At 37.0% G+C, this 72,089-nt stretch overlaps 1 protein-coding gene across 1 annotated transcript; it reads left to right on the top strand.

Annotated features, from left to right (window-relative positions):
* Window positions 1–1,413: 1,413 nt before the first annotated feature.
* On the top strand, window positions 1,414–26,514 carry LOC149079631 (synergin gamma-like). The gene is made up of 14 exons (XM_089240229.1): window positions 1,414–1,600; window positions 2,978–3,170; window positions 3,289–3,407; window positions 5,479–5,681; window positions 6,927–7,091; window positions 8,969–9,157; window positions 12,691–12,929; window positions 13,131–13,425; window positions 15,120–15,521; window positions 17,018–17,545; window positions 21,262–21,335; window positions 22,228–22,384; window positions 23,585–23,733; window positions 25,283–26,514. The coding sequence occupies exons 1-14, from the start codon at window positions 1,584–1,586 to the stop codon at window positions 25,520–25,522; spliced, it is 2,970 nt and encodes a 989-aa protein (XP_089096355.1). The 5' UTR covers window positions 1,414–1,583; the 3' UTR covers window positions 25,523–26,514.
* Window positions 26,515–72,089: the final 45,575 nt, after the last annotated feature.

Consider the following 72,089-nt stretch of genomic DNA (forward strand, 5'->3'; position numbering starts at 1 on the left):
GGGCGTTCACCCGGAAAGCGAAAGGACGTGGGTTCGATTTCCCGCAGGGGCAGTTGAATTATCTCTTTTCCCAAAATATATCTTCGCAACAGCCAGTTGTTAAAAAACCTCCGAATCGGTGCTTGCCGAAACGTGTGTGAACTTATGCGTAGCTCTAAAGTATTTATATTGCTAGAGTTGGGCTTGTTTTGTGCTCTTGCTTGTGCTGCAATCTGTCTTCCATATTTTGAAGTGAAGATGATAAATGTGCTTGACTTTCCATGTTACGTAAGAACGTATCATGTTGAAAATTTGCTTGCTCTATTCGAAGAGACTTCTTTCCAATGGGAGACCAGCTCGCACTAGCTCCACGATTAGCAGGGGCTTTTCAACGAGGGGTCCGGGACTTGGACGTTGTTGAAGCTGCCCCACATCCCCAATTTTATACTCCTGGGGGGGGGGGGGAAGAAGGGTGATTCGGAAACAAAGAAGTCATTCATTAGGGGCCATTCAAGTATTACGTCATCATCGATGGGGGGGGGGGGGAGAAGGGGTTTCCGATTTGCTGACTTTTGATGACAAGGGGGGAGGGGGGGTGTGGATAATGCTTACGTCATCAACCACCCTGTATGAAAATATGAGTTGGATTCAGAGGGGCAGAGCTGATGACGAAATTTTGCTCACAAGGCGGGGGGTCAGCGTTTTGCTGGCAAGGAAGGGGGGGGGGTCAAAAATGGCTAAAAATTTGCTTACGTAATACTTGAACGGACCCTTATTACACAATGGGAAAACAGTAATTCTGGAAAAAAAGTATCTATTCAAACAATATGAACACACTGAACAAAAAATTAATGAGAATACATAATTGACGAAAATTCAAAATTACTGAATGTTCAGTGAATAAAATTCCAGAACAAAATGAATGAAATTAATTCCAGAAGTAGTGAAAATTCAGAATTGATGGAAGAAATCATTTGAAATTAATGAGAGAAGTAATTCTAGAATTAATGAAAATTCGCAAGTCATGAAAGAAATAATTCCAGAATTCATGAAATTCAGACTTTTTGGAAATTTCGGAAAATTCGTAAGTAGTTTGATAATTCATAAAAATTGAAGGAATAGGTACATTTGAATGAATCCCACTACAGATTTTTGAAACCCTCCACGCGCATTAGTGCTTGGAAATATTTAACTTTCAAATGTTAACTCTCTTTTGTATCATCCTGTATATTTGTCCCGTATTTTGTCTCGATAAATATGGTCATCGCAAACAGTACGATGTAGCGAACGTCGTGGCGTCATCTACATCCGTTTTCTAGTAACAATACAGAGGGTTTAATATTGCCAAATATATCTCCCAGCTGCAGACGGTCTTGACCAGAGTCACCGCCTGCTTCCAGAAAACAAAAACACCTAGCGTACCTGCTGCCATCTAATGACGGATTGCGACGTATCGTTTTTTTATTTACGATATTTTTCTGTGTTTAAAAAGATGGATTTTTAATTATTTTTCTTAGGTCCGATGATTTAATTTTCAATGCAATTAATATTTTTGAAATGATTACGAATGGTTAAGGGCGTACCGCTGTTGCTCTGACATCAAAATGTCACAACAATCAAGGTAAATAAATTTTTACATTGAAATTGCAATAACATGGTGCAATATGCTCAAATATTTGTTGAATCCCGGCTCTATTAATGAACATGTGTATAATAGATTATTAACATGGAAAAATTCATTGAGTATATAAGTTTTTCTTTCCAATAATTCCCTCATAATCATGTTCATTGATGGAGTGAGTTGTAAAAAAAATACAAGGTCATGATGACATGACACTTATCAACATGTGCATTTATTCACAAAAGTTATCATTATGCTGTGAAAAGATGTATCAAAATTGCAACCTTGAATATAATAGAACCTCTTCACTTTGAAACACTCCACGTTTCGAAGGAAATACCATAATTTACTTTCATTTAATTGCTAAAAATCAATGTTTTCCTTCAGTACCAGAGGCGATTCATGGCTTCGCTGCCCTCCCTGGGCTACATACAGCCCCGCTTATATTCCCCCCACCTTTGTCTCTAAATTACTCCCTTGTTGACTCCATGCTTGTAGACTTTCTTGGTCTCTCACATGCTTGCAAACTCTAGGTCACTCTTTTGGTCATACATGTGCAAGACCGCTACTGGAAAGAGAGGGGGGGGGGGGGCACAGGCAGAACTGGTGCCGGATTAACCTTTCAACTATTTTTTTTTCAGGGTTACGCAGGGACCCAAAAATATGCAAATGCTCTGGCTTACCAAGTAGCAAGTTGCGGCTTTGATCATATGCTTGCATACTCTATAGGTCGCTGTCTTGTTCATCTTTCTCCATGTCACTCTATTGGTTGTTCACTGACTTGATCTTCTCCTTTATATGTCACTCACATTCTTGCAAACTGTTTTGGTCTCTCACATACTAGCACATTATTTTGGTCATGCACATGCTTGCATTATTTGGTAGGTCACTCACTAACTAGTCCCTCACTTTCTAGGTCACCTTTTTGATCATTCACTGACTTTGTCACTCAGTATTTTGGTTATTCACTGACTTTGTCACTCACCTCACTCTTTCAGTCATTCATATGCTTGTACATTCTCTGCCCATGCCTCTGTCCCCCCCCCCCTTCCTTGTAGTTCCATGCTTGCCATCTCCTGAATGGCCAGCAACGAGTTTGTCAGATGCGCTAGACTTCCAACATGGACTATGATATATCCAATTTAGTTATCTCCTGATTATTATGATTTTAATATTCGGTTTATTCGAGCTATAGGTTTTTATATGAGAGAGTAATCATGACAGTAGTCACATAATTCGCTTTTATTTGATAGTAGGCCATTCACAGACAGCACCATCATAACAATATCGTAGGCTTCCAGACCTACATTTTTATCAGATTTACATTGAGTGTGAAAATTTCTTTTTTGAACAAAACTTTATTTTTCTCTTCTGCAGTGGAGCACCCAACCAAGCGGTCATGCCTCCAAGAGTACCTGGAGGAATGCAACAACAACAACAAGCATCGATGCCTGGAGGTGGATCGCATGTTGTTTATGGTATTCCTCATGCACCGTATAACATGGCTGCCATGCCATCCATGTCACGTTTTGCATCACCTGCAGCTGCTGTTTATCAGGCTCAGATGCCTGTGAGTGCACAAGATGTACCTACAAAAATTATAATGAGATATTAAGTAATTGTTGTGTGAGTAATTGTTGCATTACAGATATGAATGTTTTTTTACCCCCTTTTTTTCATAATTGCAGAATATTCGAGGTGGTTATAGTCTAGTCACAATGCCATCCAATGTACAAAGAATGTATGTCCCGGTCCAGCAGATGCAAGCAGGTCATGCGTTTGTGAGACCAGTTGCTGTCAACTCATTGTGAGTAGTTGCTTATGTTTTGGTTAATCATAATATTAGATATTGTTTGGAAATACAGCAGACTCTCGCTAATCTGGCATATATCAGACCAGGATGTGCCAGATTACTGGAAGTTAATTGAAAAAGCCCATCTAAATAATGTAAACTTCCGCTCGCAGAATCACATCACAGTGACATGGTTTTTCTGTTTTATGGTTGAAGGAAACCTGTCTGAAAACGCAGGATTAGCACACAGTCGAATTATCAAGAGTCCCAAAGTGTAATGTTTTGCATTGTTCTGCAATGCTGACTGTAAATGTTCTGCAGTTCCCATAATAGTATTTTCAACATTTTTCTTAAAATTCTTCCCGATTGTTCTGCAGTAGCACTGATTGTTCTGCGACGTACCTCACAGATTTTGTCATATTCTGCTTTGGAGATCGAGAGTCAATTGTACTAGGCATATAAGTTGTGATTAAACTTTGTGATAATTACATATAGGCATATAGGTTGTAGGTAGGCCTATAGTTGATTTTACGCAGGTCTTGACAGATCCCAGGCACCAGGCCACCATGGTGATTAAAAAAATTATCAGCACCTATATATCAAAGTTTTTTTGCATTGTCACTAAATTGGAGTTATTACAAAAGATTCAGACTTTATATCAGCATATCTGCCGACATGAAAGAGGGCCACTATGCCCTGGAAAAGTCTGAAGAAATATTTGTTATTTTGAATCTAGGTTTTTCCCTCTAAAAATTTTTTTTTCTCTCCTAAAGAATTGTTCTGGCGCCTGTATATTTTGGAAATTTGTCAAGCCCTGATTTTACATTTTAGCAAGTGTTATAATACAATGTTTGTTTCTAAAATGACGTCCATTTGCTTTTTAAAAAAGGAACCAAAAATATTGCTAGGTTGTAGGCCTATATGTGCAGTTACTTTGATACTACTAAACCAGACATGTACCTCGTCCACATTACAGACTGATAATCTGTTTAACAATGACTGAAACAATTGCGAGGAAATGAAATGGATTTTTTTTTGTACCAACCAATGTCATGTCTTTGCTTCAGTCAATGGATCAATGGGCGTTATGATCCATCAAACAGATGTACAAAAAAAAGTTGCTTCAATATCTCATTGAAGATGAGAATGATTCCCTTTTCATTTTCCAAAAAATTAAGGGTGGGGGGAGTTCGGTGAAATATGTCATTTACTGGTCTGCAGAATCATAAGCAAATGTGACAGAAACCTTGCTAAAAAGAAAACCTAGGAAAAATTATGGCAGAGACTTGCTTTCGACCATGTGGCACAAGTTTGAAAACCAGTGGGTTAGATTATGGTGTTTCACCTAAGACTGATTCAGAAGCTGTGGTAATTTTTGGAACTGAAATTCCATATCTGGAGCAGCATGATAAAATGCAAGCCTTGCAGACATCATGATTCTGAGATGATGACTAGAAACTGCATTGTCTGCTAGGTATATGTTGCTTCTTCAAATGAAAATGGAAGATTTTTTTAAGGCAACTATGTAATCCATAATTATAAGGTGTGAGATTCCCCCCATATGTAAAATATAATGTGTTACAATGCAGCATTTATGAGTGTAAAAACAAAATTCAAAATTTTTTTTCATGCACATCGTCTTTTTTTTAAAAAAAAAAGCCGTTTGAATCAGGCTGGTTTTTTCAGATTAGTAGGGCTTGAATTAGCGTAGCTCTACTGCACTCATAGTTACAGTTTATAGTTGTACCAATAAAGAAGTTATCAGAAGAGTTTCAAAAACAGAATAAATTTGCTGGTTCTTGATGATATTGCTGCCTCTTAGTATAGCAATAACTAGTATACTTTTCTTGGTCTCTAGAGTATCATTATATCAAGATTTCACTGTAACTAAATAAATGTGAAATACATTTTTTTGCAGTTTTAGTTTGAACTAAAATTTTTCTCTTTAGTTGGCGTATGTATGTTGAAACAATTTAACATTGATAATGTTACCATTCATTTTTGCAAATTAATATTTAAAAAAATTTCAAAGTGGAAGTAAGTTCTCCCTGTTTAAATTTTTTCATCTTTTACTAATTTTTTTTAGAATGGCATCAGACCCTTCGAAACTTCTGGAAGAACAGAGACGAATCGAGAAGGAAAGGAATTTTCAGATGCAACAACAGAGGCTTAAACAGTTCACTGTAGCAGGTGGCAAGAAGGGGAGCTCAACTGCTGAACATCTTCTTGAAAGCATGTTTGGGAAATCCGACATGAAGAAGAGGAACGTGAAGCCCAATAAAAATGAAGGTATGATTTTTTTTTTTTTTTCTTTTTGACGTTGAATACTAGCAAAAAATCTGAAGAAAACAAGGTGGTGTTAAATAAATATAATGCTATCTTTCCAAAAATAATAAATTCATCAAAAAAGAGGACTTATCGGAAGAGAATAAGTATGAAAGTGTTTAACAAGATAAAGCCAAAAGGTATGGGATCATGGGGCAAGCAGGACAGCACAGTTTGGCTTCAAAAAGACAAAAAGTGTTAAAATAGAACCATGTCCTTCTCAATTGAACGTGACACTACATGAAAATGATAATTGATACGAAGATATTGAATTTTGAAGGACCAGACACATCCAGACCTGTTATGAAGACAACCGGGATGGGAAAGTAACCGAGAACTATGCAATCTCTTGATGATCAAGGAGAAGTTGATAAAGTCAAACCTCTCTTTCTCAAAATCTCCATTTCTCGAAAAACACTATCTCGAAAAATGAAAAAAAATCCTGGCATTTACTGTGCTAAATTAATGCATTTTCATCTCTCTGTCTCGAAGTAATTTTCAAAAAACTCTTTATCTTTCGAAGGCCAAGCTTAATGACAGTAAAAAGAAAATACGGAATTATCAAATTTTCAAGTTGTTGGAGCGACAAGAATCCTAGTTATGGCCCTGTTTTTGGTCACACACTGACCTAGTTTCTTGTTCTCAAAATCACTCTTTTGGTTGTTTACATGCTTGCACACTCTCTGGGTTACTCTTTTGGTTGTTTACATGCTTGCACACTCTCTGGGTTACTCTTTTGGTTGTTTACATGCTTGCACACTCTCTGGGTTACTCTTTCGGTCGCTCACACTGTCCCTCTTTCTCTAGACATAGTCAGATTTATGATTTTTCTGCACTTCTCACATTCCTCAAATTTACCGCCCCTCCAAACTTGTTACCCTGGGCCATAGCCCACTTAGTCCCCCCTTCCCCCCCCCCCATGTAAATACTTCTCTGAGTATGTAAGATATTCATACTTATAAAAATTGACATTATTGTATAGTTATTTTTAGTCTTGTATAGTTATTTTTAGTCATGTTTAGTTATTTTTAGTTTGCTTTTTGTTTTATTTTTTATGGTGCTCGCTATAAGCTCATGTGCTATGCAATCTGAAATGTCCGTGGTGAAGAGACTATCAGAAACTACTGAAAAATTAGGTGATCCGAAAAGCAATAAAATGATTAAGATGTTAAAGTAAATATAATCCTCATGTTTGTTTTTATTTTTCAGTATATTCAGGTACCGAGCCCGAACAATCTACATCTCGGATATGCTCCCAGGGTGCAGCTGAAGCAACAACTATCCCTCCTATTCAAAGTATCGCAACCCAATCCTTTGTTCCTGTTAGTGATCTTGTTTCTAGTGCCAAGCAGAAATCAAAAAAAGATCCTAAAGGTTCAATTTCTCCCAGTTCTGCTTTTCTAATATCATTTGTTAAATTTCTTACTGATGTTTTTAATGAATCATCTAAGTCAGGGATTCTCAGACTTTTTCCATCTGCGGCATCCCTTCTCTTGTTCAACACTTATCTGCAACTCCCCAAAACTGTTTAACAAAGAATGCCTTGAAAATTTTTTGTTATTACCGCCACAGCTCTTCAGAGGTATGAGGCGCAGCAGGGTACCATGATGCCCTGTTTGAGAATCCCTGATCTAAGTAGCAGTTTCTTTTAGCATAAGTACATGGGGTTTTGGGCATTCGACATCATTCTCAGATAACTGATCTATGCAGATAAATAAGCGGAAACATATTTATTTACTCTATTAAAAGGGAGAATTTTTTTAATTGAAAGGTAGTATATATATAAAAATTGAATTTTTATTGTGGTGAAGAATATTTTAACCTTTATTTCTCAGTGGGTGAAGAATATTGATTGTCCAGATTGTCCACATTGGCCCGTTACCAAGAAAAATAACTTCTGCGATTCTAACCTAATATGAAGGAAGGCTATTTAATGTGAGAATATATATACATTGAAACACCTGTATAGCGATACTCAAGGGACCGTGAGGGAAGTATATGGTTATGAAAAAATTATCTCTGTAAATGGGATATATTATCACTGAAGAGTGCACGAGAACCAGCAAGTAATATTACAGGCAATTATCGTTATAATGGGATTTTCACTGTGTAATTTGTGGCCCAAAGTGATAGAGTCACAAATAACAGAATTCAGTTTCACCGAAGAGCAAAAGTCTTATTTTAGTAGAAAAAGAAGTAGAACTAGAGTAATTTAACATTTATCCACATTTCTTATGGCAGGAAAATAATTAATCAAATTATGGAATCAAGGTCTGTCCCAAAGTTATAGAGCCACTTAAACTCAATTCCAAATATAAATTATCCTTTGTTCTTCATGTAATGACAAACACCCGTTTGGTCATTGATTCAAACTTTTTCTGCAATGCTGGAATAGCTTGCTAAGCCTTGACGATCCCCTCATTCACATTTTAAATCGGGCATCTTCAACCCATTGCTCGCGAGCACCACGGTGCTCGATGCACGTGTGCGATTTTGTGCTCGCGAGCACTTGATCAACAATTCTAGTTAAACACCTTGTACTCATTGCATTCAAGGATTGAAATAATTCTGATTTCATGCATTTGTATGTTAAACTTGCTGTAAGGGTGCTCTTCTTTTGATGATGATTACAGGCAGTTCTCCCCCAACTAGAAAAAGGTTGAAGACCTCTGTGTTGTTTAAATCATGGAAATTAATTATCATAATTTTCTCTATGCAAAATAAAAATCTTTGCTTATAAAATTAATATAATGCACGGTACAACCAGACATTGTTGTCATCTTTTTTTCTTGTTTAAAGTGCCTTAGCCTTGGTATGTGTTTCGTCTCATCTGTTATGACCAGCGTTCACTTATAAATCTGAGAATTTTTAGCAAATACTTATTGCTTATATCTTGGATTCCTCTCAAGTCAAGACACACATGAGTCAGGGTACAGCTGTATTTGATGAAATACTTTGAAGAAGACCTATAAGCAATTAAACATGTAGAGGAAAAAGGATTGATTTATGATTCTATGAAAAGTTGAATTTTTGCAGTATCATATTTTACTTTCAGTGAACTATATGACCATCTTCATTGTCAATGATAGCTTATTGCCCCCCCCCCTTTTTCATATAAATAAATTCAGTGAGAGCAATATTTGTTTTTTCCATAAGCATAGGTATTCTTGTTTTATAAGATTTTTACTTTTTTTTAGCCTTTTCTTTCTTCAGTCTTATTGCATTTTAACTAATTAATGATTCTTTTACAGAGCTAGAAAATATGATGTTGAAGTGCTCCAATTTGTCGGGACCTCAAGTACCGAAAACATTCCAAAAACCCTTGGTGAAAGATATGCCAAGAGCCAATCACAATATGGCAACATTCGTTCCAAGTGACAGAGCTGTCAACTGGAGTCATCTGTCTGGACTAGATAATGTTTTTAGTTCCCCTAAGCCAAGTGAGTGAGTCAGTCGGGTATAGTATTTATAGTTATTTAATCAGTTTTTAGAGGAAGATAGTATATGGAGAATCCTTGTATGCTTTTTTTAAACACTTTATTTAGTGGGGTTTTTTTTTTTTTTTTTTAAATTCAATTGTGTGTAAATGCTCATATCTTTTAAATATAATGATAGTTCCTAAATATGCTGCAATGTGCAAGTATATTTCTATATTAATATAATTTTTAAAATAAATTTTTTGGCAATGCATTCACACTTTTAATAGAGGTGATAGCATAAATTACCCATGGATGATAAAGCCTATGCCAGTATTTCTCAACTGCCAGGCCGCGGCCATCAGTCAAACCGGACCGCGAGTGGTTCATGGTTTCATTTTTACCCATTTATTTCCCATCAGTCGTGTGTATGACCTGGCCTTCCACTCACAAAAAAGAAATTAACCAGGCCATGTGCTTCCGAAGGTTGAGAATCACTGGTCTATGCAATGTAGGATTTGCTAATTCCTTAACTTCCAAGGAAATTTTACATGATCTGCTCCCCAGTGCGACACTTTTTGCGATAATAAAGAGTTAAGATGTATATATACTCGTATATGCCCATGGCAGTTAACGCACAGACTCCCTAGGGTGTGCATATATATACAACCTTGGCAGTCAAGAGGTTATTTAAGCATCATATTTTATATAGTACTGGTGGAAGCCATTATGTTAAAGAACCTGCCATGCATACCAACTAAAGTTAGCAATTTTATTTTGAAGCGTTTGGCCGCTATTATTCTTTTATCATTATTTTTTATTACTTTCTCAATTGTGATAATAATAATAAGCATGTTTAATTTCTTATCAGTATTTGAATTTGAAAAAAAATCCAGAAATCTTTATCTTTGAATTAAATAATTAAATTGCTAGATATTTTTCTTTCTTCTCTCCGCTGAAAGCCTATGTAATTATGAAAGATTGTGGGGGAAATTCTTTTGGAAGTTGGGGGGGGGGGAAATTGAGAATTCAAAAGTAATATGCTATAGCAGAAACTTTTAGATAGCAGCACTATCCAGGCAATATTACACTTAAAAACTGAGGTACAACAGAAATGGCAACATCTCACCACAGAAGAAGATGGTTACCGCAGGGAGTCCCACATCGAGGGGTTAGCACACCAACCTCTTGGCGAGTATAAAAAAAGGCTGCTGTTCCGAATCAGGAATAAATTGTTGGTCCTGGTCCAATTAGCCCTCGGGTGCAGAAATTGACAGTGGTGTGACAAAAATGATCAGCACTTGTCAGAATACTGACACTACTCTGACTTATGTAGAGCCTGATCTAGAAGACACATTTCATTGAAACTTGGTATATATACTATATGGTCCATGGGAAAAAGGAAAATTGAATAAAAAAAACTCCACTTTTTCACCTGATGGTCAAAAATGGAACAATTTTTTTTTAAATTTCATAAATCTCTCTTCCCTGGTCTCATTAAGATATCCTAAAAATTTGCCTGTATTCAGATGAGCAGTTTTTGAGGGAAAAACTACTCAGAGTATGGGAAATTTAATTATAATTACCCTGTGTAGCGCATTAGATTTGTCTCATCGAAAACCATTCCATAATTTCATAGCCAATAAACATTTCACCAAGGTAATGACTGGTTTGAAAAAAGAAAGACCCTGAGCAAGTAATGATATGAAGCTGGTTGTCAGTTGGCATAATATTTTTGTCGATACTGCTTGACATTGAATATTGAAGGATCAGGAACACCCCTCTTCACATTTCAAAGAGATATCAACCCAATCGTGAAGGATGGGTGTAACTGGAATTTTTATTGATTTTATAATATATATATATATATATATATATATATATGCAGGGTGCATAGGTAAGAGAGTGCATGACACTTTACTGGTGAACTGATGATTTTAGAGACATACTTCCAATTAGAAAATGTATCCAAATATTCATAGTATTCAGATATGTCATTGTTTTAAAGGGTTGTATAGTTCTAAAGATAAAAATGAAATAACTTTTTAAATAGGCACCCTGTTCTCAAAATCCCAATAAGAATGCTGTTGCCCGATCTCCTGATGCCAAAAAAAAAAAAAAAATTCCACATTTCTGTGTTCACTGAGATATTTAAATAAAAAAATCGTAGAAAAGTTGCGAAAGAAAAACATAAACAACGATAAACACGCATCCATTAGTTTTTTGCTGTTCTGCCTCAACTTTTTTTTCATTTTTGAATTAAAATATCTTGGTGAACATCGCACTTGGAACTTTTTTTTTTCCTTTGCCTCTGAAGAGAAAATGCAACAACTTCATAGTTGGGTTTTGAGGAAGGGTTCCCACATAAAAAGTTAATTTTCAAGTTTTAATAACTATATAACCCTTGCAACATGAATGACATATAATAGTTACACTTCCAGAATTTTGAAAATACAGTGGATCCCGTTTACAATGTTTTTAAAAAAAAACCTGTGTAAGTATGGGGGACACACTTCTCAAATGAGAGCTCTCAATGTGTGTATTAGTAAAAGTTGGGTCCACATGTATAAAATTAGTTGTACTACATGGAAAACGTCTAAATGGGAACATTGTAAGCAGGATCCACAGTACCATGTTAATCTTCAAGCAGTTGCTGGACCAAATGGTGGATATTTTGGTTTTTTCTCCAGACTGCAGTGACATCTGTTGCTGCTTTGGTGGTCAAGTGGTCATAGTGATGGATCCGCATCACGAGGACCCAGGCTCAAATCCCACCATCACCACGGTGGTCGTAGTTTGTTTTCTGTGGTTTCCAACTTTGAGGCACGAATGCAAGTCGATCTCCCTGTTAAAAAGCCTCACCACAGAGAGCAACAGGCCTACCATGGTGCAATTATTCAATCATACTTCATTCATAGTTAGAAAAATTTAGGGCTGATGGTAGCACTACAAACATTGCACAGAAACAAACTTTGTGTTGAGTTCACAACACATACACACATTCTAGCATGTACCAATTCACTAGAAGTTCCACAGTGGAATATGGACAGGGGGGGGGGGGTGCATGCGTGGTTTAGTACTAGTGACATCTGTTGCAAAAAATTTTAACCAGCTTTGAAATTCTGACTGGAAATTTATTTTTTCTCAAGCACTATGCAAGAAACAGTGCATTTCTATCGCTTCCTGTTTTCATTATTTTATATTCTTTTTAAATGGGCCGTCTTCAACTTTGGGATGCTCTGCACACTCCACTTCATATCTTAGTGGGGAAAACTAAGCTGCTTGTCAATGAGAATTCCCAATCAGTGATCCCAATGGTGGAGGTATCCAGACTACCTCCACCATTTAACTTGCAAGTGAAACGTGGGTTGTTCAAACCCGAACAAGTGACCATGCACTTGTCAAGGCTGAAATTCATGTCTAATCATCCTGTGTAGTACATGTTCTATATTGAAAGCGAATGACCAAAAAGAAAAAATTTCATGAACCTAATGTATAGTGCACTCCTTGAAAGGACATTCCTTGATTTTAAAATGGTTCTGATTATTATTTCGCAGGGTTTCCTTCTTGGTGCCAAAGTAGAAGTGTACCTCAGTTGTATCATGATATCACTAAGCATGTGGTCAATGAAGAAACTCAAAGTCTTGACACAGCTCGACTTTATGCAATTTTTCTGTCTTCGGGTCTTTCTCAAAAATTGCTTGCCGAAATTTGGGAAATGGTCAACAAGTCTCTGCCAGGATCTTTGACGCTGGAAGAAATGTATGCTGCATTAGCTTTGATTGCTGTGGCGCAGGTACTAGTCATGAATTTGCTGTCTGCTTTTCTATTTTATGTATGATTTTCATTTATTAATTGGAGTTATGGATGTTTTAGTAATGCATCCGAGATATAATACTATAAGCAATATTAGGATTCAAATTTTTGAATTATATATATCGTTTAGCTTCATTCAGAAAAATGTATGCCATATTTTATTATATAATTTTCGTAACAGGCAGGTCAGCAATTCACCAGCACTGATATATTGCATAGATTACCAGCATGCCCTGTTCCTATACTGAAATGCTATGCTCCTCCACAAGCCAACAGTCCTCCTGTAAATACCACAGCACCAGTAATTGACCAGGTTTCTGCTGGTGCTGACCAGACTGGAAAAGGGTCAGTGAATGTTCCTCCTCCCCCTGCAGCAACAGCTGTGCTGTCGTCAGAGAGTGCAAGACCTACAACTCTTGCCTCTGTTGATAAAGTGACAAGTGGTGTGTCTACCTGGAAACCATTCATGGGAACAGGTATCTTAATTTTCTTTTTTACTCCAATTTTTACTGAAAGTAGTTTGTATTCACACACAATCAGAAAATATATTTTTTGCGTTTAAAAGTTTTATTGATCAGAGTTTTATCACAACACAAATATTGTACACAGTGGAAACCTCCATAATGTACAATCCTTGTTAGCATAGGGGGAGATATCTGAGGCTGGACCCCTCCTAGCATCAGTGATGGATCTGATTAGTGTAATGTATATGCGTAATATATATGGATTGACATCATCATTGTCATCATCTTGCTCTCCCCCATTGTTCCATCATCATCATCATCATGTGGCTCTCCATTGGCCACTCAAGTCTATCTCCTCCTATGCCTGTTAGCAGACACCACCTCGAAATGGACCATATTGAAGACTATGGAACAGGGTCCCAATGCATTTTGCTATACATTAACGGATTCTCTCCATTAGGGAAACTTTCAGTCCAATGGTGTCTGTTATTGAGAGTTCCCTGTAATATGTATCACAAATATTAAATTCTTATTCACCACTTATTCATGTCTATTCTGTTTCTATAATACCCCTTGTATATTTAAAATGAAGTTTTACTACATACTTGTGGTCGATCCAGAACTAATCTTTTTCATAATCACTTATAAAATTCATGCATAAAGGTAATCCTTGAGGCGAAGTTGATGAAAGGAGTGGAAGACACACTATCGATGTGCCAGAGGATACGTATAATGAAAAGCTAAATGTGTTTCAGAATTTCTACTAGTTCTTTCATCAGTAGCAAAAGAAAGCATCCCCATCTTATAGCAGAGGTTGCTCACTGTATAATACACACCACGTAGGTGAATGAAGAGAGTTGGTGTTTCCATCTCTCATTCTCCCTGCATGGTTTTTATATTGTGAGCAACGCTTTTCCCTAAGCTGTGTGAGTGTGTGGCCCTTCACAGTCAAAAATGTCTCATCACACACATAGAGTTTTTACAGCACAGAAGAAATTCACAATTATTTTTCATGGCAGAATTTTGTTTTGTCATTCTGTGCAGATGCCAAAATTTTGTGCGAAGAGTAATAACAGGTCAGCACACGACAAAAAAAGTTTCAGAGGACATTTACAGTGTGCAACTATCTTTATATCACAGGTAAGGATTCACAGATTTTTGATGAATGACAATTTTAAATGATGGTTTAGTGATTCAGCTATAAATTGGGAAATAGAAAAAATTAACACATTTTTGTTAGTTCTGGTTATATTTATGTGTAAGTGGCCTCAATTGTCATGTTTGAGTCCACAGACTGTATGGCAGCTCTTTTTGCTGCTTTCTTACTAACGATGTACAGTTATATTGCCACAAAAGCAAGTTGCTACCATTTCACCTCCAAAGAAGAGACCATCAATTAATGCCAAATCTAACTCTGTATTTATGAAATGTCATCTGCCTGCACTTGTTCAGATGCTGGCATCTATCTTCTAAAGGCGAAACTAGCTCATTTTGGTACTACTACTCCTACACACGTTTTGCTGCTAGGAACTCATTAGAGTACTGAGATATGTTTAGCTTATTATCTTTTGTATATTCTGTGGTGCATAGATGTGTTTCCTAGTCCTTTAATTAAGTTATGGAATTATTTAAATAATGAAAATTGTTTAAAAAAACCCACACAAAAATCAATGCATTCAGTTCTGATATCTTTAATACATATCCAGGTTCAAAATCTTCATCCATAGAAGATGACTTCGATGATTTTAAATCTGCCACACCCATGGCGGTGAACATCCCACCATTATCTGAAGCAGTGCCACCTTTACAAGATGCCCCAGTTGACGAATTTGATGAATTCAAAAAGGCGAATCCACTTTTCGATTCCTTCAAGTCGACGACAGAAAATTTTGCAGTTTTTCCTCCCCCTGATAAAGCTCTAAATCTCGACACAGATTTAATGTCACCAGAAGAAGATAAATATAGCATATTCAGGACATTGCAGCAGAGTAACGACAGTTCAAGAAATAAAGAAAATCAAAAACCCACTGGTATTTTTGATAACCAGAATTCAAGTTCAGTTGAGATAATTAAGGAATCAGCGATTGGAAATCCAACTCAGAAAGTTGGTAAGTGCATGAACTTTGTTACATTGCATGCTGCTTAATATGATCACATTGGGACCCAGGGTTTCTGATAAAAAATTTATAACTATGTCCAAAAAAAAAAAAATTCTGGTTGCAAGTACGATGACCATATGTAATTTAGTACCAGGGTTTTGTCAGATTGCTGTAAAGTAGTTAAAAAAAAAAAGCTTGTGTAAAAACTTCTGTGCACAGACATTTACTTACATGTTTTTCTCTCGTATGCTTGAAAGAAGTATGCCTAAAAGTGTCAGATTACTGGATGGGCTGGACAAACTCTTGGGCAGATTATAACGAGCTTACTTAATTTTGATATTCAATGTATGATACAAAATTAAATATAATAAGTACAGTGCATGTCGATTATTGTGATCGCATCTGGACTCTAGGTTTCTGATAATAATAACCAATTGATAACTATAGCCAAAAACTCATCAGCTGCTCAACAGTTGAAAGGAACAAACCATGAACTAAAAAAAGGGAAATTTTTCTTACTTTACACATGCCTTTGCTGTATTAAAGAAATTCCAAAAGTGGCGCTTCACATACCTGGATCATAGTGGCTATTACAGCCTAATTAAGACCGTAGTAGTCGGGAGGGACATTGTGAACTGAGTATAGGAATTTTTTGTCAATGAGAAAGACTTCTGACCTCCTACATAGTCTTGTAGATGGGTAACGGTAAATTATGAGGAAAAAATGAGTCTGGTTCAACCTTAGGTTCAAATTATGCAAGATGAAAGAAAAATTTAAAAAAAATACGCTAAGTCCCGATAGCTGTAAAAAAATTTTTCCCTGTGTTATGATATTGATCCATTCCTCCATTCTCCAAACTTTGCAAAAGTGATAACGATACCCAAATGATGACATTATTGGTGATTATCATAAGCAGTGTCGACTGTATAAGAAACAGAATGTGCAACTATTGATTGACATTCCTTAAAGTTGAAGTGCTCTCTGCCAAGTAACACAAGTATGTCTGAATTAATGTCATCAGTGTTCCTCAAAGAATTAATTTAGTCGCAAGCTGCCTATACAACCTGCAAAAATTATTCTGAGCAAAATATGGCCAACAAGCAAAAGAAATTTGTACACCCTGACACAGCAGGGTGGACTGTACTTTTTATCAGGGTTTAAGGTGGATAAAAAATTCCTTTCGCAAAAAAGCGAAAAGGGAGGGGGGAAGCTTTAGCAAAATGCTACAATGCTAATGTAATGATTGATGGTTGGATGTCTACTTGTTTCGTACCTCCTGTACGCATTTTTGCGAAAGTGGCTACTACTACTTTTGCATTTTGCGAAAAATACAACCGTAGCTTAAACCCTGACTGTTATTTAAGATATGTCTGGTCTGGAGGCCTATATTGCTTACATCAGAACTAGGTGGTGGTCATAATAATCTGACTGTGTCCATATTTATTTGTCAAGTTCAATACCAGTATTTGCATTTCAATATTTTTTCCTTTTCAATTACATTCTAGAATCAGAAGATCAAGAAGACTTTGGTGAATTCTTGGATGCGAAGAATAATTTTGCATCATTAGGAACCAACCAAGACACATCCTCAAACTTTACAGCAAATTTTGCAGACTTTAACAAATTGAATGGTAGTTTTCCCAATGAAACACCACCTGTGGCTGCAAGTAAAGATACAGAAGTTTCTGCAGTTGATGATGCCATGTTTGGAGATTTTGCTTCTTTCCAGGTTTCGGCACCACCTCACGATATAGCTCCAGACGGTCCTTTTCGTTTCTGCAAAGACAACATTTCACTTGCCGAAAGCCAGTCGGTGTCGAGTTTGGAATTCGGTACATTCGACAACTTTGGCCAGAGTGGGGATTCGAAATCTTCATTGAGCAGGCAGGGTTCGATTCCAAGCTTGGACCTGAAAGCAGTCGGATCAGAAGGTGCAGATGATGATGAATTTGGTGACATGCAAAGCGCTACTACATCCATTACCCCTGTCCCTTCCCCGTTGTCTATAGAAACTACAAAAGTCTCTGGTGAAAGTAAGTTGCATCAATTTAAATATGAAAATTTGGGTCTATAAGTGTAATTTTTTTTTCACAATGCAGAGCTATATCAGGTATATCTAATCTATATATATGTAAAATTGATTTTCTTTCTGTTAGTCAGTAAGTGTGTTCTCTATACAAATCTACAAGTTTTAGATTGATCATTGCCAAATTTTGCATATATATATATATATATATATATCAAGCAGGATCCAACATGAAAGATAGGCTACTTTGAAAGTTTGTCAGAGCTGGGCAAAAGCCAGAAATAGGCAAAAAACTGTCAGCCAACAATTTTTCCTGGGTTTCAACAATCACTTTTGGAATGTTTACTTTGATTACCTTGGTTCCCTAGCAGTGCGTTTCAGACATGCATATGCCTTTACAATGGTTTGTCACTTCTTTAATGCTGCCAGTATTATGCATAATAGTTTATTCCTTTATAATGGCTCATCGCTTTTTTAATTCTCCCAGCATTTGAAGAAAACCCAGACAGCACCGGCAAACTTTTTCAAGTTTGACCAAGTTGTACACAATTTTCACTGCTAAAGTTTTGATACTTGAGAAAATGTTAGCCATACAAGCCACTTTGCAGGGGCTGCGGGTTAATGAGGGTGAGCGATTGGAAAGATTATTGATCTGAAAGTGTCCCAAAAGTATGAGCAATGTAGTATATAAGCATTTATTGCATGCAGTTGCCTTGTTTGGTAAGATACTTGAATATTGTGATATTTGCTTTTGTACCAAAGGACATTTGGAGGTGTCACGATTTCAGTACCCAATTTTTCATTGTCAGTTTTCCTTATGTGGAGGTACAACCAAAACAGTGATAAAATGTCCAGATAACACATTGTTGCTTCAGGAAGTTTGCCCACCGAGGAGTTGGTGCACCAACCATTCGACGAGACATTGAAAAAAAATTGTCGATTTAGAAATCTATATACAATTTAGAGTTGGCAATAAACTATAGGTCTCTGTCTAATCAGCCATCAGTATGCAGAAAATGGCCATGGTGTGAAAAAAAATTGATCAAATGAAAGCAATTAGAAATTCAACTGTTTTATCCCCTATTCATTTGAATGGTTTTTAAAGTGGTATCAGAGCTGGTTTTGCCAAGCATCCTAGATGCTTGACCAGCTGTGGCAAGCACATATTTTGATGTCCTCTCGTTGAAGGGGACGTTAAAGAGGGAAATTTTCACCCCTCATTCCAGTGCCGGGGCACCAGACCCAGCTGTCGTCTCCTAGTTGCGACTTTGAGTGGCATCATATTACAGGATGGCAATTTCGATAGAAAAAAAAAACCTTGGCAACAAATTATTTGATAAAGAGTAAATGACGCAATCAAATAGTCTAATTGATTTCTCCATAAATTGCATATGACCATTAAGACACAACAGAAATAAACGTTGATGGGAAGTGGTGAAACACGGTTTCTCCATTTTTGAAATGTTGATGAGAATATGGAGAAGCATTTTCAATTTCTCAAGCACAAAAGGTGGTATCTTTCTCCAAGCATGAGGTGAAACTTGGTTACATTGCATTAAGTGTATAAAATTCATTGCTATTGGAGAAGCCAAATTTATGAAAGCTCAGTCGCTACTGCTACTTTACAGTGTATGCACTTTGTACACATTCCAATGTGGAATTTCTAACAAATCGGAACATGCCGGAATTTGTTTTATGAGTGTATGTATGGCCCCTAATGTATTTAAGTTGTCAGAATTGGGTTTGTTTCATGTGCTTGCTGATGCAGCCATCCGTCTCCCTTATTTTGAAGTAAAAATAGTAAATATGCTTGAATTTTCATTTTATGTAAGTATCATGTTTTCAAAAGTCTGCCTGCTCTCTACAGAGAGACGTTTTCAAATGGGGGACCAGCTCACACACACACATTGAGAGACATGTCGAGGTGGTGCAGAAAACCAACTTCACTTGACAACCACTTTTGCTGCCAACAGTGTTCAAACCTGAAACCTCATGATGCTCACACGAACATATGGGCCTCTTAAGTGCTCCGGAACTGTACCAATCACTCAAGTGATCCGTAATTATGCCATGGATCACTTAAGTAATCTGGGAATGTTCCACGGGTAACTTGAGTGATGTAGAATCACACTGAGAGCTGCTTAAGTGCTCTAAAACTGTGCCCACATGTCACTCAAGGGATCTCTAAATGTGCCACGGATCATTTAAGTGTTTTGGAACTGTGTTGCGAGTTATACTTTGAACGTGAAAGTGATCTTCAGTAATCTGAAAATGTGCTACAGCCACTTAAAATCTGGAACTGTGCCATGGGTCATTTAAGTGATTTGTAAATGTGCCACTTAGTTCATTTTTGCAAAATTAGGTTGGAGGTGGCAAGCCACATCAGATAACTTTTAGGACCACATTTGGTCTGCGAGTCAAGAGTTTACCATATATGGCGTAAAGGGTGGGTTGCAATGAATTTCTTAAAGAGAAATTTGGAGTTCTTACCCTTCAAATAGCATTGAAATTAACACTTTTGTCTGGGGGGGGGGGAAAGGTTGCACGAGCTCCCTATGCTCTCTTCCCGTGTACTTTTCGATCCCACCAATATGCGTTAGGAGGTAGGTGGCAGTGCTGATGAAATTTTGTTGACAATAGGGGGGGGGGGGGTCAAAAATGGCTAAAAATTTGCTGACGTAACACTTGAATGGCCCCATACTGAAAGTAACTGGGGAAAACACCTTTATATCGCATGGCTAATAATAGCATTAAGAGGATTTTCATCATAAAGTAATTCATTGAGTTAAGCAAAAAAAATAATAATAAATAAAATAAATTGCAAAAGTTAGTTTTTGTTAAATTGTAAAAAATATTTATCGAATAACTAGCAGAAATCCCGGCAATGCCCGGGTTTTCTTCAGTTACTGGGAGGATTGAAAAAGTGGCAAACCATAATAATCAACTATTATACATAATACTGGCAGCGTAAAAGAAGTTACAAGCCATTATAAAGGCATATACATGTATGAAACACATTGTTAAGGAACCATGGTAATCAAGGTAAACATTCCGAAAATGACTGTTGGGGCCCAGGAACCACTGTTGCCCTACGGTTTTTCTCCCATTTCAGGCATCTGCACAACTCTGATGAACTTTTAAAGTAGCCTATGTTCAATCCCGGTCCTGTTTTGTCTATATACAAAATTTGGCAGTGATCGGTCTAAAATTGTAGATTTGCATAAAGAACAAACAAACATACATACTTTCACATTTATATATAAGATTAATATGGGAACAGCATTAATTAAATTAATATACATTTTGTTTTAATTAATTATTTTAGAAGTTTGAATGGTTTTTCAGAAATTTCATTGTTTTTAATGTTAATGCTATACCAAAAAAAACCAGTTTTTTTCACAACCCTGACATCAATGTCTACCTCAGTGTTTCCCAAACTGGGAAATATCACTTTTCCCTGAGGTGGTAGAAGCTACAAGTACATCCTGTAGGGTTGGCTTGAGTTGGGGGATGGGGAAAAAATTCTGAACAGGGGGGGGGGGCGGGCTGATTGTACAAAAAGTTTAGGAAACTCTAGTTTACCACATACTAGAAATGCACTGAAATTGGGGATCAATTTGTTTTGCAGCATATCCTCATTAATGCTGTGATGAGGAGTAATGAACTGTTCATGCTTTTGCCCAACTTGTTATTCTTATGCAGTTTTATTTTTTGTCTGCCTAGAATCGCCAGTGCCATCTGTACCAGCAATAAGTGCTGCACTTACTGATAGATATAGTGGTATACGGTCTGATCAAGTAAGAATTATGTTATTTATGGACTTTTTTTTTTTTTGAGGGAAAAGTTAATAACAGCAATACACTGTAATTTACAGTAGAGTTCCAATTATCCGTGGTATTATGAGGATTTTAATTTTTTCTTTTCTTTTCTAAAATCAGTGTAGAGGGTGTATAATTAACAATTAATATTAGAGTGTTCCGAGCTATCTGCAACCTTAATATCCATCATACAAAGTTCAGAAACATGTCTAATGGATCGGTGAGGAGAATTTTCATAGCCATGTAAAAGATTAAAAATCTCTGCTTCTGTAAATCTTTGAATCCCTGCTTCTGAAAATCTTTGAATCCCTGCTTCTGAAAATCTTTGAATCCCTGCTTCTGAAAATCTGGGAATCTTTTTTTCTGAAACCCTTGAATCTCTTCTGAAATTTTTTTACTTCGATAAAGCCGCTTCTCTGAAGCGCCCCTGACAAAGATTGGAGGCACACAGTTTGAGACCCCCTTTGTTGTACTATCAATTTTTGTCAAGTCAATTTCTTAAAGAACTGGGTTTTTAAAACAAAAAATAACATTAAAAATTTACTTTTGTGTTTATATCAGTCAGTTTTAAGTGATGCCAAAAACAGTTGTTCTTCCAATGTGCCCTTGAAAAAAGGAGTGATACACCCCCTTATTTAACACCAGAGCAAAGTCAAATGATAACAAACAGTTGATGGTGATTTAAGATTCAATAATTACATCTAAGTTGAACAGTACATCTTTGTAAATAAGTACATCTTGTTGAACTGTTTTGGTGTTATTGCGCTTCAACAAAATGTGCACTTCCTTTGAAAGAATAAAGTTAACCGTATGATGAAATATTCATACAGTAATTGGGTTTATAATAGTTATGAGAGTTTGTTTTTTCCAGGTTATACCCGAAGATCAACATATCAGTGATTGGACAAGATGCATACAAGGTTGCCTGAACATCCTCAAAACAGCTACAAAAATATTCAATCAAATGAGCTGCAGCTCTGTATGCAGTGAAGTTTTGAGCACTGAAGAAGGGAAAAACTATGTCAAGAGTAAGTTGGGAAATTATTTCGTGGGCTGTATTGCTCTTATGCCAGGGCTTGACAAATCCCAAGCGCCATGGGGACTAAAATATTTGTATATAGGCACCTTACATTTTCTTCGTGTTGTTACTAACTGGAGTCTGAGAACAACACAAAGTATATTTGGAATTTATATCAACTTATCTGCCAACATGAAAGAGGATCATTATGCCCTAGAAAAGTCAAAAGAAACATTATTTTGGACACCCTTTTTTTCTTGAGTAGAAAATATTTCAGCTAATTAAAAAAACTATTCTGACGCCTAGATTTTTTTAGCGATTTGTCAAGCCCAGTCTAATGTTATGCTTAGAATTGAATTTTATCAAATTTATCAAAATCAACCACAAATTTTATTGGTGGAAAATTTCTCAAGATTTTGCAGAATTTGTATTTTGATGAATTTCATCTAAATAAAGGAGTTATAATGAATTTTTACAAACATTGTTTCATGCATTTCTTTTTGATGTAGTCGAAAAATTGATTTTTTTTACTCTAGGAAGGGGATGGCTATGCTACTACTACTACTAAACCACATATGCATCTCATCCATATTCTTCTGCAAAACTTGTAACAAATTGGTACATTTTGGAATGTGTGTGTATCTGTTTTGTGAACCTAACGGGAAGTTTGTTTCTGAGTAATGCTTGCCATACTATATTGCCATCTATTTTCAAGTACTAACCGCTCCTGATGCTGCTCAACTTCACTGGATGCCCTCCTATGACTCTATGTATTTTCACCTGTGGACCCACACATATAAACAATTGTTTCTAGCATGTATCAATTTGTTAGACATTTGCCAGAGGAATATTTTTTGAGATGCATGTTCAGTTTATTTGTAGAAACTATGATTCTGTTTCGTGCAAAGTATGAAATGTAACTTTTTATTTTTTAATTACAGTTGCAATTAACGCATAAACATAGTTCTGTAAATTTGGTTTTGTCGAAATTAAATTTCATATCATTATCTATAAACCATTCACTATTAATTAAAATATCTTACTGAACTTGATTTTCAATTGAATGATTATATTTGCTGAAATCTAAAATGCACTTTATTTTCCAGCTGTGAAATGTGCATTCTTATTAGTTATGGTTGTGAAATTTTTCTTTATATTCGTGAAAACTTCATGTGTATGAACAAATATTTTCTCTCGTTTTTCGATATAGATGTGATAGAAGTGTACAGAGTCGTCTGCCGTATTTCAGTTGCTTCAAATTTTTATGAAAAGCAGTGTGACGATCTGCAACAACTTATTCATGATTCGGATCAAGCTTTCCACACTTTTTCTGTATTCCTGTCTGGATCTCCTCTTATGGTACATTTTGTTTTATTATTTATATATAGTGGTTACGATACAGGTCATTAGATACTGTACCAGTTACCTGAGTTTTCTCAATAACTTTCTTGTTATGTATTTGCCTGTATGCCATAGCAGACATGGCAATATGATTGAGTATACATGTATAAAATTATATTGTGATGCCTACTGTGGCATGGCATAGCCATTTCATTAAGTTAAAGTTGTAGCCAAGATCGGGGGATCTGTGGATTTGACCCTTTTCTTAAAAGAAAAGAAAAAATGACATATATAGCCGCTCCTTAAATTTAGAGCAGGATCTAACCATTCCCAGTACCATCTAAACGTCCAATCATTAAGTCAAAATCAATACTAATTTTATGCTGAATTGCTAATTTGGGACCAGAAACAGGATAGTCTTGTTGAAATTATGAATTTATAAATTTCTAATTTAGTTCAAGTTCTGAAAAAATAATGTTAAAAAAAAAAAACCATTTTTTTTTGTGAATGGATGTGGGTTGTGTGTGTGTGAGCTAAGTTTTTACTGTATTCACATTAGAAGTTGCTTTCTCATTGCATGGGTGCATCATTCAATTTCTCCAAAATTTGAGAAAAATTATTGATTTTGCAAAACTGCTATAACTTGTAAAGTTTGATTTTTCCTCTCTATCAAAATTCATCTATAATTGTAGCGAAAAATTATCTGCTTATATATATATACAGTGGGCGATTGGTTTTACGAATCTTCAATTTATAAACCGCACCTTCTTATCTCAAACAAAATATTATTCCTTTACACATCTTTCTCATTCATCTTTCACAAATTTCAATTTTACGAAATAAATTTTAACGGTTCTTAAAGACCTATACAGGTTCTTATCAATTATACAGTCTCTGCTTGATTTTACAGATTTGCACATTTTTCCAGACCAGCTGGGTCCAGACCTACCACACTGAACCACAGTTTGGAGGGATGGCTCAGCACAGCGCACAAGAATGGGCCCATTTCTTTAATGTACAGACACCAGGTGGATCTTGTGGATTATAGTCTGATGCATAATGTTGCTCAGTTTACTGTCAAAATTGCCCAGGCTGTGATAGGCCTCTTCCTCCCAAATTAGTTTTTGTTTGGTTAGATGTTGTATTATGCAGTCTGTATGGACCTAGTTTTATATTATAATGTTGAGGGGTTTGAATCACATATTTTCTCAACACAATTATCAAACAGGGTGATAAGCACTAGAGTGGCAGGGGGGGGGGGGGGGTAAGATGCTTGTCTACCACCATGAAGGTTGCCGTCAGGTCTCAGGTTTGATCCGGGAAAAGAATATAAATATTTTCTCCCTAACGAGCTTGAGGGGCAATCACCGGTAGATGAGGGTCTTCATTTCCAACCTAACTTGTTAATGGCAGCAAATTGCAGCACAACGATATGGCTGTAGTTGGTGTGTGATAAACCAATAATAGGGTGATATCGTGCATTTAGTTTATTGTTTAGAATTTCTTTTCAAATGTTATAATTTCTTGGTTAGAGTTAGTTTTAATTGAATTTTTTTGTACTTTCAAGCCGAGTGATGCTTCTCTAGATTTCTCACCCGGTGTGTTGAAGGTTTGTGCAGAAAACAATGAGAAAGCATGTGGCGTCTGTCTTCTAAATGTCGATGCTGGTAGCAAGACAGCGAACAAGAATGAAGAGAGGAACAAACTTTCTTATGGAATGCGCATGTACCACAATCCTTGTGCGAATCTGTGGGTGAACTGTGTCGATCCTTTGCTTCCAATGTTGACTTTACCTCAACTCATTTAAATTTATTTCGGCCTGCGTGTGGGCTGATTGATTCCGGTTCAGTATCAACTAGCTTGAATTTGACGTTATGTAAATAATTACAAAACATTGTAGATATGTTCTTATGACGAAAATTCCAAATTAACTATTTATCAAACACTACTGTGATGTGAAAAGTTTTTTTTTTTTCATTTTTTCAGACTAATAGTCTAATCGTAAATTTGTGACTTCAGAAGAGTTTAAATTATCGACATGGAAATCTTGTAAGGTAGAGTCATAATTTATACACATTTGCTTGAATCTAACACACACTTTTTCTCTACCAAATTCAAATGTTTTTATATGGGTAGGCATTAAAATTGGTGCTCCAAAGCAGAATATGCCGAAATCTGCAACGTACGTCGCAGAGTAATTAGTGCTACTGCACTACAGAACAATCTGGAAGAATTTTAAGAGAAAGAGCAGAAAATGTACTATCATGGGGATTTTTACCGCAGAACATTTCCAGTCAGCTGAGGACTCGTTGCAGAATGATGCATAACATTCTATTTTGGGGGAATTGGTGATAATATTTATAAACAATGAATGTTTTTACAGCTGGAGAATAAGGTTCACATTTGGGGTTGTGCTAGGTTTGAGTGAATATGGTAAGTGTAATGGCGCATATTTTTATATTTATAATCTTCCTTACCAATGACATTATCCCATCCGTAATTTACCATTCATTCCAGTGAACTCTCATTTTGGTAAACATCAGAATAATCCTTAAAATGTGTCTTCTATAGGTGATGTATTATATGCATTGTAGAGAGGGCGATAATATCTTAAATGCATGTTTTGGAAAGTCAAGAATGATTTTATTTCAGATTATTCATCCATATATTAGTTATGAAATGCCTCTTTTAAGTTGTATTAAGAGAAAATTAATCAAGATCATGTTATTTATTTCAACTTTGTGTGATGTACTTTTGCATGTTCATGAGCATGTTAACATAAAGAGATACTTTTTTTCACTTCTTTTTTTTTTGTCAACATCATTAGGCGTTCACATTTGGCAAATGGAAAATATCATCTATACTTATCATGATCCCTTAAGTTATGACGTGTAATTTTCAATTTTTTTCCCCATGCTACTTGCAATAACAGTGTTATTCTGAAGTCTATTATGCGGGTAATTTACTACATTTTACGTTCCTAAAAGAGGCAAAATGCTGATGCAACACAGTTCAACGCTCGTTATAATGACCCCGTGGTATAACAACCATTCCATCACAATGACTGATAGGATAAGTCCCAATAACGGCTATCATATATATGTTTTCCCTTTAATATAAAGACCCTCCAATATTATGCCCGTTTTTGACGGGACGAGAAGGGTGTCATTATATCGAGCATTGGCATGTTTGAATTTATGAAAATTTAGAATCGAGAGGTTTAACATAATGAAGGAAATAATCTCAAAACACACTAATAGAAATTATGACCTAATCGGAAAAAAATTTGAAAACTAATGAAAATCGGAACCCAATGAGTGAAATTATTTCAATTTTAATGAAAAATAGGATCTAAAGAAAGAAGTAACCTGGGAACAAATGAAATTGATTAATCTAAGTGAAAATTTAGATGAATTTAAAACAAGAAAAATTATTCGAAAATAGCCTCCCCCACTCCTGCCTATGGAAAAACAAAAGGTGTATTTGATGCCCTGGTCAGGGCAGCAACTAGGATTTTTGCTGCCTGGGGCAAAGACATTATTTTGTTGCCCTCACAACTTTAAAATTCGATAATTTTGTTATGGTGTTCTTTGTTCCCACCTAAAACTGCCGCCCCCCCTAAATTCTGTCGCCCGGGGCAGTTGCCTCCCCACCCCCTTCTAGTTACAGTCCAGGGCTTGGGCAACATATACAGGGGTGGGAAAGTCCGAAGAAACTTTAAAAATGAATAAAAACCGGAAAAATAATCGGAAATAAAAACGGTTTGTAGGGTTAGCATCGCTAGGTCGTGAGAACTTTTTTGACAGGAAAAATAATTAAAAAAACAGCCGATAGGTGGCGCTGGTACGATAGTCTTCGGTGGAAATATGCAAATGAGACAGTTATAAAAACTTGTGCTCCTAATCCACAACCAGTTCATTGTTGTAAACCGTTTATGTGGACCTGCTGCACTCTGCCGTTGATGGATTTGTGATTCGCCTGCAATGTGTTAGCCCCTGTGATGGTGATCATGTGGAGAACACACTGTTGTAATAAACGATTTGGAGGCGTTCTGTTCGTTATGTGCGTATCTTTTCTTTGACTTGTGTACGTTAGCGCCACCTACAGGCTGTTTTTCCGTCTTAAAAAAATTACCGTGATTTAGCGATGCAAACCGTTTTTTTATTTGTTATTTTTCCGGTTTTTATGAATTTTTAAATTTTTTTTTAAATTATTTTTAAAGTGTTTCGGACTTTTTGCCCACACTATACATATATACTGTGCCTAGTTATGACTACGGTTGAGATCACTTAAGGGACCCTGAGGCACAATTCCAGAACACTTACGTGGTCAGGAATGCTGTTCCCAACCACTGAAGTGGCTTGTGGCACATTTGGTCACTAGTACATTCCGCGACACATTTCATGCGTGGCCTCGCAATGCATACATATGCAACCGGCCTTTTGTGGATGTAAATAAATTTCCAGATAATTTAGTTGCCCGCGATATGTTTTCAAACCAATGAAGTGGCCCACGCTGTCTAAAATGCTAAGCACTTTTGTTGGTTTTCTATGGTTCCCAACTTCAAGGCGCAAATGCGAGCCGATCTCGCCGTTAAAAAGTCTCGCCACAGAGAGCAACAGTCCTACAACGATAAATCATTCAATCATAACACTTCACTCACAGTTAGAAAAACTGGTGGCAGATGGCAGCACTACACATAACAAGCATTACACAGAAACAAACTTTACGTCAGGTTGCACTACACGTACACGCACATTCCCGCATGTACCGATTCGTTGGGGGATTCCGCGGGGGGGGGGGGGGGTGCATGTGTGGTGTAGCAGTAGTAGGTAGGGTCTACAAAAAATGGCTCGGGGATCCATGATGTTCTTAAGTCAGCCACCTCGTTGGGCAATTTGCCTGTTGTGGCGTTGTATTTGTACACAATTCGGCGGACATCGATCCAAATCGCACATTTATATTGAGAACATATAGGGCAGTGATTCCCAACGTGGGCGTTAACGTCCCCTGGAGGGCGATGGAATGTTCCGGGGGGGGGGTGGTAGAAGCTATGGGTATAACATAGGATCCTATGGGTTAGACTGCGTTGGGGGGCGGTGGGAGAAAACAATTTATGAAGAAGGGGGCGATGGGACAAAAAAGGTTGAGAAACTATAATATAGGGTGTCCAAGAAAGGGCCCGTTTAAAAAGTGAATTTCATAATAATAAGGGCCGTATTCACCGACATGGTTTAAACTGGTGTTACAATTTTTGGATAAGAGATCAACATAGATAGGTTAAAAACCTGAATTTAACCAATATCCGTGTCGATCTCTCATCAAAACATTGTAACTATAGTTTAAACCAGTTTCCCATCCTTTTTCGTCATATTGCCCCCTTCAGAAATGTTTTCCTCCCACCGCCCCCCAAGGCAATCTTACCCCATAGGGTCCTATGTTATACCCGTAGCTTCTACCGCCCTCCTGGAACATTTCATCGCCCCTCAGGGGGGAGTTAACGCCCACATTGGAAATCACTGGTTTTTAAACCATGTCGGTTTTCCGGAAATCTCCCGAATTTTAGGTTCATCCCTCGACCTCCCGAAAAGTTCTTAAATCTCCCGAATTTTTACGAAAATCCCTAATTGTCCCTAAAAATTCTCTACTTCATTTAAAGAAATCCCTGCTTATGAAAACAATCCGTAAGGAATTTCTTGTGGGGCATGAATCCTCTTTTTTTTTTCTCCTTTCGAAATGACGTCAAACGACGTAAATGGGGAAATTCCACATTTTACAAACCCTCTTATTTTTGAATTTTCTTTCATCAAACGTTCCAGAAAAGGGCCGACTTTTCTTTTTTGTACAAGTTGTGTTACGGACGTAAACATCGGTCATGGAAAGACTGCCCTCATCATCACTCATGTGAAATGAAAAAAAAAAAAAAACCATCAAGCAAGTGTCACAAAAAGTCAGTGTTCTTCAAAAATTGACGTTTTTTTCCCCCTTCATCTTCCGATGATTTTGGGGTCATTCGCGCAGAATGTTTGTTCACAGCGTTTCTAATTCAACACAATATTTATTTTTTTAGATCACCATTTTGAAGTTTGGCCTCCAATTTCACTTCTTTTTGCGTAGGGATTTTATTCCTTATGCTTTAACTGTTATATGCGGAAAATCCCTATTTTATTTGGAAAAATTCCTTTCGTATTTATTAGGGAGTGGTTTTAGCATAAAATACGAGTTCGCGCGAAAATCTCCCGAATTTTCATTTCCGAAAGTTGGGCAGCTATGGATTATAATAATTGGCGTGGAAAAAAAATTTTGGTATAGAAAATATTTGGAAAATATACAGAAAAATATAGTATAAAATAGAAAAAAGCCCACGCCTATGAAAATGGTACAAGAAATTTACGATTCGGAATTGGTTCACAATCACGATCCGGAACATAATCTGAAGTCGCTCTTTCTTTAGTGAAATAAGTCGTACTAAGCGAGAAAACGTATAAGCGGAAGGTATAAGTGGGAACGTTATAAACGCGATCCAGTCTACACGTTACCCCTAAATTCCAAAATTGGCCAATTTCGTTAAATATTAACCCGAAATTATCCGAATTTCGGACATTGTACGCCAGTTTGCGAAGTGACCGGTGATCCCTGGCCAAAGTCCGATAACAAAAGACGTGATTCGGGATCATCGTCAATTTGGCATATTTTTTTGTGACCATTATGTCCACGTTATAGTTACGGCAACCCATCAAACCATAGTCACGATGCAGTAATAATTTTCTTCTTCGATATATTGGGCAGAAAAACTGTGTTTATATGATTATTTTTATAGGTTTTTCTCTCAAATTTCGCTTTTTTTTCTCGTCACATGGAGCTAATCTAATACAGCTGTATTGGATTAGCTCCTTGTGACTCACATGTTGGCGATTAAAAAATGGATTTGGCTCCCATCAGGCGATCTTACATAAGCACATCGAGCTTTGACCAGGGATCACCGGCCACTTCGCGAAATGGCCAGCCAAAGTCCAAATCATTTCTGCAATTCGAATTTTGGCCAATTCGCGAAGAGGCCGGTCCCGTCTCGAATCAGCCGCACTTCGGGCTTCGGCTGACATGTACAATGACGACGGAAGAAAAAAGAAAAGCAGTGAGAAGTCTTTTCGGATAATCATCAAAGTAGAATTCAATGCTTCTCGTCATTCGAAAATAGCGTTAGAGATTGACAATATATACAGTTTACAGTCCACGCCGTTTAACGTGATCGCATTGGGATACGTAGTTTCTGATAATAATGTACGAAAAATGTCCCGTCGTTTGTTAGCGGAATGAAACGTCGTTATAACCGATATTTCACTGTATCCGATTCCTTTATAAGTGAGTATGACTTAACAAAATAATAAATTATTCTGTAAATTATTGAGACATTTATTTCTAGGATAGAAGAAACGATAGAAATCGAAAAAAAAGGTAAAAAAATTTATACGTGTAGAAAAAGAAAATGATATTTAACGACAAAGATAGATGTCGCTAAAACCGAAACTAATTTATTTCGACACGCACGAAATCGAAACTTAAACTGTTTCATCACAAATACAACAATATTTTCATCACTCAAGTTGACAAAGGTGGCCAAATTGTTGTACTTGATAAATCCATATATCAAGAGTCGGTTGAAAAATTAATTAACGATGGACCACTTGTCTCAATAAGGATCCAGCTCCTACCCTTCTAAAATTGGTTCAAAAGAAAATCAATCAGTCTCCCATTCTACATTCTTCGACCAAGAAACGCATCTTTCCATCCGCCGCAAACTGCGGGAGACTTTATGCTCTTCCAAAAATACACAAACCTTCATTTTCAGTAAGACCTATAATTTCTTCCATTGGATCCCCTACGCATCAACTTGCTAAATTCCTCGTTGAACTTTTGTCCCTTCTTTGCAAAAAGCATCGTTTCATAGTAAAGAATTCCTCAGAATTCGTTTCCATCATCCGCAGCATTCAACCAGAAAACGCTACAATGATTTCCTTCGATATCAAATCCATGATTACTAACATTCCTATCAGCGGTGCAATTTTTTTCCTGAAACAACGTCTGCAAGAATTCCACTTCTCCTCGATTGAAATCGATGAAATATGTCAACTCACCCAACTCTTTGTGTATCGCACAATTTTTTCTCAGTGTTTGGAAAGTTTTACTGCCAAACAGAAGGTCTTGCCACGGGCAACCCACTCTCGCCTATCCTCTGTGACATATATATGGATTTTTTCGAAACAAAACTTATGGAAACCCACCAATTCAAACTTTGGATCAGGTATGTTGACAACACATTCACCTTAGTTGATGAGACTGATGTTAATGTCACTGAGTTATTCAATTTTATGAATTCTATTGACCCACATATTGATGAAATAGAAAAAAAATAATATGCTGTCTTTTCTCGATGTGCTCATTAAAAAGACATACACTGAATTTCATACATCTGTGTACCGTAAGCCATCCGCTATCTCCATGCCACCTCATGCCTCCCAATCAGAAACTCTCGGCATTTTCTTCTTTTGTTCATTGAGCACTAAAACTTTGCAGTGATTCAGCCTCCCTCCAGAATGAACTCAATATCCTTCGTGACATCGCTTCTAATCGTGGTTTTTCACCTTTTATCATCGACAAGATCCTCAAAAAAATGACCCAGACATGCACCACGAACCTTCTCCCAGCTGACTCAAAACAGTTTTCTAATACCGTTGTTCTTCCATTCGATTCTTCAAGTTTCATGATCTCTTCTATCTTAAAGAAATTTGACTTCCATACAATATTCTAGTCAACAAACATACTCACCTTTTCCCATCTGAAAGATCCTATCTCACCCTCCAAAGAATCTGGTATCTACTTCATCCCATGCAAGAATTGCGAAAATGAATATATTGGCCAAACTAGGAGAAATCCAAATATTCGAGTTCTCGAACACCGAAAGCGTGTTGAGAAGGGACAGACGGATAGTTCGGCTATTGCCCAACACTGTTGGCAACGTTCACATTATTTTGATAAAGCGTTTGTTTTTAAAAAAGCAACACACAATTCCGAATTGAATTTTCTAGAATGATACTTCATCAGAACATGCCAGAATTTCCTCGTTAATGATGTAACCACAGTCGTGACAAAACTTTCAACACTTTGCAACAGATGGCTCCCCAATTCGCATCCAAAGACCACTCGGACGCACCAAATACAAAGGCGAACTCTTCGGACGACCAGATGTAAACCTTAGTAAACATCACCCCCCCACAACTCATCCGTGTGAATTCTGATCACGAGGTCCTGATGACGGCTCTCCAGAGAGCCGAAACGCGTAGACCATTCGACCAAATGAATTTATTTGTCTTGAAACGTGGGAAGGTAAAATTTGTCTACCACCACAAAATAAGATAAAAATACATTAACCGATATTTGACTGCATCAAATTGCGCTATAATTAAGCTTAACTGCAAAAGTCTTTATCGAAATAATGGCTTACAACATAATTTAAAAAAAAAGAAAGATATTCCTATAATATGCATCACTTCAGAAACTAGTGTTCTAAATCAACAACAGAGAGCGCTAGTAAAACATCTTCTCTGGCATACGCATCAACATATTGATCACTCTTCCAATTTCTTAACAAATTTTACTTAATTTTTACATATGATTATTTAAATAACGTTTCAGAAGTTTCGAAGTACCCCCCCCCCCCACTTCCCCCTTCATCACCTACAGAATATACGCTCAACCTATGGTCCTCGGGCCAAAAGTGAACCAAAAATCAACTAAGTGGCACATTTACAAATCACTTAAAATACTTGCGGTGCAGTTTCACATCACTTAATTGACCTGCAGTGCAGTTTCACACCACTTAAGTGATCCGCGGCATATTCATAGATGATTCAGTGAACGGCGATACAGTTCCACCGAAATTAAGATGTCCGTGGTGCAGTTCCAAATCTCTCAAATGACTCGCTACAAATTTAAGAGACTCGCGACACTTTTACAGATCATTCAAGTCACCCGCGACAGATCACTGAAGTGGCGCTCGACCTCGACATATTTACTAATTTTTTTGCTGCTTTCTAATTTCACAATTAATAAGGACAAAAGGAAAAAAATATGCATACAATCACTCAATTGGAGGTAATTTACAAAGAAAATTGAAACAGTCTCTTCATCACCACGTTCTTACTACAACAAATACTCATCCGAAGTGATTCTGCTTTTGTGGCTGATTTTACTCATGAGATTAATCCTCATGAATATCCATGGCCTCAATGATGGAGGTTTCCTCTTTCACCACAATGTGATAGCGGCGGTTTCCTCCTCCTTCTCGATGATAGCGGTTTCCTCCTCCTCTACCTCAATGTTAGAGGTTTCCTCCTCTTCCTCTCCTTCATCAGGGAGTACCAGTTGTTGAAATCGAGATACACATCATTTTTTCGTCAGGGATCATGCCAGCACTAGCAGGACTGACGCATTCCTTCACGCTGTTGTTCGGAAGGTCGACGGGACAAGTCAAGTCAAGGTTGTCAGAGCCGTTGGTGCCGCCTGGTACTGGTGCAAAAGGTGACGAGGCAGAAGAGCCTGTCGCGGCTGCTGCGGGGCACTTGGCACAGTGTACACCGCCCACGTTGCTCTGGAGAGAGCTTAAGGCACCATGACCCAACGATAAGATTTTGAACCATATGGCCGATCCCATAGGGCCTTGAGGAGTAGCAGTAGGCCCGATGCAGAAGAGTCGTCAGAGATGGACGTGGCGTCGGTCACAATCTTGGGGGCGGTGGTGTTGCCTCCATTCCCAGGAGTTGGCAACGTGCTGCTGGAATCACCTATCTTGATGGTCATCACTTCGCTCATAGATCACTGACGTGAAACACGGTTCCAGAGCATTTAAGTTACCCTCGACGCAGTATCAGACCACTCAAGTGGCACATGACACACTTCCCTTATCACCTTATCATATAACCAATAATGTGACCCGCATTCTCCTAAAGTTTCAGCACCCTTGACATACGGTGATGAAAGTCAGACAGGACAATCGACCTGTCGGTTGGAACACGAAAATTCAAACCTTTTCATTTTGGTGGCAATCGATGAAGCACCCTTAATTAAATCACTTAGAGATTTTAAACACGAAAATTATTTTGAGGTTCTCAATACTACAAATGTCCAAGTTCTAGTTTTAATAAAGATTTCAAAATTCAAAGCAAAAATAAAAAAGAAAACAATTTTTTCCCCGGCTTTCGTGTTCGTAAACCGATACGTTCGTAAACTGAGCGTTGACTGTGCTCATAACTGTCATATTTGTTGCGTTCGACACACTTTTTATGCACATACAATTTTGGTGAACACATTATTTTATTTTACCATGATTTGCGCAGTGGCCGTGAATTCCCAGAAATTTTAACCTCTATTGAGAAAGAGAGAGATGAGGTTCCACTGCTTTTTTTTTTTTATTATGGTGTATATATAGCCATTCTTTTTTATATTCGTTTTATACATGGTTAAAACACAAGTTGGCATCGTTGAAAATGCTTGAAAAACCGGGGCATTTTTTGCAAAAAAAGTCGGGACAGCCAGAAAAACAGAAGAAACCGGGATTGGCCTGGCAAATACGGGAAGTATGGTCACTTTACTCACTATATCATTTTCCCTCCATATTTTTCTCAATAAAATATGGTCAGCAAATTCTCTCTGATAATGCAATGGAATCATAGGTTGATGCTACCATCTGTTGAGAGAAAGTCCAAACTATGAAAGACATCATTCTAAAAGCGCTATCTATAAAAAACGCCGATAGATAACAGCACATATTCTAATTCAATCGGGATTAATTTTTTGCGGAGGAGGGGGGGGGGGAGGGTTAGGAAAAAAAAGCCTATTTTTTCCTTTTGGAAAGGTATATGTACAAGGTGATTCCACTTAATTCCCCTTGTCGTATTTTACTGGTGGAATGTTGGTTTTCCAAATTACCTTCACCTAGGGTGACCATACATCCCGTATTTCCCGGGACAGTCCCGGTATTTTCTGTTTTTTTGGCTGTCCCGACTTTTTAGCAAAAGTGTCCCGGTTTTTCCCGTATTTTGCATGAAGCCTACTTGAATTTTTATTCTTTATTGAAGTCGAAGATTGAAATTATTATCAACTTATAAATTATATTATGATAACTGCAACTATAAATGAGTATATGAATCTCCCACATTTGTCTGAGTGAAATTTTTTTTTCGTGGAATTCATTTTAACCCACTGCAATTAGTAGTAATGCTGCATTTCCCGTCATTGTGATTTATCCGTTATTTCAATAATATTTGGCGACTTTTTTCGGTTTTGGCGTCATTTTCGGCAATAATTGGCGATGTCCCGTATTTCCCCGTATTTGGAATCCCAATGTCCCGCATTTCTCTCGAGGAAATATGGTCAGCCTACCTTCACCGCTTCAAAAAACGAGGAATAGATCATTACCTTTGTGGTGAGAAATCAGCACTCCCATCCATTACTTGACAGCATGTAAATCAACTGCACATCTAAAGCACATGGCTGTGCCCGCTGCTAAAAATGCCACACTCACACAGATTTTTAAAAACAAAAGTAGAATAAATAAAGCATGGGGGAGATTGACTTGGAAGTCTGGGGGGGGGCAAGGTCATTATTGCTGCGGGGGAGGGGCACGATGATGATGTCAGCTCATATATACATTAGATCAGTTGACTCCACCTTTGACGCTGCCCCCCTCACGCCCCCCCCCCCCCCCGTATATCCGCCCATGAAATAAAGTCCAAAAAATAATTAGATGGATAGAAGACAATGAAGACAAATATGGTGTGTGATCTCACAGACGCCATATCAACCAATAGCACAAGTACAAACTGCGCCACCTCGCCGTTCACAAACTATAAAGAAGACTGACTGATAGCACAAGAACAGTATAATGATCGTGGAAATCGAACTATTTAAATTGAGGATGAAATCGATTAGGAATTTTATCGGATTTATTATTGATTCCAATATGCGATTTAGGATTTTATATTCGAATTAAGATTTAATATGGAATATAGGATTATATGATTGATTTCCGATTGTATCCGTAGATTGTGATCTCGCAAATGATTTTGTACTTAAATTATGATTTTATACTTAGATTATGATTTTATAGTTGTTATGATTGTAATACATACATTGTAATGCATGTATTTTTATAAATAAATTGCCAGAGGTATTTATCCAGTCCGTGAGTACAATGAGCCGATATTGCCATAATAACAATTCACGAAATTGATGACAATTTTGGACTTGATGAATTAAAAATAATTGGAAGATATAATTCCAGCACCAATGAAAAAATTCAGAATCAATAACAGAAATAACGCCGGAATTGATGGAAATTCAGAATTAACGGCAGAAACATTTCAGACCTGATGATGGAAATTTTCAGAATTAACGGCAGAAATAATTTCAGAACGGATAAAAATTTACAATTAAAGGCAGAAATAATTCTGGAATTGATGGAAATTTTCATAGTTATCGGCAGAAATAATTTCAGAACTAAAGAAAATTCAGAACTAACGGCAGAAATAATTTCAGAACGGATGAAAATTTACAATTAAAGGCAGAAATAATTTCAGAACTAAAGAAAATTCAGAACTAACGGCAGAAATAATTTCAGAACGGATGAAAATTTACAATTAAAGTCAGAAATAATTTCAGAACGGATGAAAATTTACAATTAAAGGCAGAAATAATTCTGGAATTGATGGAAATTTTCATAGTTATCGGCAGAAATAATTTCAGAACTAAAGAAAATTCAGAACTAACGGCAGAAATAATTTCAGAACTAAAGAAAATTCAGAACTAACGGCAGAAATAATTTCAGAACTAACGGCAGAAATAATTTCAGAGCTGATGGAAATTTTCAGAATTCACGGCAGAAATAATTTCAGAACGGATGAAAATTTACAATTAAAGGCAGAAATAATTCTGGAATTGATGGAAATTTTCATAGTTATCGGCAGAAATAATTTCAGAACTAAAGAAAGTTCAGAACTAACGGCAGAAATAATTTCAGAACTAAAGAAAATTCAGAACTAACGGCAGAAATAATTTCAGAACGGATGAAAATTTACAATTAAAGTCAGAAATAATTTCAGAACTAACGGCAGAAATAATTTCAGAGCTGATGGAAATTTTCAGAATTCACGGCAGAAATAATTTCAGAACTGATGAAAATTCAGAATTAACCAGAGAAATAATTCTGGAATTGATAGAAAATTTTCAGAATTAAAACGGCAGAAATGATTTCGGAACTGATGAAAATTTTTAGAATCAATGGAATTCATAGTAATTAGCCGCCTGGCAGTCGAGTGGTTAGGGAACTAGCTTCTCACTGTGCAGGTCTGGGTTCGAATCCCGGTTCGGGCATGGATGTCTACTAACACTAACAAATTCCCTGGACGGATCATGCTGATCCCTTGGGAATACGTGAAGATCACGTTATTTAAAATTTATAAATTCAGAATTAATGCAAGAATTTATTTCAGATTTACACCAATACACCAAGCTTCTAATAATTTACCGCGCGCGTGTGTGTGTGTATCTAGTAACCAACATGAATGACGTATCTTTCTTTCTTCCAAACCGAGCACAACTCATGTCTATCGCCATAGGCAATTTTCTACCTAGTGAGTTCTGCCGGAAATGTATGTGTGTGTACATAACAGTCTCAGTGCATATCTAAGTGTTGTGTCTGATACTTTCAGTGCTGCCATCTATATTTCAGAAGTCAAGTGAGTAGAGTGTAATGATTGAATTGAATATCGTTTCCGAGACGTCAATGGGCAAGTCGACTGGCAAGTCAATTCGCGAAGTGGCCGCGTTCATTCTAGACAATGTGCGAATTGGTCGGCCATTTCGTGAAGATCCTGGATTTGGACAGTAAAATGCGGTAAGCAGAGTGGCCTTTCCCCCCCCCCCCCAATATGTAGCACTATCACCTCAATACCTACAGAAATGTAAAGTTTGAGCCCCTTCGGTATTTCCAATTACTTTACGCCTATATCATCAACCCCCACGTACGCCAGTGACTATATCGATGCGCATTAAGAGAGAGAAATGTTTTTTTTCGAGGTCGGTTTTTGTATAAAACTAAACCAATGACTGTCTTAACGCATGTGGCGCACTGTCCGGTGGTCAAAAGTGCATAGGGGCGTCGTGATAATGCATCTAGCACTATGATTCTAGAAAATGTGGGCTTGTAGGCACTTCATTTTAAATGAGGTTGAGGGCAACCGGGCCCCGTATGCATTTGACGACCACCGAGTTGTGCTCGAGTGACCCCATGTGTTAAGGAGTCAATAATCTGATTTTGATAGTTCAACGGTTCTCAACCAGTAAGGGGTCCTTGAAGAGGTTTCAAGAAGGGAGGATCTATGAGTTTGAAAAAAAACAAAAAAACAAAAGAGAGAGAGAGAGAGCATTGTTTTTACATTATTATTTACTAAATAATGTTCAATAAAAGGCCCGTGGCCTCCGTCTTATAGGGGTTTGGTAAGAAAGTCCCGGCATTCGTTTTATGTGCACAAAAGGTCCATGGGATGCAAATGGTTAAGAACCCCTGCGTTAATGTTCTGAACAAAAATAAAAATAATCTAATCCTTGGCTTGCATGTGTGTGGCCTCTAAACTGAGGGTGTATTTGGAGGGGGGCGTCTGCTGTCCTTGTAGAGCAATAGGCATAATGCAGAGTGGACCGATTTCAACCCTGTTCCCCCCTCCCCAGTAACAGGCTAGCACCAGGCCAATTGCTGGCCTCGCCAGCCGTTGTCTCATAAGTCAAAGAAGAACAATCTAATTTTTGGTACGAGAAGGCATGGCCCCACGAGATATTTGGCGGGCCCCCACACCAGACTTTGGAGGCTCGGTATGATTCCTTTTTTTTGTGAAAAATCTCTCCTTGTAAAAATTTTTTTTTATCTAGATTCACGCCAAATATCCAAACCTGCCTCAGGAGGGCCAATGAAGTAAACTCTTCAGCAATGCAATTCATTAGGGGAAATAACAAGGGGAAACAAATACATACATCCAAAATGTCAAAATAGATCTGAAAAAAGAAGTAAAAATGGAAAATGACAGCAGATCTTGACGAACCAACCATTTACCAGCCGTTATGACACTTTTATCAGCGAACACGGCAATAGAGTGAGTGGGTGACTTATCTAGCTCTTCAACACCCTAACGCAAGCCTCCCATAATCTTGAAACGTTTCTTCTTCAGGGGGAGGACGACGGATAAGCGTCACACTCGCGTAGATAAAGCGTATATAGCGTATACACGCGCAAGCAACAATTTCAATTTCCCCAAAATAAAGTCACACCATACCTCAAACTCGGAGCTAGAAAAGACTCGGAACGAATGAAAAATGAAGTAGTCTTACGGCGTGTCATTCGCTAACAAAATTGTCCGCCTACTTTCTATGGACTGTAAAAGCCTATGGGCCATAAAGCATATATATAAGGCATATACAAACAAAAAAAAAAAACTAAATGGGGAAAAGCGTATAAATTAAATTCATAACCCGGTTCTATTAGAGCGTTAATCGATTCACGTGGTGAATATGCCATTAGTTCGATGATTGAATTTTTCTGGCCGTGACGGGATTTTGTGATCGCCATTTTGTTTTGTTTTTTTTTCGTTTTGCGGACTAGGTAGGGCCGAGCGGTCACAGATTCAATGTCTTTGACTTCCAAGATTAATGCCTAGGCATGAATAAATGTCATATAGGTAGGCTTTTGTGGATGAGTTATGTGTAGTACGTTGAAACTAATTTTTTTTTCTGTTAGTTTTGGTCGTAATGACAATACCATTTAATGGTTATGGGCTAATTAAAGCGCTAATGACGCTTTCATTAGCGACATCGTTGATAGTGGAAATGATCGATATTTTTTTTTTTTTCTGGAATGGAGCAGTATTTTTGTTTTAAATTGATTATTTAGTTGCTGTCTTTATAGCAGGAGATGCGCAACCTCTGGCCCGAGGGCCAAATGCGGCCCGCCGAGTGGTTCCATCCGGCCCGCAAAAGGTGTTCCTGTGGAACTGTATGAGTTATAAAAATCAGATCGTGATTCATTCATAAAAATACGGGAAATAGAGATTCATGTGGGCCATCATAATTATCGTAAAAAAAAAAAAAAGCCAAAGTTGCCAAAAATCGCTAAAATTGCTAAAAATATTACATCAAATGCCTTTGGAAGGAAAAATGAGGGACATGCCTCTGACGTCTAAGACTAATGCCTAGGCATGAATAAATGCCAAAGAGGTAGGCTTTTGTGGATAAGTTATGTATAATACGTTGAAACTAATTTTTTCTGTTAGTTTTGGTCGTAATGACAATATTATTTGACGATTATCGGCCAATCAAAGTTGCAATGAAGCCTTCATTAGGGACATGTGTGTTATTTCTAATTGTACACAGCATAGGCTGATGACTGATAGCTAGGGCCTGTTCCGCATAAGTTCGGGTCCTGGGAAAATATGAATTTTTGGGGGGCTTTATATGTAGTCTTATTTGAAGCAAATGCGTGGAAAAAGCTTCCAAATAACGCGTAGTACTCAGATATGTCATGTCCTTCACGTTGCAAGGGGCTGTATAGCTATCAAAATAAAAAAATAAATAAATAAAACTTTTTATACATTCCCCGTATGTCCCCAAAACCCAATTAGAAAGTTGTTGCCCTGTCTCTGTCGATGCCAACAAAAAAATTCCATGTTTCTAAGAGCAATATTCACAGAGATAGATCGCAATGTCGAAAACGAAGAAAAGTTTGGGGGGGGGGGGGAAGGCAGTGTTAAATGCGGAAAAACCGTTATACCCACATTTCCCCCGCATTACCCGCATTTTTTAACGCTGTCCCCCCCCCCTCCCCCAAATTTCCTCCGTTTTTCCAATTCGAATATTTCAGTGATTATTGCACTTAGAAACGTGGATTTTTTTAATTGGCATCAGGAGAAACAGGGCAGCCACTTTCTAACTGGGTTTTGGGGGAGGGGCACAATGGCAAATGCCATACGCCCTGTTTACTATGCGCCTTGTACTTAGTATATAAAACATATAAGTACAAGGCGCATAGTAAACAGGGCGTATGGCATTTTACAGGCGACCCGTTGATCCTAGAGGTACTCTTCCAACTGGGAAAAGTTTCCTAATAGCATGTGTTATTCATGTTGTAAGGGGTTGTATAGTTATTAAAATTAAAAAAAAAAACTTTTTTATACACTCCCCATGCGGACAAACTTGGGGGCTCTGAGGCCCGTGCCCCGTTTGCCCAGGCGAGAAACAGGCCCTGTCAATAGCGAATACCCATAGGACAGAAACTTTTGTCCGTTAACGAAAAGAGCGTCCGCGAATGTAAAATACACGCCTCCGTAATACATTGAGGCCGCCGACGCGATTCCAAAATGTGTCCAGCAACGGGAGGTGTCCGTTAACGAGGATTATTCATTATGTGACTGTTATTAACCATTGTTGAACCATTGTTATTAACCAGTATTCCTACTATATTTTTGGCTGTTCCGGTAATTGGTATTTTTTATGGCTGTTAAATAATTATTTGTGACTAATTTGTTTGTTGCAACCTTCCATACCTTTTGTTCTGATCGCCCCCCACCCTCTCGATTGCTTTCTCATCGACTTTCCCGAGGTCGTAGCTGTAGCTTTTATCGCCCCCCACCCTAGGACCATTCCATCGCACACGTTGGGAAACAACGGTTAATTGGAATATGTTTTGTGAGTCGTCATATATATATATATGGCGAAGGACTCGGACCCCGTACCAATAAAATGAAAGCCAGAGACCACTTGAGCCAAAAGAAGAAAGCCATAGACCCCCCAGAAAACAGCAAAACTTCGATCAGCGTTGCAGTGGTGTAGAGCAGTGTTTCACAACCCGTGACTCCCTTTGCTGTCCTGGGGTATTCTGATTGAACCACGGGTAATAATCAAATGGATGGTGAGCTATGAGAGGTGGTTAATGGGGGGGGGGGGAAGTCGAAGAAAGATTTGATATAAATTCAGATGTGGAAAGAAAAAAAAATAGTTTTCAAGGTAGGGGTTCTTAACTAGGGGTCGGTCCACTGACTCCTTAGAGATCACTTTCAGTATACTCCGAATGTTACTCTGACAAGGGGGGGGTCCCTTATTTTATTGGTATAACGGGTACATGACCTCATTTTATTGATCAAAGGGATATATGTGACCTTCATTTTATTGCTACAAGGGCGTTCATGGCCTTCATTTTTATTGGTACTGGGGGGGGGGGGGTCGATGGTAATTTTATTGGTACGAGGTGGGCAGAGGTCTTCAACATTTTTCAGTCGTCAGCATTGCGCGAGAGAGCAACAGTCCTATACAATGATAAATCATTCAATCATTACACTTCACTCATAGTTAGAAAAACTGGTGGCAGATGGCAGCACTACACACAACAAGCATTACACAGAAACAAACTTCACGCCAAGTTTCACTACACGCACTTTCCAACATGTACCAATTCGTTAGAGGTTCCGCAGAGGAATATGGACGAAGTGCATGTCTGGTTTAGTAGTAGTAGCATTGCTTGTACCCATCCATAAAAAAAAAAAGAGCACTCATCCGGAAGTTTAACATACAAATGCATGAAATGACGATGATTTCAATCCTTAAATGCAATTCCTCCAAGCTGTTTAAATGGAACGCCGATCAAGTGCTCTCGAGCACGAAATCGGACACGAGCATCGAGCACACTGGGTACTTCAGGGGAGCGACCGGGTACAAGACGGTTCGTGGCCTTTATTCTTATATTGTGATCTCGCAACCGATTTTATACTTAGATTATGATTTTATAGTCGTGATTGTAGTATATATTTTGTAATGTATGCTTTTTATGAATAAATTGCCAGAGGTATCAAGTCCGTGAGGACAATGAGCCGATATTGCCATATGGCGATGTGACCTGGGTATCTTTCGGTTTGACGGCCTCTATTCTATCGGCACAAAGGGTCCGTGGGAAACAAAAGTTTGCAAATTCCAATTTTAAGAGAAATGTGCTAGGTAATATAAAAGTACGAGTACTTTCAGAGAGCAGCAGAACTGCCCTAAGAACCTGGGCCCCCACCCGGATTACACGATGAGATGTAGTACGGTACTATGGTTTTCGAGAGTATTCCTTCACAGGTCGACAAGCACCGAAACTAGGCACTAGCAATGAATGTACCGTATGCTCCATAAATCAAACACAAAACGTGCAATAATAAGAAAATTGCCCAATTACAAGTAGAGTTTGATTTTTTGTTAAAGCGATTATGACACCGATAGCCTCGCGGCAGTTCACTTAAAAAAAGAAAAAAGAAATCCAGGAGAGTATTTTTTTCTTCTTCTACTCTTTGTTCTTTATTTTTCAGAATGTTTTCAGCGCTTCATGAAAAATTGATTTTGCGGCTTAATTTCTGCAGGGAATCGATACACGCCGAATGCACGAGCACGATGCTATCCTCGAGTATAGGCGGGGACCTCATTGATCAATATACGAGATTAATTGATTAATTATTCTTCGAGTTAGCCTAGTGGAAACCCTGTAATGGCGCGCACACCTAGGCGAGCAACTAAAAAAAAATTGTGACTACACCAAAAAGTTCGATAGATATTGGTATGGAGTACAAATCAAGCATTAATTGATGAGTGTAATTGACGGACATAGTCGCTGTAGGAACTATGTATAACCTTTTCATACTGAAATTCTTCGCTTAAGGGCCACCTTATTTATGGGTATCACTAAAACCGGGATTATGCTATAAAAGTTTGACAAAAGTTCTCTTGTAAAACCCGAAAAAAAAAAAGATAATATGCGTATTGTTCGCATTCGCTCAACTTTAATTGATATACTTATATTGGTTGCATTTTACAGGCTTTATAAAAGAACTTTTGTCACACTTTTGATAGTTAGGCCGAAATTGTTTAGCCTATAGATAGGCCGAGATTACACTATAAAGGTTTGATAACAGATATTTTACTAAATTTGAAAAAAACAACAACTAATAAGCCTATTGGCTACATTTGAGACGATGTAACCGATACGATTATTGGTTGAAAGTTTTATAAACGATCTTTCATCATACTTTTATAGTGTAATCCCGGCCTTAGGGAGATAAGAGAGTTTGTGCTGTAGCGATTTCACTCTTGTGTGTGTACCAGTTTTAAGAGGCCGAGATTACGCTACGAAAGTTTGATAAATTATATTTTACAAAACTTCAAAAGAAGAAAAAAAAAAGCAATCAGCCTATTGGTTACATCCTAAGAAATGTAACTGATAAGCGTATAGGTTACATTCTAAAAATGTGACCGATACGCTTATTAGTTGTATTTTCAAAGTTTTAAAACAACTTTTATTAAACCTTTGTAGTATAATCCTGGCCTCTAAGGGTGCCGTCAAAGCTGTGATTCTCAAAGTTTTGCCACCCATGGTTCACTCGACCCAGAAATCATTCTCTTGCGGTTCCCCGGGAGGGTTTTAACACACCCGTACCTCCATTACCTTACTTCCCTCTCCATTTACTGTAGCCCTTATTTATCCGTGGTTTCATTAATCTAGCCCAAGGGTCTTCAACCTTTCAGACACGGCGGGCCGAATTGGAACTTCTCACGAAGCCCGCGGGCCACCAACTCATGTAATTTAGTGACATCCTAATAGAAAGGGGGGTGGGATGTGAGAGCCCCGAGCTGAACAGCGACAAAAATAATTGAAGACGCTTACGTATTTTGAAATTATTTCTCTCATTAATTACCCGTTTTGTTTAATTACAGTCGATCTCGCTTATAACGTTCCCCCTTAGTACGACTAATTTTTTGCGAATTTATTTTTTTTTCCTATATTGATAATGTTAATTTTTCCCGGATACAACGTTTGAATTTTTTGCTACTCCCGCTTACAACATTCGAAAAATTCTGTAGTTCTGAAAAAAAAAAATTTCCAATAATTCTTAAAAATCTTTCGATTAATTACCGATTAAATTAATTAATTTTGGGATTAATTTTTAATCTGAACTTAAAATGATTTGTTAATTATTTATTTCGGTAATTATGAAATTATTTTCCTTCTCAATATATCTTGAAATCGTCTCTTTCAACAATTATGCAATTATTTCTTTTTATTGATTGTGAAATGATTTCTATCAGAAATTATCTCTTTCATTGATTTATGTTATTTTTCCCTCCTACCTAATGCTGAAATTATTTCTTTCATTCATTTTAGAAAATTATTTCTTTCATTCATTTTAGAAAATTATTTCTTTCATTCATTTTAGAAAATTATTTCTTTCATTCATTTTAGAAAATTATTTCTTTCATTCATTTTAGAAAATTATTTCTTTCATTTATTCCAGGAAATTCTTTCCTTTATTCTAGATAATTATTTCTTTCAATAATTCTGAATTTTCATCAATTTGTTCCGGAATTATTTCCTATATTCTAGATAATTATTTCTTTCAATAATTCTGAATTTTCATCAATTTGTTCCGGAATTATTTCCTATATTCTAGATAATTATTTCTTTCAATAATTCTGAATTTTCATCAATTTGTTCCGGAATTATTTCCTATATTCTAGATAATTATTTCTTTCAATAATTCTGAATTTTCATCAATTTGTTCAGGAATTATTTCCTATATTCTAGATAATTATTTCTTTCAATAATTCTGAATTTTCATCAATTTGTTCCGGAATTATTTCCTATATTCTAGATAATTATTTCTTTCAATAATTCTGAATTTTCATCAATTTGTTCCGGAATTATTTCCTATATTCTAGATAATTATTTCTTTCAATAATTCTGAATTTTCATCAATTTGTTCAGGAATTATTTCCTATATTCTAGATAATTATTTCTTTCAATAATTCTGAATTTTCATCAATTTGTTCCGGAATTATTTCCTATATTCTAGATAATTATTTCTTTCAATAATTCTGAATTTTCATCAATTTGTTCCGGAATTATTTCCTATATTCTAGATAATTATTTCTTTCAATAATTCTGAATTTTCATCAATTTCTTCCGGAATTATTTCCTATATTCTAGATAATTATTTCTTTCAATAATTCTGAATTTTCATCAATTTGTTCCGGAATTATTTCCTATATTCCAGATAATTATTTCTTTCAATAATTCTGAATTTTCATCAATTTGTTCCGGAATTATTTCCTATATTCTAGATAATTATTTCTTTCAATAATTCTGAATTGTCATCAATTTCTTCCGGAATTATTTTTTCATTATTTCTGAGTTTTCGTCAATTTTTGTTAAGGTATTATTCCTTTCATTTGTTCCTCTAATTTATTTTAGAATTATTTGTTTCATTCTTTCATTTATTCTAGAATTATTTCTTTCATCAATTTCGAAATTATTTCGTTTATTAATTCTGGAATTAATCGTTTTCAATGTTTTTAAACATTTTCTGAAAATTATCGGAGGGTCATGGCAAAAAGCTGCGACGCTCAAATGTGGCCCCGCGGGTCATGCATTGAAGACCCCCCTGATAAAATGCGTTGAAGAACCTGATGTTTGATGAAACATCTTTTATAAAAACTTGGAAAAAAACAACAACAACAACAGCAGCAATCAATAAGCCGATTGGTTACATTGCATTTTTCAAGTTTCAAGTTGAGTAAGTGGTTGAGTTACCACCGAGTGAGTAAATGGTTGAGTTACCACCGAGAGAGTAAATGGTTGAGTTACCACCGAGTGAGTAAATGGTTGAGTTACCGAGTGAGTGAGCTGTTAAGTGAGTGACCATGTGTGTGATTCACTCGTTTGAAAATTTCCCGATTCACTCTTTGAATCACTCCCTATGTCACTTTGTCGATGAATTTATCATAGTGGTGAATTGTCATGCGACGGTGAATCTACCTTTCGGTGACTTGCAGGGTGGTGAGTTCTAGGCTATGAATTTTTCGCGCACGATAGCTTGTAAATCCCTGCTGGAGAACCCCAACCAAAACCTCGGGGCCATACCCAGTATTTAAAACTGTTATCATCACTCAGAATAAATAATCTCTAATGATAACACTCTAATCAGTTTAAAACTTCCAAAAACTTTCACCACGAGTTCTCGTAGAAATTTCATTGCGTCCATAACTATTGCGGCAGCGACGTTAACCTCTCGAAGGAGCCAAAAGACGGGACAGGGATGAATAATTTATGCGCATAATAACCTCGAACCGTATCAACACATGCTCGTAATTAGACTTTGAACTCATTATATAATCAATTATTAAACATCGGGAAGAGTAATTGCCTTTTTTAAAGAGGGGGGGGGGGTTATAGGATAATAATCAACACGGCCATTGGACAAGTCCAGAAACTTATCGCGATCCATGAATCCCTAGGGATCTCATTTTCCGAAAGACTTATCGATACACATACGAGAACAGGTTATATTTAATATTTTTTTAACCCTAAAATGCGCTACAGGAGGGGGAGGGGGGAGGGCAGCCCCCCATAAACGCATTAACTCTAATCTATATTTTTCTAGGAGAGGGAATTAAAAGATTAATTAGTCAAAACTTTTTCGCCAAAAAAGATAATGACGTGGAAGTCAATTAGCCCAGTCGTGACATTATATGCATTAGTTTTAAACCCCCCCCCCCCCGCCTACCAGCGAAATGAGGGCCCTGTGATTGGTAACAGATTGGAATCCATGGCTCGGGCCACCCTCCTCCTCCTCCACTCTCTGATCGTGAAATTCGGCGCAATGATTAGCTCCAATATAACGAGCGTGACTACGTATCAGGATATTACCTTTGTCGGGCCTATAATAGGCCCTCTATCTCTTTTTTATCTCTATGGGAATTAAAAAAAAAATTAGAATACGTTTTTTTTTTAATAGTCTGCGTAATTATCGGTGAATTCTATCTATAACTGATTAAAGTTTTTGTTAATTTTTCATGGCATTATCGGAAAAAGGGGTTTTCCAGCTTATAAGATATTTAGATAGGCCGAGAGAGCTAGCTGATGCGTTTCGGTGGTATAGCATGGTTTCCCAACCATTTTGTTCCATCGCCCCCTTTTATAATTTTCTTTTTCTCTCATCGCCCCCCCCCCCCCCCCCGACTGAAGTGAACCCATAGGATAGATACTATGTTAACCTCGTAGATTCTATCGCTCGCTTGGACCATTCCATCGCCCACCAGAGGGTGATATTGCCCTCTTTGGGGAACACTGGGCTACATGGTCCCCACAAGGGGTGGGCTGACAAGGCCCCAGCCCTGAGGCCCGGGACAATTTTCACAATTTTTTTGCATTTCACGCTATAAATTCATCATGAAGGGGCCCGTGAAAGTCTGGTCGGGGGCCCCGCAAAAGATCCCGGCCTAGGGGGACCTACTCCAGGATTTGGGGGCCATGCTGGTCTATAGCACACAAGGGTGCTCAGTTTTCTGAAGAGTGCGGGCCACTTCATTGGTATGGAGAATAGTTTAAGAATTTATAAAAACTGAAGGAATTGGTGTAGTTAACGCAGTGTGTTTTTACGAAGAGAGTGATTTTGTTTGGTACAGAAAAAAAAAAAACCTAGTTCAAATTTTTGTCGATAGAGTGCACTGCACGTCAGTCCGACAGGAGTGATTGGACCCGAGAATCTTTCTTCAATCTCTTGTGCATCTGAAACGTTCGTAAAGCTTCAACCGGCAATGCAATGCTACTTACCTTTCTGCACCCACTTGAGTAATGCGTTTTCTATCCGTTAGAAAATTTAGTTTCCTCTGTAATTAAATGCAATAATTATCCATTGATTACTTTTTATAAATTCTTTTCATTATTAATTAATGCCGTTTTCGGCTGTGGTTGGCATTTTTTTTGGCTCCTTTTTTTGTGGAAAACTAAACAAAAATTCAAAAATTTGAAAAAAAAAATGAAAAACGTAAGAATATATTTTTAAATATTTTTCATAATAAATTCGAAAGTATGTATATCTGTTTACTCCCTATACAAATCTTCAATTTTAGACCAAATTTTGCACATATACCAAACAGGACCGGGATTGAATCATAGGTTACTTTAAAAGTTCGTCATAGCTAGGCAAATGCTATGCTCAGCTATGACGAACTCTGAAAAATGCTATTGGGGCAAGGCTATGCCCGAAATGGGCGAAAAGCCATAGGACAACGGTGGTTCCTGGGCCCCCAATAGTCACTTTCGGAATGTTTACTTTGGTTACCGTGGTTCTCAAACATTATGCTTTTACAATGGTTTGTCACATCTTTAATGCTGCCAGTATTAATGGTTTGGCACTTTTTTCCAATCCTTCCGGTAATTGAAGAAAACCCGGGGGGGGGGGGTGTAGTAGTAGTAGGTAGGGCCTCCAAAAAATGGCTCGGGGATCCATGATGTTCTTGGGTCAGCCACCTCGTTGGGCGGTTTGCCTGTTGTGGCGTTGTATTTGTATTTGACAATTTCATTTTTCTTTGACATCGGCTTCAACAACGATTGACGATTTTTCGGCGATATATCAGCAACCATTAGCAATTTTATTTGCGTGCCTTTGGTGCATTTTTTTCTGACAATGATTGTCGATTTTTCCTGCAATTTCCCGTATTTTTTCTCGAGGAAATATGGCGAGCCTATTAAAATGAAAGCATATTTTAGGTTTCTTAGGGAAATAAATGAATTTTTTTTATGGAGCATATTCTATCCGCTTTTAGGTCATAAAAATTCTAGCCCTACTAATAACACAAGTTGTAAATGCAAGCAAAACTGCGAGATATTTTAAGTATCAATGGTATTGTGTCCTCTACACATTTCTACAAGCGAAAGCCAAAAGATGAGCTGTCAAAAACATCAAAATGATTCATATTCTTTCAAACAGTTGCAAAAAATTCAAGTTGCGAAATTCTATCATCATTTCAATTTTCCCGAATGATCAATCAACATGTTGCAATTTACTTTTTCCCCGTCTCGCACTCCCCCCAAAAAAATGCTCTTCCGCATCCCAGGTTAAGAACCACTGCTTTAAAAGTCACATCAGGTTCTCCGAACCCGTCCGTCATACCTCTCTATCTTCAAGATTCTATGCAAATTACTGAATTATTATTATTATTAATTTTTTTTTTTACGCCTAACTTAATTATAAGGTGCTCGCAAAAATTTCTATCGAAACCAATCTCGACCGTTTAAGAGTAAATAATAGCATGGGGGATAATCTAGACAAGGCACCATCTGAGTGTTTAGGGGGATGTACTATTTGCTTTACGGTCAGAAAGGTAAGTCATAAATATGACCGATCGGTCGGGCGTAACCGTATAATTAATAGAAATCAAGTTATTTTGCGCCAAATATTTTGTTCCCCCTGCCCGCTTCGTAAGCATTTTAATCAGTTTAATATGATTTCCTCTAAAAAAAATTGTGTATTTCTTGGTGATTTTAATATTATATATAAAAAAAATCACATCGGAAGTGATGGAGCATCACTTTTAAGTGATGAATATCACGATGTTTATCAGAATATTCTCTGCCCACTCTATGAATTTTTTTTTTTACATGAATTAAATAGATAGAATAATGAAGATGGATCAGTGTTTGCTTTTTCAGCTTATTTCTGATGATTTCATTTATGATGGGAAATATAATTATGACGATGTCAAAATTTTTGAAATATTGATCGAGTGAGTCTCATTAGATCAATTATGCTTCCTACTTTCAAGTTTACCCACAAAATACCTCGTGGCAACCCTATTTTCTTTTTCTTTCAAAACCGTATACACGGCCCATGCTCCTGGTGACAATTTCAGCGATTGCCCCGTGAAACCACACCCTGCCCGATCGTGCGGTAACCTGATCAGCGAGACACACCGTTTGGGAATCGTTACTCTAATCTCCAGCGGTTTCCATGATTGTGGTACGTGCACCACTTCTGGTAGGTGAAAGGATTTTTCACCATGGCCCACGTCTCCTAAGATGACCACCAGCTTATATTTCCTATGGGAACAGAGCGGGGGCCATGGTTGGTCTGGAGGTAGGACATTTAGTGGGGGGGGGGGGGTTCATGAAATTAATCAGTAAGCCTCTCTCACGAATATATATATATATATATATATACACACAGTCAAACCTCGTTAATGAGTCACTCTTGGGAGAGCAAAAATATGATTTAGTAAGCGGAGTGACTCGTTAAACGGAGTAAGCCGTAGCTGTGCCAATTCCTGCCTGAGGACAATTGGGACTTCCAAACAGTGACCCGGTAAGCTGAGTGACGTGTTAACCGGGTTACGCACTAACAAGGTTAGACTGTATACAGGGTCTTTATAATTAAAGTTCCACTTTGAAATGACCATAAAAGGAAAACTACTGGACAAAATGTTATCAAACTTGGTAATAGTTTACAGGAATTCTCATGGTATTCAATTTTCCGCAAAAAAAAAGTTCAGAAACTCACCACCAGTGGGGAAATGGCACTGCATGCAATATTGTAAAACGAAATAAGACACGAAGACATCGGTTTAAAATGTTTTAAATTGTTTCCAAAACGAAACTGTTTGTGGGGTTGTGCAAAATCGCAATGGCTTACGGCAGGAGGAATGCAAATTTGAATTATGAACTTCAGCAACGTGGCGTTTCAGACGCCAAGATTTTTATGCAGGACGGGGCTCTCCACCTCACATTGGTACATACGTCAAACAGTTACTTCAGCACCACTCATTAAATCTTAATTTTGAAAAATATTCAGATTTTTAATCAGTTCTTGATTTTCATAAAATTACGTAAGGCTTTCTTTTTGGATTCTGAAATCTTCCCTCCCGCAAATGAAAAAAGAATTTGGGTAGGCACTCAAGGAGCCCTAAGAAATCTTCTGGCCCATGATACTCCCCCTAACCCGTTAAGATGTGTAAGAGGGATGGATAATGAGTTTGAAAAACTTTGCGGTTAAACGATGAACCCTGAATATAGAATTTTAGTCAGAATGTTGAATACACACACACCCTTTTCTTCAGGAATACTGTATCTATATACAGTATATAAGATTGATTTTTTCTGTGTGTGTGTGAGTCAGTGGCGGATTAAAATCAGTCGGGGCCTCTGGCGCAAAAGAAAATATTGGGCCCCTAAATTAGAAAAAAGTGTGAAGTTATGTCTTTCGGGGGCCCTTTAGAAGTCGGGGCCCCGGACGCGCCCGCCGTTAAATTCGCCTCTGGTGTGAGTATATGTTCTCTATACAATTTACAATTTTAGATCGATCGTCGCCAAATTTTGCATAAATACTAAACAGGGCCCGGACTGAACGATAGGCTACTTTAGAAGTTCGTCAGAGCAGAGCAAATGCCCGAAATGGGCAAAAAAACTGTCGGGCAACAATGGTTTCTGGGCCTCAACAATCACTTTCGAAATGTTTATTTTAGTTACCGTGTTCACACCCTCTAGCAATTCGTTTCAGACGCGTATTTGCCTTTACAATGGTTTGTCACTTCTTCAATGCTGCCAGTATATATATATAGTGGTTTGTCACTTTTTCAATCCTCCCACAAATTGAAGAAAATCCGGGCAGCGCCGGGTATTATAACTAGTAGTTTACTATAATAACCCATAATTTTTAAAAATAATTCTGACGTTGAGTAGTAATAGAGTTGGTTGCATGAGATTCAGAGTTGCATGTTTAAGAATTGGAATTAAGATCTTCAATCTTTTTCAATTTTGAATTTTTCTCTCAATCTTTTTCAATTTTGAATTTTTCTCTCAATCTTTTTCAATTTTGAATTTTTCTCTCAATCTTTTTCAATTTTGAATTTTTCTCTCAATCTTTTTCAATTTTGAATTTTTCTCTCAATCTTTTTCAATTTTGAATTTGATTCAAAGAGAATAATAAAAATGATTTTGATGAAAATTAGATGGTGAAGAAAATCGATGAAATAGATAATTTTGGAAATGATTTTTAAATTTTTTTTTTGAAATTGATGAATTCTTAATGAAAAAATGAAATGTTGCTAAAAACACCTAAAAATTTTAAAAACCACTAAATATTTTCGTGATTATTAGGATGCGAAAATGCAAAAAACACTTGATTTTGAAGTTTCAAGATAATTATTAGGAGTCCTGTAGCCACCCCCCCCCCTCCAAATATACTATTAACATGATACTTGCTAATCAGAAAAGCTTCACGAAATCACCAGATATCGATGACATACTTATTTCCATGTTTGATAGGATCATGAAAAATCATCATGTTGTATTTCATTCGAGGAAGTCATAGGAACGGTTTTTGTGAAACATACTTTCTTCACTTATTTATTACTATTATTATTATTTTTTTTTCTTATAAGATAATTAATCAAAATCTTTTTATATATTGCCCTAAGGGCACGAGAAAACGAGGAGAATAATAATAATAACAAAATGTTTCCGAACAATTCATTAATTTTGCTGTAGCAAGTATTTCTCGGACTCTTAGCTACGGGAGTCGAAGGGAGTGGCCCTTCGCATAAGTATCATGTCTGGTTGGAGACTTCAACCCTTCCATGTTGCCCATGTCTTCCGATTCTCATTTTCTTCACATTCTTATTTTAATGGTCAACTCTATCGAACCCATTCTCAGTAATGAAGGGAGTTTTATCGGCCATTATTGACGAAGTTGTGCAAAAGGTTTCTCGTTATTACGTGACGCGTTTGGATATTCTTTGTTGCGAGGCATCACGTAATCGTTATCAACACGATTCCGCAACAAAATAAGAGTGACTTTTTAGCTCTTGATAGTACGTGATGTATATTTATGATTTTTTCTGCCTCCAACAATGTGAGAAGTTTTATGATTAGGAGGTGAAAATGCTTCTCAATGCGTTTTGACTGGCATGTAATAATATGATGATTTATTGATCAGAAATGTGAATTTAGAAGCCAAGTGACTGAAGGAGGATCGAATATATATACAACCGAGTGAAAATCTTATAGAAAATGAATTGCAGTGAAATCTCGCTACAACGATGCTTCTCTCTACAACGATGTTTTCTTAAACTTTGTTTGGAATTGCTTTCAATCTAATGTCTTTAAGTCCTCTCTATACAAGGATGTACAACAATAAATTCCTAAAAAATGTGGAATCTCTGTCTATGATGACAAATTAAAAAGCCACGGATCCCTTATACGAGTATATGAATTCGGCTGATATGAACGCATCGGACCCTTTGTAAGAATAGAATGAAGGTCATGGACCCCTTGTATGAATAGAATGAAGGTCCATGGACCCTTTGTACAAAAAAAATGTAGGCTACGGAAGCAATTTTCAAATAAAACGAAGGCTACGGACAAATATAAATAATACGAAGACCAAGGACCCCCTCGTATGAATAATTCGAAGGCTACAAACCCCTATATGAATAAAAGGGAGGTTACGGACCGTTTATATGAATATTATGAAGGCCACGGACCATTTACCAATAAAAGGAAAGCTATGGAACCCCTGTACCAATAAAATGAACGCCACGGTATTCTTGTACCAATATAATTTAAAGCCACAAATTCTTTGTACCTAAATAAAGATGGCCACGGACTCATCTTTCAAATGAAATGAAGGATACGGACCCTTTTTATGAATAATATGTAGTCCACGGACCCCTTGTATGAATAATATGCAGTCCACGGACCCCTTGTATGAATAATATGAAGTCCAAGAGACCGGAGAAATCACTTCGTTATAACGAATTTTCCTTATAATGGAAAATTCGTTATTCCAGGTTTTTGCCTTGTTCCTATGTAAACTTATCTGGGGGATTGGAAATGTCTTCGTCATATAAAACGAGATTTTCGCTTTAACAGTATTCGTTAAAACGGGATTCGACTTTAATTGGGAAAAATAAATATAGGCCTCGAGTCAAAAATATTGTCAATTGGTAAAAAAAGGTTTTTGTATTGTGGAGAAATTTATTTATACACCTGTAACATTTGGATGATAATTCGATGTATCAGTGACTGAAATTATTCAATTTTTGCGATCGCTAATACAATCGAATCCCGTTAATTACAATACCCGTATTTAATAATAATACCCGTTATTAACGAACACCGTTATAGAGAAAATCTCGTTTTAAAGAACACTTTTCTAATCCGCCAGATAAGTTTACACAGGAACCAATTCAGAAACCTGGAGTGCCTTTAGAACGAAATTTCGTTATAACGAAGTGATTTCACCGGTCTCTTGAAGTTCGTTATGACGGGATTCGACTGTAGTGTTTCCACTTGCATTAGTCGTAGAGTAACAAGAAATTTAGAATTTTTCAGTCATTGATACCTCGACGAATTATCAATCAAATGCTACGGAGTAACTATTTTTTCCATGATATGATGGAGAGAAGATATTAACACATATTTTATTGTCCGAGAATTATCAAGAATTATCACGGAAGTTTCAATAATTCAAATAATCGAGAGAAACATTTTTTGCCACAAAATGCAGGCCAGAAATAATCGTAAATAAGATTAAATATAAATTATGTCTTTGACTGTTTTTTGGCTTTTTTTTACACACCGCTATATATTCAAGAAGAAATCAACTATACCTTATGCAAGGGTCACCTCAACATAATAGGTCAACCTACAACATAATAGGTCTCCTACAGGGCCGTCAATTCAACTTTTTCCGGGGGGGGGGGCAATGCATATGTACTCAACGTATGTATATATAAATTTGTATATATATATATATATATATATACCATTTTTAGTGTATTTTCAAAAGCCAGCCCTGCTCCCCCTAAATGACGGGCCTGGTCTCCTACCCGGAAAGCTGACGTTCTGGGGGGTGCGGGAGGGGCTACACTTAGCTGGAAGTAACAGCTCATATATTGACATAATATCATAACTCATCATGCAGGCCCCGAAATGACCCCTGTTTTATGGGCAAATGTGCTGGTTCTGGAAGTATTCACAGTTTATTTCCACTATATTGCATTTAAAAGCTTTATTTCTTCACGTCCGACTTTTTCTTCCGATTCTCTCGGTGCCTCCCCCTAACCACCTTTCATGGCTCCCCCTCAACTTGATTTTCACCCGTGTTCCCCTTATAATATCATCCCAGGACACAACAAAGGGCTAATAACTCCAGGTTTAGAACCACTGATGTATAAAGACGGGAACGCGTTATCCAAGTTTACTTAGGATAAACTCTGTTAAGTGATTAATTAATATATTTTAATTAGGATGATTTATCTCTGCTGCGCAGGCCTTGATTCTAATCGGGAAGTTCTGCCAATTGGAATCGGCATTTGACAGTTAGTTTCGGTCCAATCAGTCTATCAAGTATATTTCGAAAAATATTGAACATAGACAGTTGAGATTAATTTTATATTACACATGGCTAATCATAAAGTTTTTTACAAACCAAATCAAAGGTGCTCAATATGTCCACTTCGGGATACACGGCATATGTCTATACGGTAGTCAAATTCATCCCAAACTTTTGCGAGCATGTTTGCATCCACTGCGAGTGGATTTCTGTGGATACGTGCGAAACTCTATCGGATGTTCTCCACATTTTCGTCTGACAGGCGGGGAAGGCTCTCTTTACACAGACAACCCGTGCCTCGGAACTGTTCATACCATCGCCTAATGCTCTGAGCGGTTGGAAGTTCAACGCCAGGGTATTATCGACGAAAAGCACGATGAACAGTTGTTATGGACTCAAAGTTAGCGAAGCTTAGAACACAAAACTATTTCTATTGTGCAGCCGCCATCTTGACAAACACTGAAGTGGCGGCCAGAGGTAGAGCGTTAACGGTACCTGTCGGCAACTGCGTGAAACTCGAGATTTCCCTCTTTTTACCTATACATTATTCGATCAAAACGGATTAAATGCTGAATAGTTATGGTTTTTTCTTAAAAATCGGATGATTCTTTTTGAAACACCCTGTATCATAAGAAGCCACTGGCACAAAATTGGCTTCCCCCTGAAAATAGAGACATCATTTTTTTTGCTGATGAAATCATGAACCGATTCGGAACAATTCGGAACAATAGGAAATCATGTTAAACATGCGTGAACACGAGGGACTTGTTTCAAAACGAGCTCTTTCAAATCGATCACGTGAAATAAAGTTGTCATTTTTAAACGACTTTGAAGAAATTTGAATGTTTTCCAACACACACACACACGCGTGCAAGCAAGGGCACGCCCATGCAACTTGAAGCCGTTTATTGCAACACGCGTTTGTTACCTTGACTAGCTATTATTGCTATTCTTTTAAATTGTTCGATTTATACAATAGTTCTTTAAGGATGTATTATATTTCTTACAATAAGATGTCAGATGTTTATTCTTTTCTTTCTCGTTCCATGTTATGTGGAGACGGGGAAATATTCAGTTGTCTGAAGTGTCTGGTTACCAGACACGAATGTGTCTGAAAAGTGTAATTATTGTTTGGATTAGTGTCAGTTCTTTCTCTCTTTTCTTATTTTATTTCCATTTAACAACGAAGGCTTTATCTTTTGAGGTTCTATCTGATCCAATGAAGCTCAAGAGACTGAAGAGAAGATGCATTGAGTGGATAAGAAAGGAATCTCAGCATGTTTTTAGAACAGAGTTTCCCAACCTATGGTCCGTGACGATGCTATAGCCAGGTAGTTTTAACAGTTTAATTTTAACTTTTAAAAAAAAATGCAATTCACGGAAAATTCGATAATTACAAGTAAAGTTGCTGAAGGATGGGGGGAAATGAATGATTGCTACACAAAGTGAAGAAACCAAAAAAAAAAATTTTCACAAAAAACATTTGAATGACCATATTCTAATGAGAAAAATACCAGAAACCAGGATCTTAAATACGGCAAAATCGAAATCGAAAATGTTACTTTTAAAAAAAGAGGAAAATTTGAAAATATAATGATTTTTTGATATTTATGTTTTGAATGCATTTTTTGAGGATCAAAAATTCAAAAACATTTTGAAGATTCCCAAGAATGAATGCTCGGGTCTGAAAGGATTAAAGAGACACCCATTCAAATTTGTTGCAGGTTAATGGGGTTTGATCTGAGCACTCTCATGGGTTTTGCATATGCGCAAACACGGCACCCGATCTCTTGCCACGTTTTTAATAACATTTGAGGTGTTATTAAATCAACTCCCACAGACGAAAGTCACGTGAGATGCTTTACATTTCGTCCTCGGCGTTTAACACACGCATCTCTGATTTAAATTTAACTAGCTTAAGCACGAAGTGAACCTGATCCGAGTGTATGAGATGCATTAACGTATTTATGTTGTCGGATATATGCTTGTTTCGTACCATGCTGGTGCTGCCATCTGTTTTCCATATTATGAAGTGAAGTCGATAAACCTGCTCTCCGCTGACAAACTTTTACAAATGTGAGATCGGTTCTTAGTAGAGACTCAAAGTTGGAAAATCGCAAAAACCAACTTGAATCATCCATCACTGCGTCGCCAATAGGGTTTGAATCTGGATCCTCACAAAACGAGAGTCCAGCACGATGCCTACATGACCGCAAAGTGGCATACAGTCGCTATGCCGTCACTCAGCAACTGAAAAGCTGAAGGATGTTGACTGGACATCTCTGCCAGACCATCTTTACAGTCCGGATTCCTCCCTCTGCAACTACCCAACTACCATTCGTTTGAACTGCTTAAAGATGCATTGGGGAATAAAACGCGATTAGACGATGACGCAGAACTGAAGGAGTTTCTGCTCAACTGGCACGCACTTTTATCCCACTTCTTTTTTCTCTTCGAAATCTGCAAATTATGGAGAGATAATTTTTTTAAAAATCTATATGAGCACCGCAAGAGATAAAAATTAACTTTTGAATCTATATGAGCCCCTGCTACAGATAATAATCAAGTTTTGAATCTATATTACCCACCGCAAGAGACGGAAATTGACTTTTGAATTTACATGAGCTCCGCAAGGGATAAGAATTGAATTTGGAACGTATATAAACCACACAAAAGATTAAAATTATTGTTTTTGAATCGATATGAGCCTTGTAAGAGATATTACAAATAACTGTTGAATCTATGTGAGCCCTGAAAAAGGTAAAAATGAGAGGCAGACAGACAGACATCCGAAATTTTATTGTTAGGCCATGAACCTATTACAATTTGGTAGCATTGAATATCTATTATACACTGAAGAGTGAGTGAGAAAGAGGTAAAAATTAACTTTTTCGGAACCTATATAAGCTCTGCAAAAGATAAGAACCAAATTTCGAATCCGTATGAGTCACCCAAGACATAAGAATCAAATTCCGAATCCGTATGAGCCACCCAAGAGATAAGAATCAAATTCCGAATCCGTATGAGCCACACAAGAGATACGAATCAAATTCCGGATCCGTATGAGCTCTGCAAGAGGTAAGAATCAAATTTCGAATCCGTATGAGCTCTGCAAGAGGTAAGAATCAAATTTCGAATCCGTATGAGCCATACAAGAGGTAAGAATCAAATTTCGAATCCGTATGAGCCATACAAGAGGTAAGAATCAAATTCCAAATTGTATGAGCCACCCAAGAGATGAGAATCAAATTCCGAATCCGTATGAGCCACCCAAGAGCTAATCAAATTTCGAATCTATGTGCCCCGAAAGAGATAAAAATTAACTTTTGAATATAGATATGATCCCCGTAAGAGAGATCGAAATACAAATACAAAGGCAACAACAACTTGCCCATCGTGGTGGCTGAAAAAAATATGGCCCCTTAAAAAAAATAATGGTTAACTTTCGAATGTATGAGCCCCGCAGGAGATAAAAATTAGCTTTCAAATCTATAGGCCCATGTGTCCGTCCCGTAAGATATCCACAAAATTCATATCGATATTCTCTACGATCTCGTTGAGACAGCCTTTAATCCCGAAAGAGAAACGGCTCGTAATTTACATTTTAACAATTTCTCTCCAGCGTATTTCTCCATCTAATTCCATCAACTATTCATTCTCAAATTGCACCACATCTATTTCAGATTACATAGTAACAAACAAATAAACGAAAAAACGAGAGAACAGAAGTAGTTTAAAGTTACAAGAGACTCTTAAAAAAAACACACGTTAATCTTCTTAAGAAAAAACCCTTCTGCCTTTTATTTATTTCTCTTCATCTTAATAATGAAAAAGGTCAAAATTTCGTAATTGCTTTTGTATGAATTATTTATACTGCGTCGGCGGAAGGTAAAGGAGGTCAAGACTTTTTTAACTACCACTTGATTGGATTGTGTTATAAATGGTTTTCTTTACTGGTCAGTAGACAGGACATAAAGGCATTGTTAACATAAGCAACTGCCATACGCAACATGCTTCATGCTCGGTAATATAGTAGTAGATTAACGGGACGACAAGAATACATACGCCTTCGAAGCCTAGCTTAAGGCTACAAGAATGCCTGCTCCTGCCAAACTTGTGAACGCTACCCCTGCAACAATAGACTTATAATAATAAATAATAATTAAATAAATAAATATAAAAAATATATATATATACTGCCACACTTCAAAAATTATATTCCTCGCATACTAATAAGATTAATCGTAGCATTAAAGATAAATAGAACAATTCTTACGATGATTTTACTTTTTTTTTTTAATTGTTGTTGTTGCGATACTTGTATTATATTGAAGCTTGTAATGAGGCGAAGTCCGATTATTATAAGAGCAGGTGCGTGTAACAATATGTGATGTAATTTGTTTGAAAGCTTAGAAGCGTAATTTAAAGACATTGAACAAGTGATCATTTTGAGCGGTGGGTTTTGTTTTTGAATGGATTAGGTGACGACATCTTACACGATTGGAGTTGTTATAAATTTTTTTTTTAAATTACTATAAATTTTATTTTTGTAATCTCGTCTATTTATTTTCGTTTGGGATGAAGGAAGGGGATAATAATTCAATGTGAGATTTTCTTATTGTAAAGGCCGATTTAACTCGTGTCGGAGTATATATATTCATGTCCCAAATACAGTCGATCCCACTTATAACGTTTTCCAAAAACCGCAACTAAAAACGTTATAAGCGGGAAATGTTTATAAGAATTATAAAATAGTTTTTACCGACCATAGCTTTTTATCTCATTTTTAATTTATTAACAAACATTAAGGTACATATAGGGATTTAATAAGAAGCAATTATTTGTTATAATCAGTCAAACTATAACAGTTTACTTTTGTAAATGTCAAGTTTCCGTAAAATCTGGATGACATGACATGACATGACACATTTTCTTGCCTTTCCACAAAATATCAAAAAGATTCCGTCCTTTAATTGCTTCTGCAAACGTTACAACTGGTGTTGACTGTGGTTATCATCTACAAATGTAAGAGTTTTTATTTTTTTCCTTTAAACTTAGAGCTTTCCTTTTTAACTTGCTCTGAGACACTTTGATTCGAACTATGATCGGCAAAATCTAACTCTTTTACTTCTTCATTTTCTGAAATTTCAAAAGGTTATGAAAGCATCGTATTGGCTTTTCTGTGAAGAATCGAATTCCAAGAAGTACAGTTGGAAAATCCGATTTTTCCTATCTGAAAAGCCGTTTTTGAATAGTATTTGATTCTGGTGCTTGGAAATCGGTCAAGCTGTTTATGTTTTGCATTAATGCCACTCTTCTGAGTCTTGATTTTGTATCAATAGATTCAGAAGTGGATGAAAAAGACCGCCGTTTATTCCTCTGTTTTATGCAATAGTCTGTAATACATGAGAAGATTCATTTTTTGAAATCGATCTAATGTGGTGAATTCGTATAAGACAGCAACGGAAAAAACAAAAACCTCTTATGAGAACTTTTTCTAGTTCTTATCTAATTTGTAGTCTTCCTATTCTGAGACATAACTTCCATCAACCATGAGTATTTGAACAGTGGTAAGGGCAATTATGCTCTGTACATTATAGTTGGACAAACTGAGAGAACAAGAAAAAAAAATGTCCAACGCTAGCACACATATAATCGCCACTTTCTTTTCTTTACATGAAAAAAATGTGAAAAAGTACGTTGATTTCAAGGGAGGAAAAGGCCCGATATATAAATTTTCCGAACGTTTTAAGCGGGAATAGTAAAAAAATTTAAACGTTATATCTGGGAAAAGTTAACATTATCAATGTAGGAAAAACGTTAAATGCATGAAAATTAGTCGTATAAGCGGGAAAACGTTATAAGCGGGATTGACTGTATATAATTATCCCAACAAAGTTTTACTCATTTAAACAAATTAATATAAATATTAATTTTTAAGCTTCGAAATGAACTGAATGTGCTTTAAATAATTAAAATAATGGCTTTTTTGAAAGTCTAAATTCAATTAGTACAGGGTAGAAAAAAAGTCCGTAGAAACTTTAAAAATTCATAAAAACCGGAAAAATAACCGAAATAAAACACGGTTTGCAAGGTTAGCATCGCTAGGTCACGGGAATTTTTTGGCAGAAAAAATAACAAAACTCAAAAAACAGCCAATAGGTGGCGCTGCCGTACACAAGTTAAAGAAAAGATACGCAAATAACGAAGAGAATGCCTCCAAATCGTTTATTGTCAGCAGTATGTGTGTTGCACATGACCACCACCACCACCACAGGGCATAACACATTGTACAGAATGCAGCAGGTCCGGATATATGCAACACCTCTCGGCGGATCGCATCTTCCAGTTCCGACAGATTGGATGGACCTGATCGATAAACGTTTCTTTGACTTGTGTACGTCAGCGCCACTTATAGGCTGTTCTTTTTTTAGATATTTTTTCCCTCTCTTAAAAAAATTCCCTTGACCTAGCGATGCTAACCCTGCAAACCGTTTTTTATTTCTGTTATTTTTCCGGTTTTTATCCATTTTTAAAGTTTCTACGGACTTTTTGACCACCCTGTATAATAATACAAATACAAATACAAATACAACGCCACAACAGGCAAAATGCCCAACGAGGTGGCTGATAAAAAGATGCCCATAAAAATATGGTTGTCATATGTTTCAAAAATACAGCAACCCAAATAAAAATGCAATTAACACAAATTACAAACAATATATACACATGATAAAATATTATACAATGCCCATAAAGAATACTTATGGTTGTCTTATTCTAAGAATGGATAGCTTCTCGATTTACCCCAACATGTTTATCGTATTTCTTTTTAAACGTGTCAATTGTGTTACAATTTACTACCTCCGGGGGTAAGCTATTCCATTTATTAACAACCCTATTGGAGAAAAATTCCCTGCGACACCATAACCTTGCATTGTCCCTCACCAATCGATACTGGTGTCCCCTTGTAAAAGCAGTCGATTGGCGGTGTACTAAAAGTTCATGGTCCATCCTATCCATCCCATTGAAAATTTTGAACACTTCGATCATATCTCCTCGACACCTGCGTTCATCCAATGTAAACATATTCAAAAAATGAAGTCTTTCTTCATAACTCAAGCCCTGTGTGCCAATAAGGACACGCGTAGCTCTTCTCTGCACCCCTTCAACCAAGTCTATGTCCCTCTGTAGGTATGGTCTCCAAAACCTTACAGCATACTCCAGTCCAGGACGAACTAAGCCTCGAAAAAGCGGAAGAATGACTTTAGGAGAACGCGAAGAGACCTTTTTGAAAATGAGACCAAGCATTCTATTCGATTTTTTGACAACCGCTGAACAATGTTCAGAAAACTTAAGTCGCTCGTCAATGAGAATTCCCAAATCGGTGACTCTAGTTGCATCCAGGATAGTGACACCATTCAACTCGTAAGAGAACCGTGGGTTGTTCGAACCAAAATGAGCGACCATGCACTTATCTACGCTAAACGTCATGCTCCATTCATTTGCCCATGCTGCAATCTTGTTTAAGTTGGTCTGGAGCAACTCCCTATCGCTTTCATTCCCGATTACCCCCATTAGCTTCACATCATCTGCGAATTTGCTAGTAATTCCATCGATACCCTGATCGAGTTTATCGATAAAAAGTGAAAAAAGTATGGGGCCAAGGACACTTCCCTGAGGAACTCCACTTGTGACGTCTGTCCAACCAGAGAATTCCCCGTTCACCATAACTCGTTGCGACCTATCTCTTAACCACGATTCTATCCAATTCAGCAAGTTGCCCCCTATTCCAATCTCGTGTAAACGCTTCAAGAGTTTGCCATGTTGGACCCGATCGAATGCCTTCTGGAAATCAAGGTAAACAACGTCGACATTATTGCTCTTACCCAAAGCCTTAGTCACGTAATCATAGAAGCAAAGGAGGTTAGTTACACATGACTTCCCCTTCCTGAACCCATGCTGATTATCCGACAATACATTATTCTCGTCTATCCACTTCACAAACTGCCTTTTGATGATAATTTCCAAAATTTTCGAGAGGGAGCTCGTCAAACTCACTGGACGATAATTAGACACCACTTCTCTACTACCCTTCTTAAATATCGGAACAACGTTAGCCAGTTTCCAATCTCTCGGGACGATACCCTCAGCAACACTACTCCTGTATATACTCCTGTATAATGATACGGTATTAATTATAAAAATAAGAATGTTCACTTCAGAATGAACTACAAACCACTCAGAAATTCCCGAAATTAATAAATATTTTTTCATTTCTTCTGAAGAAAATCTCAATTCAAATTTTCATAATACCGTACTGCTTATAAGACATGTAACAATTGCTTTTCTCTAGAATCATGTACAGTATTTCTAGAAACATGATTATAATACACGGATTTGACACTTTTCCATTTTTGTTTTGAAATTATATCATTGTTGCCATAATGAAATCATCATAAAAACAGAATTGTCTTTCGAATTTAAAGTAAATTTAATGAATTCGAAATTCCGTGAGCGCTATGAATAATATTTATGTACAATAGTTTTTTTTGCAAAAATAAATTCACCACTTGATTATCCTTGAGAAACAGAAATTACGATGTCAGAATTTTTGATGGAAATATTATTATAATGAGAGGATTTATGTATAAAAGTTAAAAGTCAAGTCAAATGAAAAAAATAAATCTAAGTCATTGAAGTTTCACGTCACAACTTTGACACACACCGACTCCCCCCTTCGCGTTCATTCCCTTGATAACACATTTTAAGCCGCAAAAAAACGTCTTTAAACCTAAAATTTTGAGTGACTTCCTGAAAGAAAATTTTTTTTTTTCGTTCACCTCCCCCCTTATAAAAAGTATTATATTTATAAAACATAAAGTATTTCTCTCCATTGTATTCGTGAAAGTACATTCAAAAGCGTGATGAATTCTGAAGTCGATAATCCTCTTATCTCCGCATTTCCTGATGCCCTTGGACTTTACTTGCCTAAGTACGATTCTTGAACATCTAGAGCTTCCGAGAAGAATCGGTCCGAGTGGTGTTGGCAAGGCCAACGTTTGTTCTAGAATGTACTGGCAATGTCCAAGAGAAATTAGGTTAATATTTATGTATATATATATATATTTTTTTTTTCGAGATCCTTGTAATGTCGTAAGAGAGGATTAACCCTACCTCTTCACCTCCTCATTCAGCAGCCATTGCTGTCTGTCACCATCATAAGGTTCCATATATATAAAAAAAAAAACAAAAACAACCAAGACATATCCAAGTGTAAGCGGAAGAAGTCACTGATTTTTTATCTGGTCACGACCGAAAAGATGGCGTTATTGTTATACGAATTATTGTTCAATCAAGGGATGCTTAATGCACAATACTTTTATTTTGCGAACTCCGACTTGGTGGAGATGATTAAAGTGCCTGTCACAAATTTGGTTCTTACATTTATTTTCTATACGCTTTTCGTTACAGAAATGGATGGACAACAGAAAAGCGATTTCCATGATTATTATTCATTTCTGAAAAATATCTGAAAATTTATTTGGGGGGTTGAGTTTTCCAAGAAATTTTTACACATCAGCAAATTTACTAGTTCATTAAAAATTACCTCTTATTATATACAGAAAAATTCTTTCTAAAATAATTACCATTTCATCAGTAATGTGTAAGTTTGTTGCAGTTCCCATCACAAGGGACACAAGTCATATAGTGCGAGCTTATTATAATTTTCAGTTCATTGATGACATTTAGTTTCTAGGGGGAGGGGGGCTCAGATAGATTTAAAAGCGAATTTTTATCTCTTGTGCGGGGCTCATAGAGATTTCAAAGTTGATTCTTATCTCTTGCGGGGCTATAGTATAGATTCAAAAGTTGATTCTTATCTCTTGCGGGGCTAGTATAGATTCAAAAGTTGATTCTTATCTCTTGCGGGGCTAGTATAGATTCAAAAGTTAATTTTTATGTCTTGCGGGGTAGTATGGATTCAAAAGTTGATTCTTATCTCCTGCGGGGCTAGTATAAATTCAAAAGTTGATTCTTATCTCTTGTGAGGCTATAGTATAGATTCAGAAGTTGATTCCTATCTCTTGCGGGGTAGTATAGATTCAAAAGTTGATTCTTATCTCTTGCGAGGCTAGTATAGATTCAAAAGTTGATTCTAATCTCTTGCGGGGCTAGTATAAATTCAAAAGTTGATGCAGATTCAAAAGTTGATTCTTATCTCTTGGTTGGCTATTATAGATTTGAAAGTTGATTCTTATCTCTTGCTTGGCTATTATAGATTTGAAAGTTGATTTTTATCTCTGGAGGGACTATAGATAATGTCATTCTCCCGCTATCCACACGAAGATATATTTTGGAAAAAGAGAAAATTCCACTGCCCCTGCGGGGGAATTGAACCCACGCCCTAGACCACAGATGCAACGAATATTTGAATCTTTCCTTGGAGCTTGTGTTATATTAGCGTTCAAAATATTTATATTCAATTATTATTATTTTTTGAGTGAACTATAATAAATCCACAGTACTTTTTCTAAATATTTTTGTGCGTATTTAAATGAGTAGAATCAGTAACAATTTTTCCGATACTTTTTGAAGACGAGACTTTCACCTTGTAAGGGAAATTGGTTTTGGTACAGAAAAAAGTTCAAACTTTTATCGGTAAAGGACACTGCACAAAAGCAAATCACAAGTATTTAAGTATGCATATCTTAGTCCTATAAAATGCAGGGTGTACGATTAGCAACTCATTTCTGAATTTTCCTGTTACTGTCGCTCAGGGCCGTGACTTTATTTCTTTCAAACCGAGCACAACTCAGGTCTATCACCATCTATGGGCGATTTACTACCCAGTGAGCTGTGCCGGAAGTGTAACTATGCGTGTACCTAACAGTCTGAGTGCGTATGTAGTGTTATGTTTGATTTTTCAGTGTTGCCATCTATATTTCAGAAGTGAAGTGAGTGATGTGTTATGATTGAATTACATTTGCACTGTTTGTATAGGTCTCTTGCTCTCTGTAGCGAGACTTTTTAAAGGGGAGATCGCGCCTTGAAGTTGGGAACCACAGAAGACCAACTTTAGCCGACCACTACTGTGGCGACGGTGGGGTTCGAGCCCGGGACCTCGCGACGCGAGTCCGTCACTATGACCACTCGACCACCGCAGCGGCTTCAGGACCGTATCTAGAGGGTCGCGGGTGGGGGGGGGCAACTGCCCCGGGTGGAAAAAAATTAGGGGGGGGGCGACAATTTTAGGTGGGAACAAAGAACACCGTTATAAAATTATAAAGTTGTCGAGGCGGCAAAATAAGGTTTGTCCCGGCTGCATATATCCTAGTAACGGCCCTACTGGCACTTACGTAAGGTTTTCATTGCGATGTTGACATTGGTGGATAGAACACGGTTGGTGAAGTTGTTTACCTATGGCATGAATCGCCAGCTACCAGACCAGACCAGAATTGAACTTTAAGCCGATTCCCAGCCCGCGAGGGCCAACTGCCGGCATAAAAACTGGCCAAGAAGGCCTGTGAAGAAGAAAATGTGTACATGTTTGTAGATAGATATGTGTTTGCATGAATGTGTAGTGTATGTAAAAAGAACTGGTCAAATTGGTGAAAAGTCATGATCTGGCTATAAGCAGGCAAATGTCATCACAGTTCACAGAAGCAGGCAAATGTCATCACAGTTCACAGAAGCAGGCAAATGTCATCACAGTTCACAGAAGCAGGCAAATGTCATCACAGTTCACAGAAGCAGGTCACACAATCTGCAGCTAGCAACATATATTCGAAGTGGAATGGGGGAAAAAACATCACATGGGAGTCGTGACGCAAAAACCCCAGCTGTAACATCAAAAATGCAATACAGGTAATAAAGTTCTGTTTCAACTCAGTGCATCAGAAATTAATGGGGATTTACTATTGACAAATTTTATGTAAGCAAAACAATCCAAAGTTCAAAAAGAGTCTTCTCGCTCTTTTTTTTTTTACACCTTTTTCAAATGTACATCATATGCAGGTCAAGTTCAATATGCAAGTTCAATTGGGAAATATATGTATATATACAAAATTCAATAATGAGAAGATACAAATCGAATAGATGCGAATAAATGTCAAAAGTGGATAGATACATAGTATGCAAGTAATGTGAGTATATACAATTGAATGAGAGAATTTATGTATTAAAATAGTATGTATACAATGAGATTTGTAGAAGAAAGCATCTTTACAAATTCTCCCATGTAAGGCGCCCAATTTGTTTGGGCCTCCTATATTTCCTTAAGCAGTCAGCATCATAGTCAACAATTTCCCTCAGATGTTCGAATTGGGAACTAAACATTCGCTCGAATTGATCATTGTTTAATTTCTTAATGTATGTGAATATGTGAGGTATGTCCAAGTCTTGTCTGATGTTTATTCCGCGAACAAACCAAGGGGCTCCAACAAATCTTCTGAGTATTTTGTTCTGCATAGTCTGTAGTTTTTTGATATTCGTTTTACAAGCATGCGCCCAAGCTGGCGAAGCATAGAGTAGAGTAGGCCTTATTATGGATTTAAAAAGAATAATTTTGTTCTTTAATGAAAGTTTTGCCTGTGGAAATGTGATGCGATTGAGCATACCCATAATTCTATTAGATTTGTTTATTACATGATCAATGTGTGAAGAGAAAGATAGATTTTTGTTGAGGATACAGCCCAAGTATTTTATTTGTCTAACAGGGCTTAAAGATTGTGTACCAATTTGAAGTCGTCTGTCCGGTATTTTACGACGTCTAGTGAACCATAAAAATTTGCATTTGTCACTATTCAGTTGGATGGCAGATTGATCACACCAATATTCTATTTCATCCATGGTTTCTTGTAAATTGTTGAAGGCCTGATTTGCATCCCTGCTACTGCACAAAACTGCACAGTCGTCTGCAAATAAAGATATTATGCCATTTTGGGGACAAGGTATGTCATTAATGTATAGCAGGAACAGTTGTGGCCCCAACACACTGCCCTGAGGCACAGAGGCATGAATTTGTTTTATTGAAGAAAGTGTATTTTGAATTTTTACTTGAAAAGTTCGACCTAAAAGATAGTGATAGAAGAATATGACCATATGCGGAGGCATATTTAAGTCAATGAGTTTGGAAAGCAATGTAGCATAATCACAACGGTCAAATGCTTTTGCTATGTCTAAGAATGATGCAGCCACAAAATCAAAATTGTTAAAAGCTTCATTTATGAACTCTGAGACTCTAACCAGCTGTGTCACACAAGAGTGATCAGGCCGAAACCCGTGCTGTTCGGGTCTAATTAAATGATTTTCATTGATGAATTGTGTAAGTCTATTTGCGACAATCTTTTCAAAGATTTTACTCCAGTTGCTCAGTAAACTTATTGGTCTGAAGTTTTGTGCCATAAGTGGGTCAGTCCCAGCTTTGTGAATTGTTTTTATAACAGAATGTTTCCAAGGTTTTGGAAAATAATTTAATGTTAAAGCACTGTTGAAAATTTCTGTTATGTGAGTAATGATATTTTCTGGCAGGCACTTCAAGGCCTTATTGCTAATTTCATCAGCACCTGGTGCTTTTTTGACATCCAATGAGTTGATGATTGAGCTGATTTCATCATTAGTTGTTAGATCCATGTGACATGTAGAATTATTTGTGTGAAAGTGAATAAATTGTGCGACTTTTCTACGAAGCCGTAATTTAGTATTGTTAGGCTGATTCCTATTGGGTGAAAATTGCCCTTCATAAGTAGTTGCGAATGCTTCAGCAATTTCCTGATCTGTGTAAACAATTGTGTTGTCTGTCTTTTTAATTTTGTTAATTCGTGTAGTTTTAGGCTTACATATCCGCCAAGCTTTCCATAAATTGCCGTTTTCTGCTGTAGCATTACCCACAAAGTCAGAAAAACGGTCATTGATGTGAGATGCAACTTCTTTTTTGATCTCCTTTTGGAGTCTGTTTAAAATTATTCTGTCTAAGGCACCTCTGTACCTCTGCCACTTTTTCCTAACTTTGTTTTTATGCCTAATTTTATCCAAAATTTCTTTAGGCAAGCCAAATTGATTCTCAGATTTGATTTTTTGAGTAGAAGAGGCTTTAATTGAGTCATTAATAAGATGGGTCAAATTATCAACAGCTTGGTCAATGTCATCACTGTTTCGGTTATCAACAGTGTTTAGTGCGGTTGAAGAAAGTCTGTCATTATAAGCATTCCAGTCAATGTGATTTACCAAAAGTCTTTTTCTGGGTATTAAAAAGTCAATGTTGAAGAACAGGGGATTGTGAGGAGAATACAAAATTGCCTTAGTATACATTTGTATATCGTACAAAAAATTTTTTGCCAGACCAAAATCAATGACATCAGGCGTTCCTCTGTTTTGGCCAGGTAAATGAGTTGGCTGAGGGGAAGAGATTACTTGAAGAAAATTGTCAATACAGAATTTCCTAAGAATTTTACCATTTCTATTTGTTGACTTCGAGAAAAACAGAGATGACTTGCAGTTCCAGTCACCTGCTACTAGAACAGGTGAGCTGGTGTTGAATATTTCTTTTAACAAATTTAAGTCCAAGCTGTTATTAGGCGGTTTATAAATTGCACAAAAGTCCATTGATACTCTATTTATATGAATAGAGACCGCCACAGCTTCAATATCAGTAGAATCAGAAAGAACAATTTGTTGATAGGGAATACAATTTTTAATAAATATACAGACTCCTCCCCCCCGGTTATGTAGTCGATCCCGTCGGACGCATTGATAACCACCTATGTTGAAGACCGTGCTGGGAAGGAACCAAGTTTCATTGATAAGTGCAATATCTACTTGATAATCAAAAAGCATTTGAGTAAATAAGTGTTTAGAGCCTCTAAGGCTATTAGCATTCCAGGCCATTACAATGAGTGGCCTGGGAGGAGCATCAATTGTTTGAGCTATTGTTAGGCGATATTAGAATAGTAATAAAAACTGAGAGTATTTGTTGAATCTTGTTTTTGTCAATGTCAGCCCCTTCCAACAATTTTCCAAAATTGTTGATTAAATTTTCAGTGTCCGTGCAATTTTTAGACAGGTTATCAGAGTTGGAATGAT

This window comes from Pholcus phalangioides, unplaced genomic scaffold (genome assembly GCF_987345545.1).
Source record: "Pholcus phalangioides strain wild (caught in Gottingen) unplaced genomic scaffold, Ppha-v1.0 ptg000012l_1, whole genome shotgun sequence".
Classification (NCBI taxonomy): domain Eukaryota; kingdom Metazoa; phylum Arthropoda; class Arachnida; order Araneae; family Pholcidae; genus Pholcus; species Pholcus phalangioides.

Bases quoted from the DNA above. Each gene is read 5' to 3' on its own strand.
- LOC149079631 (XM_089240229.1), top strand. The intron at 13,426-15,119 runs GTATCTTAATTT...ATACATATCCAG, and splicing joins GAAACCATTCATGGGAACAG to GTTCAAAATCTTCATCCATA. The intron at 21,336-22,227 runs GTAAGAATTATG...TGTTTTTTCCAG, and splicing joins GTGGTATACGGTCTGATCAA to GTTATACCCGAAGATCAACA.